The sequence below is a fragment of the Dufourea novaeangliae genome, unplaced genomic scaffold (assembly GCF_001272555.1).
Source record: "Dufourea novaeangliae isolate 0120121106 unplaced genomic scaffold, ASM127255v1 scaffold72, whole genome shotgun sequence".
Classification (NCBI taxonomy): domain Eukaryota; kingdom Metazoa; phylum Arthropoda; class Insecta; order Hymenoptera; family Halictidae; genus Dufourea; species Dufourea novaeangliae.
In genome coordinates, this window is record NW_015373947.1 from 629,083 (window position 1) to 691,978 (window position 62,896).

The window sequence follows — 62,896 nt, forward strand, 5'->3', positions numbered from 1 at the left end:
CGGTTAAAGCCGCACTACACTTAGGTGATCCAGCGAAACACTCGAGATCTAAATATCAGTCGAGATAAATGTAGGGTGACCGAGAACAATATGGTAGCGTAGATGAAAGGCAAACATACTATATAAATATTGTATCCTGTAGAGTCAACGGATAGTAATTCACTTTATATCGATCAATTTTTCCTGTGCAGCCAGCCACGCCGTTCTTTGAAAGGGCCCACGTGTTTCCACGCGGTCGAGACAACAGCGAAATTACACGCATACGATTGTTCTTAGGTAGCGGTATACTAACTCGGCCGCGGTCATTATCGGTTGCCCAATGCCTTTTATCGAAACTGGAGCGTTTTGTTGGCGGTGCTACCGAGTACCGATCGAAACCCGAAGTAAAAGTCCTGAGAACGGTCTTTCGTGAAATCGTCAAGTTATAAATAAGTTCCCCTAATGGTAGCAAAGAATTTTGTACTCCTTCGTCGTAGTTCAGTTTGGAGTGGCTAGGAGAAATAGTTGCAGTTGCGCCATGAGGTTAAATATTCCAAAATTATGATTGACATTAAAACAGAGTATTCATACTTAGGTTATATAGTAATCATTTACTAGGTAATTAGCTAGGTAGCCTAAACCAATCTGTTCAGTGGATGGACCAAATCAAACTATTGGGTACGTAGACAAAAAGCGATAGTCCTGTTTCGATTTCATTCTCCCTAGGTAGGGGTGTTCTGTCCATCGATTGACAGAATCGTCCAACTGGTGTCGATTACTAATCAGAATTTATAAAAGGATTGCGTGGGTGTTCTAGATTACTCGGACCAGCGGTGACCTTACTTGGGAGGCAAAGTAGTCTGCAAGGGACTCAGAAGCTATCGCTTCATCTAGCATATTTTTCGTATCGTGTTTCACAATGATCATTATGCTTTATTAGGTCCAGTCCTGAGTCCTTCCTGTTGGACTGTTCTTATTCTGAAATATCCACCTTGAAAATCTCTCTGTACCGCAGAGGAATGCTCCGAGTCGCATACCAGCCTCCGTTTCGCGCTTTACTCCGCCCCGGCGACGAAGGCCAATTAGAACGCCTTCGTATCGTTAATCATACGGTTGGGTTCGGGTTCAAGGTAGCGCCTCCCGGGGGTAGTCGTGGGTGTGGTGAGCGGGATTTCAAAATTCAATTGTCCGTCCACGGCGCGATATCGCGGAGTCCTTATGTAAATGCTGCTTTCTCTATAAACCTTGTCGACCGACGTGTCGCCCGGTGAACAACGTGACAGAAAAAAGAAACATTACGGAGACTGCTTTTGCCCGCGTTTTAACGGCGATTTATTTCTCGTGCACGGTTTCTTTCGTGACCAACTGGCGAGACCTCGTCATCAATTTAGGCGTTATACAAATTTCTTTGGTAAACGTTTACGCTGCTTTTCACGTCTCAGTTGATTATAACTGCTTCTAGTGATTAATCTGAATGATGTACAGTAAATTCTCGATGAGTGTTCGAAGGTTCTTCGGCACTGACACGGCTAAGTCCCCAAGTGTAACGCTGACTTTTTAATCAGTTTTCTAGCCCTGGGGTCAGGATTAACACTAGGATGATGAAGTCATTTGAGACCCAGACTTTAACCTCACGCTACAACGCAGGTGCAAACTTTAAATAAAACAGTTACACGAGATTTGGGTATGAGTCAAAAGTGACTCAGCTATGCCTTCGATGTTTCAGTCTTCCGAGTGTTAACCCATCTGCGCGCGGGGGCTTCGAGGATCTATACAAGATGGATTCTTCGTCGCAGATAGAATTCTGTCCACTATTATTTATAACATACACGACTCAGTACCGTTAAAATTAATTGCATGAAAATGTCTTCCGACCAGGTCCAGCGCCACATTAACCGTGTACAGATAAGCGATCTTTTCAATTAACCGCCGCTGGAAAGAGGAATTACGGACGATCTGCTTGCCAGATGTCGGAGGTGGAGAGAAATAAAGGTCCCCCCCTCGGTTGGATCGAAAGGACAGGTTACATAATATGCATCCAGCGCAAAAAGTCACGGTTTCGCGGGACTTTCGCGTCTCGGGGCTGGCACGCTCCGGAACTCTTCGTCTCTTTCCGTCCAGACAACGTGTCCCAAGACACGTCTGTCAGCGATTTCAACGATTCCCTGTCGACCGGGAGTTCCGTTATCCTCGAAGGATCGAGGAATGTCGACACTGCGCCGAAAATGGCACCGCGGGCGTGATCTCTGACGCAATTTTGTCCATGGTTAGATCAGAGGGATCGAATCTCGATTTTCGAAGAACGTTACGTTGGACCGTTTACTTAATCCCCTTAACGCAATCGATAATCCTTTAGTTTTTGGTGGAGACTATTCCTAAAATCCTTCAGTTTGTGGAAAGACTCTAACCTGTACGGACTGGAACCTCAGCATTTGGGAAACTTTAGCCCGGTTTTCGACTGTCTGTGCGAGTTAGAAGTCCGATAAGATCCACATTCGTGACAGTTTGATGATCCACTGGAGCAACGGAAGAGGTTAGGTCGATAATCCTTGTAGTATTTGGGTAGATTCTAACCTACAGTCCTTCAGTTTTTGGGTAGGACTAGAGTCCTAGGTTAGGACCTATATAGGCAGGAAACTCAGCATTTGGGAGACTCTAACCTAGTTTTCGACTCTCTGTGTGAGTTAGAAGTCCGATAAGATCCACTTTCGTGACAGTTTGATGATCCACTGGAGCAACGGAAGAGGTTAGGTCGATAATCCTTTTAGTATTTTGGTAGATTCTAACCTACAGTCCTTCAGTTTTTGGGTAGGACTAGAGTCCTAGGTTAGGACCTATATAGACTGGAACCTCAGCATTTGGGAGACTCTAACCTAGTTTTCGACTCTCTGTGTGAGTTAGAAGTCCGATAAGATCCACTTTCGTCACAGTTTGATGATCCACTAGAGCAAAGGAAGAGGCCCAGACGCCCATGGTGTCTTTCATCAGACGATGATGAATCGCGATAGGACTTCTGGAGGATATGATAGAAAATTAATCTGTGTAGCGTGCACGATGATCGGTAGATTGATCGCGGATCCGGCGTGGCTTGCAAAACCAGAAACGGGATCTGCTAGATCGCAGGAACAGAGGCAACTAAGGTACGTGGCGAGAAACCGAGTGGGAGAGCTTACGACAGTCACATATCCGCGTAGCACTTACGGCGGCATTTGTCGCTCTGTCCGCAAGAACGATAAAAGGAAATGGCCTCTGGTGGCTGCGTATCTGTACAATCACTCTGGGGAGCACGGTTCACCTAGATATGCTAATACAGATTAGAAAAGAGCGCAGGGGAGGGGGCGGACATATGCAAGGCTTTTCTTTCGGGCCCGACCGATAAATTGCAGATCTAAGTAAATACAGTTACAACTGTCGAAATTATCGATTTGTCCTTGGGCACAACGGACACCTATGCGTTACAGGACTCCTTCGAATATGCTATAACGTTGTGACGCAACGTGACACCATATCCCCAATGCTTAGGAGACAGTTTGGGGATATTGTGTATCTAGCAGATGTCTCGAGTTCCGCGCATCAAGCATCTGTTCCAGCAGATCCAGCTAGATCTTGTATCTGTCTTTTACTACATAAAATCGCTGATCCGGAGTCACCGGGTGGTCGACGTAACAGAGGTAATTAGAGAGTAGCCAATGACATTTAGACTCATTTTCTTGATTAAAATTGTCTTAAAGTTCAACCGATTTTACGTAATTCTAAGTGATCGTGTACGGACGGTTTAAAATTAGCTACTGGTACTTAAGATCCACAGGATCGATTTCGCTGATCGTCCGAAATTTAACGGTATCTGGCTCTCGATTGAATCGTCAATAGTCTCCGATGCTATATTAATCCAGACGAAATCTCGATCTGAATCGGCGAATTGATTAATGGATCGTTAATAGGGATCAGTGAAAGTGTTATCATCTTATAGTACCGCGCAAGAGGGTGGCATTGTCAGGAGGGGGCAATCTACGGCCCTGCCAGAACTGACTGGCACAACAATACCTGGGCTGGCTATGGTCCCTGCATAACATTAACACCGGTCTGTCGTAACATTATTATTGGCCGTTGTCGACTGTGCCCCCCTGTAACTACGATAAAGCATGGAAAAGCGATCATAATTACCAGTTCGGTATTTCTTAACCACCCCCCCCCCTCCTCCCGTTCGACCACCGGGGAATTAATTTGGCGTATTTTATGGGGGACCATAATGGCGCCAGCGATTTTCTAATTTTGTAATTTACGCCGGTGCCTTCGGTGTAATGCGAGGTATGCAACAGTTTGTATACACTGGTTCTGTGGAAATTTCTGCGGGAACTGTGAGTATTTATTTATTTATTCAAACGGGAGCAAGTACCTTTTCCCTATAAATTTTAGCCAAGTAAAAAGATTAACTAGGTTACATATTTCGTTAGTCCAGATGAATATCCCACGTAATAGGACCCTTAACCTCTTAGCTGTGAATGACGAGTATACTCGTCATGAAGAAACGGCAATTTTTTGTGCAATGACGAGTATATTCGTCCTGCGAGAGAAATAATTATCATTTGTTACATAAATTCAAATTTTTGTGAAAACTAAAACGTATTTGTAAATTGTGGACATTTTAAAAATTTTCTCGACTAGACTGATTCAATTTCACAGCAGCTGTACACATTCTGTGTTCGACGAGTATACTCGTCATCGCGTCGTTCTAGCGACACAACGTCGATACACAATTTTAAAAAACCAGCACCTAAGAGGTTAAAACAATAGATTAGTTTGCTAGAATTCGTACAAAGGAAGGTAAAAACTGTGTACATTTGCACGCGAGTGGATCGACGACAGGGGACAAAGTATTGTTTCAGATTAATTCCCGGCGACACGGTGCTAATATTTCTCGATGGTGATATCGACTTTCGTCGAGGACTCGGCTGGGCTCCTTGTATCCCGACACCGCAATTAACCACAATTAAGACAACAGCGTATAATTGAAATATCTCGGCTACTCCCGTCAAGCCGTTCTAATTATTACACAAAAGCCGATCCCCGGGGTCTCTAATGTCCTGCCTCCCCTCCACTCGGCGCAAAAAAAAGAATCCGATCCCGTGGCCACGGGAATCGGGTGTTCTCGCATACAACCGACCGTGTTAAAACCTGGCAAACGGCAGAGAAAGGCGGCCACCCACCGGCTTACACAACAAGCCTGTGCTCCAGTTATTAGTGTATGACTCTTTTGCGGGTCGGCCGACCTGACGAACCGTGGCGCGACAGGATTGTCATTCATCTTGGGGGGATATACGTGGTCGGCTCTACAACGCTGAAAACTGCATCTAGAAACGCCCAACGAATGAAATATTAGCTGTGCTTCACTGTGCCCTTCCATCTGCGATATTTCTTCCCGAAAACGTCAAAGGCAATGGCGTTTTTCTCGATTACCCTACGCTATTTCTTGTGTGAACAGTTGGGAGATGGTGTGCCGAATTGCCTGACGGTAAAATCTGTATAATATACAGTAAATCATCGATGAGTGCTCGAAGACTCGTCGACAGTGAGTGTTCAAACGTCAACCCACCACTGGCCGCTTGAGTGGTTTTAGTGCTATAGAGCCTTTGGACACTCATCGATGATTTACTGTATTTAACACCCGTAATAGTGAGCCTTATTTTGTTACATGGACTATGTGAGGAGGGGGGAGAGGGTGTTATGTTTACTATATTATTTTTATTTGAAGGATAAATAGTAAGTAATACACATGAACAATATTTTAGTAGAGATCTTTTAGAACCCAAAGTTTATTAATTAAATTGTAAAGGAAAGAACATTTTTTCATTGCTAAATAGTTGAGTATAACTAACCCTTTGCGGTCGAGACGTTTTTCAGCAATACTCGCTGGGTCGAATATATTTATTGTATAAAGCGAGATTACGTAGTCAAGTGTTAAATATTTATAAAATGTCAAGTGAAAAATATTTTGTTTAATGTAATTCATTATTTTACTAGAAAATAATAGTGATTCTATTCTGTTATAAAAGTATAAAAAGATTTTTGTAATTTTTCGAATTGTGAAATTTTTCAAAACAATCCCCAACATGGATGCCAGGTTTATTTTTTTTTCTCCTAGGATTCTCCTATAATTGCGTATTAACCAGTTAAGCGTGGAATTTAGTTTTAAAAACCCTCCACCGTGTGCGGAATTAAAATCAGGCTATGACGTGTATATACGTCGAACGCAGGGCAAAATGGTCCTATTATAAGTTTTATGAAACACGAGGAAGAACTTCATTTTTATTTATCATCCCACCACCCCCTCTGTATAAAATACTCAGCAGTTCTATTGGTAATATAAAGGAAACATTCCATCAAATAATATTCTTATTGGATTTCATTAAAATTTAGAGATTTTATAGTCAATGGTAATTTTTTATTTCTCACGACGTGTATACACGTCGAACGCACCGTAATAAAGATTTGGTTCGACGTGTATACACGTCAGACACACTTAACTGGTTAAACGAAGTTAATGCGAAAAGATAAGCAAGAAAGTAACGCGATGTAAAACTTGTGACGCAACAAAATAATAAAAATATTCCCAAATAGGAAAATATATGCAATTATATTATGCAGTATATATATTATCGTTCGATAGTTTATCTGTAACGATACTTTTTTTTCGATACTACTCGTGAGCGCAGTATCGATACTTTTGATTCCATATCGTGTCCCTAGTGATATCATATATGTGGTGACATTCGATCGCAAAAGGTTACTAATACCTTTCCACCACAGAAAAACTTGAAACCGATTTCCTGAAAAAATTTACTTTTCTTTCAGTTGTCTGTCACTCTTCTAGCAAATCGACGATATCGTTTCGACGGGGTGTGGTAGTGTCAAGCTAAAAGTAATCCGCGCGCCAGCTGGTTTCCACGCAGGGAGGGGGCGGAATCGACGGAAAGTCGATCGGTCGCCGCCGTCCCCCAGAGTTGAATTCGAGCGGCGAAACAAGAGGTAACGAGTGAATTGTCGCGAAGGCCATCCAGCTCACTTTTCCCCGTCGCACTTTTCTCAGCTGATTCCCGGCTCTTGTTGCGGGGCACTCTCTTTCTCTCCACCTTCCTGTCTGTTCTATTTTCGTTCCGATCGTATCCACTCGAAGGAAAAGTATGAATTCCACCCGTTATCTCAATGCCGACTAATCAATTGTTTTTTTTTTTTCTTCATTCTAAACGCCGTTGATTTCTATTGATCTCCCCATTGTTCCTGAATCAAGCGTCGATACCTGTTCTGTGTACGACGCGCGGAAATTTTCCGAAGTTGTCGAACATCGTGTATTTTCCGGAATGGAGAACGTCAATCGGTTTCCCTGAATCGATGACGGACCTTTATTGTAAGCGACACTTTTAAACGCTTTACGTAATTCAACGATTCGATATATCGTCCTCGGTCAATTTGGGATACCGTTATTAATTATATCGATCCCTTTTTCCACCTTTTTATGTTCAGTTCCTTCCATGGTAGCACAAATATATTGGTCAAATATGTTTGTTAAATATTGGACAAATATTTTTTAAGTCACACTTTTTAATATGAAATAAATATTGAATACAAATATTGTATACATGTAAAATAAATGTTTAGAAAATATTAACTAGATAGTCATACAATATAAAAGAAATATTTAAAAAATGTAAGGAAGATATTCGGAACTATTCAGAAAATATGAAATAGATATTCAAAAAATGTAAAATCAATATTTTAAAAATATGAGTTGAATATTTAGACAGTTAAAAAATTTTAGCCAAAAAATGTTTTACACGTTGTCAGGTAAAATGATTAGTTCGTGAAAAGCAAATTCTTACACAGTTTTGTTTAGGTTGGTCCCTGTTTGAGTCAAATCTTGAAATCAATTTTTGACCCACTTCTACCGAACCGATTATCTTGAAATTGTGCACACATACGTATTTGCGATGACAATACAATATTTCAGAAATCTCACTTCTTCCATTAAATAAAATTATAATTCCTTAACGTAAGAAATCTACCTTATCGCCCTCAAAATTATTTTTCATTTTTACTGCATATTTTTGTATATATCCTTTTATTTTATATTTAATTTTATTTGATATACACATTTAAAACCGTGTAACTGACATTGTTTTAATAGATATATATTTTTTCCCCTCAACGTATTGCTGTCCCCGATGTATTTTTCCAACCAGACAACGAACTCAGACCAAAAAAGTCGCTCACTGAATTTTTCCAAATTCCCGGTCAAATTAATTTTTTTAATCGCGTATCCTTGGACTCGGTATTCCTACCCGTCCGACCGATGACAGAATCGGTAAGTACTAGACAGAGAGAAAGAGAGGGGTGGGGGACAGAAAAGGTGGGAGAGAGAGGCTCCAGTCGACAGTGAGGGCAGACAGCGGACGCGTGCGGGCAGGAGAGAGAAGGAACGGGGATTTCGAGCTAACAGGAGGGATAAGAAACCCATGGCACGTACTCGGTATCCAGCGGAACGATGACTTTAGTCTGACGATCGCTTCCACCGAGCGAGGTTGACGAATCCGAACGAGTTGTTGGATCCCCGGCCCCGGTATAATCCTCCTCGTGTCTAAACAGAAAAAGAAAAACCAGTTTTCCCATTTATCAGTCAACAAACACGTATTTTCCCCTCGGAGTGTTCGAAACGGTCGTTAAAAGTGTTAAAAACAAAGTTATTCCGGGTATCGATTAGACAAAGTGATAAAGCACCAAGCCTGTCTTAGTATATATATATTTTTTTTTCGACCAACTGTGTCTGTCAGGGTATCGCCTGATGTTTACCGTCCACACCAGTGTTCCCTATTGAAGAGGAGACCTCGTCTGTGCGGGTTCCGTGGACTCTCTGGTTAGCTGCTTGTAGGGGTCATAACACTACACGCAGGACCGAGACCGTGTTGGAAAACCGATTGGCGGGCACGTGCCTTAGGGGGTATCTACGCTCGGCCTAGGAATTCGTGACTCGAAGAAATCCGTCGACGTGTTCTCTTGTGTGCAATCACGGTTATTTTCGTGGCCGACGCGCGGGAGGGAGGGGGATCGAGAGAAAGGGAAAGGGTGGGAGAAAGTGTTTACCGGCGACCGGTGTGTATCCATCTGTCTCTCTCTTTCGATCTGGTCAGGTGGAGCAGCCGCGGATTCCGTGGTTAATTCGGGGACCGTTTCCGACAATAATCCGTTTGTGGTGCGGTTTCGCTGGCTCGATCGGCGATCGAGCGATGCGAGACACACGTGGCGGGATAGTATGAGGTGCGACGACTGTGGGGAGGCTGTGTGCGTTAACATGCGCGTGTACCTGCGCGCGTCCCGGGACCGATAACCCAACCACTGTCCGTGGACAGAACCGTGAACCGACGCTGATCGTTTAGAGGTCGTCGAACGAGGATCCATTCGAAGGGGACGAGTCATTGAAGCTTGCAGGATAAGGTAAATTTTCTTTGATCGGATCACTTTCCACAAATTGACTACAGTGAAACCTCGATGAGTGCTCAAAGGCTACTCTGCTTTGGCAAAGGGATCAGATAGCACATGATGCCTTGAAGAATCTGATTTTACGGATATTTTAGGTTTAAGCACAGACGAGATATAAGGATAGATCTAACATGCAATGTAATTTTTTGTACCTCTGTACCATTTCAGAATTCCATTCCTTGCTAGCGAAACCGTGGCAATAATGTATGTATCGCTATATGCAGTCACGGGTGTGTGTATGTGATATGCGTTATCACGGTGTCGAACGTAATTTCTGATATCGGAAAATTTTATAAGATGTTAGGTCTATTTTTATATCTCGTCTGTGGTTTAAGGCGTCTTTAAGACGTCTTCGAGGCGTCATTGGGCGTCATGTGCTGTCTGGGAAAGGTGTAACACTGTATTTTTAATTAGAGTTAGTACAGTGATAGAGCTTGGAATTCGGAAGCCAATGGTATTTATTTCAGCCACATGCGGCCATTAGTTTATGAAATATTTAATTTTCAATGCAGAACAACCTTCGAACTCTCATGGAGGATTCACTGTATATAATTAATTAGCTTCACTGTTAACCCTTTGTTGATGCGTGTTTAACAAGCGACCTCAGGATGTTAGTTTGACCCTTGGTAGAGGGCTGGATTCACCATTAACATGAATTTTCTTACAATTTTACAGAAAGTCTTAGGTACAGTCTGTTCTTATAAATTTGAATTTTTTTATGTTCTGAATGTTTTCAGGAGGTCCAGTGTATTTAGAATTGAATAACATTGACACATAACAAGATAAACATCCTTTTTTAACAAAATATTACCTAAACAGTCTACCGAGTTAAAATGTATAATTAAAAATTTTGTTTATTCTTAAAAGCAAATTCAGGTCTGAGAAGGTTAAGCAAAATAAGTACGTGCTTAGGGCATCAAGCGAAGGAGCTACTTTATGATTTTTTTTTTATATTTTTTAGTAAGAACTTTCATATATTTGTCATAGTGCTATTCTACGAAACTAAAGCGACCCCTCTGGAGCCTAAAAATAGGTTTCCCATCCTCTACAGGTTAGCACCCAAAAAATCCTCGTTTGAAAAGGGTGGGCAAGTAGATAATGAGATAAATCGGGAAAAAATGAGATCCTGTGACCACCTCAGATGGTAGACCCACAGTAAACCACGAGGAGATTATTAAACACATGCTAACATTAGCTAAATAGCGTCCAAGTACCTATAAATCATTAGTTCATAGAAGATCAATAGGAAAGGCGTTTATTGCCATCGAAGGAATCTTCATACCAGGGTCTATGAATAATGTATGCCATCCCTAAGCAAAGTCCAGTTTGATACTGACCAAAAACACTTTGATGTGATTAGCCCCCTGGACATCTCTGAATCACGGAGTTGCGGCAATAGCTACCCGTTGGACACCACGGAAACACGTCATTAGGACATATGTAGGTTCTTCGTTGCTGCAGAAAACAGCAGCAATCAATTACACCCGTGTTGTGCTCCAGAAATGATATCCCCGGCGAGACTGGCGGCGTTTGCATAAATTCCGGCCTAGGTACGATGGAAAAAGCAACGGCGCGCGGTAAATTAACGCGGAAACTGTCTCTATCTCGGTTTTTCCAACCGTTTCCCCTCCTCTGGTTGTTTGCTACCCCGGATTGAGCAAGGAGATCGGGCCGCCTAGGTGGTGGAAGGATCGCTCGAGGCTAATTTATTGCCGCGATTAGGGATCCGCGGGGCGAGGATACCCCGCTTGTTTTCGCGGGCCACGATAATATCCTCCCCCCACCCTCATGTCTCCGTAAGCGTCAGCGTTAGGTCGACGCTTAGGCGAACCACCTGTTGCGCAAGGAAATCGCTGATTGGCCGTGTGGAATCTTTATTTTTGTTTAGCGAGCTGCAACGGGGCCCCGACGGCCTGGCATTAAGAAAGCGTGCCTCGACGGTGTCACTGATTGATGACCGTGCGAAGACAATCTAACCCGCAGGAGGCGTCCACACGTCTTGTACCAGTGGTGGGGAATCCTCGAAATTATCAAAAACTTAGAATCTGTTGGTCGGGGAGTAGCTGGGATGGGTTACAGTACGGACACCGTAGGTGCGGAAATTTGATCCTTGGTTGCTGGAAGATAAGGTTATGTTTCACGTCAGACTGTATTTGGTAGAGTTGTGGTGTGGTAGGTTAGGGATGAATACAGTCGGGCTGAACTTTGATTTTACGTCTGTTACTATATTTTAGTTTTGTATGTAGTAGAACCTCCCCTATCCGAACAGCCTAATATTCGAACATTCTACTATCCGAACGTTCTGTTATCCAAACACTTGTGTTCCCCTATTATTTTTGATACAGAAGGCTCTACTGTGTTCTTACTCTACTATCCGAACGTTCTGTTATCCGAACACTTATGTTCCCCTATTATTTTTGATACAGAAGGCTCTACTGTGTTCTTACTCTACTATCCGAACGTTCTGTTATTGGAACACTTATGTCCCTCTACTAGTTCGAATACAGGAGGCTGTACTGTGTTTTCACTCTACTATCCGAACGTTCTGTTATCCGAACACTTATGTTCCCCTATTATTTTTATATAGAAGGCTCTACTGTGTTCTTACTCTACTATCCGAACGTTCTGTTATCCGAACACTTATGTTCCCCTATTATTTTTATATAGAAGGCTCTACTGTGTTCTTACTCTACTATCCGAACGTTCTGTTATCCGAACACTTATGTTCCCCTATTATTTTTATATAGAAGGCTCTACTGTGTTCTTACTCTACTATCCGAACGTTCTGTTATCCGAACACTTATGTTCCCGTATTAGTTTGGTTACAGGAGGCTTTACTGTGTTCTTACTCTACTATCCGAACGTTCTGTTATCCGAACACTTATGTTCCCCTATTATTTTTATATAGAAGGCTCTACTGTGTTCTTACTCTACTATCCGAACGTTTTGTTATTGGAAAACTTATGTCCCTCTACTAGTTTGAATACAGAAGGCTCTACTGTGTTTTTAAAAATTTATATTTTCCTCATGTCTTATTCTTTTCTGCTTGGTTGTTGTTTTCGTGTAATAAAGGCCTCATTATAATTGTTATAGTAGAGTATTTATTAGTGAATATCTATTAGTGTATATACATATATATGTAATTATTCCTATTGCAGTCAAAGAGACTTCTTATTTTTCTTACATTTATGATGTCAGGTTATTCCATAAGTATCGCGAATTTTCTTTGATGTTTATAAAAGGAGAAGTACAAAATCGTGATTAAAAGAATTAATCTTGTATCTGTATATATTTTTCCTAATTTTCTGCAACATTTTGCTATCTTCTATACCTACTTTTCAATTCGTGTTATTTATGAAATGACCTTGGCACTGACAAGGAGAGATCCCCAGGTGTAACGCTTACTTTTTAATGAGGTTTAGCACAGTGAGTTTGGAATTCACAAGGCAATGATATTTGTTTCATCCGTATATGGCCATTAGTTTATGAAATATTGAATGTTCAATGCCGAGGAGCCTTCGAATACTCATCGAGGATTTATTGTATACGAATATGTTAAGTGGAACGAAAAAGGAGCCTTCAACGAAGGTTCAGTAAAATCGTAAAATGTGATTTAGTGTAAGTACACATACATAAACAGTCTAACAGTTAATAAATATGTTGATGCAATTATTGTCACGTATTTCCGTAAAAGGGATCAGATTTTAATTGCAATGGAATGGCCATAGCGGCCAGTCCTTTCTGCGTTGATCTATTGGCGCGTTTCTTGACGTGTCCGCGATAGGGACAATAATACGCGAGTATTGCTTTGATTTATGGTGACTCGCCATGAAGTGAAACGGAACTCTTAGATTTCTCGCTGTTAGATAACGTTCGGGAATGCTTTCTTATTTACGCTGCGAGGAACGCAATACCGATTGCAAATCGAGCGCCCAATGCATCTGACGAATCGCGAGCTGCAATTGTTATCCGATCGAGATAATAAAAGTCTGAAGTGTTTAAATCCGTACGAACACGTTCGACTTCTTGTATTCCCAACTTGAAAAGAATCTTTTCTCAGGATGTCACAAATGGCTGAATAACTGTGCTATAGATGCTTATTGTTTTTCAATGTTTTGTAAAGGGATCGGTAATTAAGTTACAGCTACTACCTATAATAATAATATAGTTTCCCGTATAATAATAATTTCTATTATACAATAATGGTATATAATAATATCAATGGAAATTTTGTTTAAAGTAAAGTTTCCTGTATAATAATCATTTCTATTGTATAATAATAATGTTATATAATAATACTAATTATTATTACAATTATTGTAATTTTTTAAAAATTGTTATTGGTAGATTATTTAGATGTGGCTTTTTTTTTAACTAGTTGGATTTTTGTTTATTTATCGTACAGCCACAAAGGGATAATAAAGTCATCCAATGTTTTTTTTGTCCTTGATGGAAAATCGGTTCCGATCGGCGCTCGTGCGGGACGAGAAAAAGAAGGTATCATCGCGTTTGCTTTCTACCAATTAGAAATCAGCGAACCGATTGCCGCGAACGATCTCGTATCCCCGGGCACGATTTTTTCAGCCTACATCGTGAAATGTCTATTTAAATGCCAAACATCCCGGGCGATCGCACAAATGTGTACGAGGAAAATGCTGTTGCAATTTTTCTGTGGCATGTTTATTGCTGCGGCGCGGCGGTAAGGATCGTCGCGGAGAACGTGGAACGGGTTCATGGCTACCGATACCCCATTAGATTCAATTTTTCATTACAAAATTGTTGCACAAATAATAGAATCGTTTTGATCCTTGTACACTATTTTCCAGAACAATTTGACCCGAGCCAACGTTTGATTCGTAAATGTATTTTTTTATTACAGTAATTTGTTAATTAATATTTGACGGTAATAGTTTACATATATTACAAACTAGCCATAGACATATACATGTATTTCCTTAGTTCGATCTTCAATTTAGCAATCAAAAGCATAAATTATTCTTAATTGACTTTTCCAACTCTCAAAATAACAAAAAATTAGGTAAAGACAGTAAGATCCCATAATTTTGGGTTCCTTATTTTGCAAAAAATCACCAACCCATAGAGCAATTCTTACATCATACAATTATTAGAACTAGGTACTACACCGTAGAAAATAAAAATTTAAATTAAAATTAACTATAGAAAATTAAAAATACTATTGGTTATATTATTCACCATTAAATTAACCACTAAAGCACCGTGTAAAACAACAACGAGAAAAAGAATATACCCAATAGACATAAGGCTATTTTCTATTTAGAAATAAAAATTTTCATTCGAAATTTACCTCATTTCAGATTATTGAGAGTTGGTAGCTTTCTGCATAACTTGGCTCATATATTATTTTACATTTATGATTTTCCAAGAATTCACGTTAATAAAATTCGATATGATTTATGAAATGTTTTCGTATGATCACGAATGTTATTTATCGTCAGAATCGCGGCAGACTTCCGCCCAGCGTCAATTTATCAGCAGGGCCCGTACACAATTTACACCAAGTCCACCGACGTTTCCTTCGCCGTTCCCCGCGTTAAACACAATAATCCGCGTAATAGAAGTGATAGCGCGAATACCATTGTTTGGTGTGTTTCAATTTATGCGTTAAATTCGATACAATAATTTATTATTTACCACGTGAATGAGTCCCCTTCTCCGGCCGGGACCACACTCGTCGAACCGGTTTACACTGTGAATCGTCTATTGAATTATCGAACGGTCTGCCGGGGTAAACAATTTCCATTAATGAAGATTATTTCTCGATATTACTGACGGGAACAGTTACCGATACAGTCGCGTAATTCATAAAATCACGGAATTGCTGGTATTAATGATCTGGGGATCAATTACCAGCAAATAATTGGGCAAAAACGGGCGTCGACAAAGACATATGTGGTTCTGTGGAAAAAGTCGAACAAAGAATGTCCAGTATAATTTTATCGTTCGATGCGTCGTTTTTTCAGAAATTTAACTTTGAACTTCTTGTATATTGAGTAATTGAGTAGTTGAGTCGTCGAGTCGGCGAGTAGCTGAATAGTTGACTAATTGAGTGGTCGAGTAGTCGAGTAGTCGAGTAGTTGAGTAGTTGATCAGCTGAGTACTTGAGTAGTTGAGTGGTTGAGTAGTTAATTGGTTGAGTAGTTGAATTGTTGAGTACTTAAGTCGTCGAACGTTAAGTCATTCAGATTGAATTTTCTCGAGAACGAAGCCTCGTACGAAAATATGGTATTCCACGTTTTCGATTTGTTTCTTTACAAACAACTTCTTCCGGCCACAACAAGTATCAAAACCTGGATGGTGGTTGTAGTAATTCACTTTATAATCAGAAGATTCGCTTTCCTCCGACGTCACGCGTTGGCGAATCGAAGTGCAGCGCGATTTAACAGCAATAGCTTCTGACAGGGTTTAATGCGCGGTACGTGTATACGGATGAAAGCTGCGGAACGATTCGGGAAGTATCAGGAAACGCTTGGATCCGATCTGGGATTGGGTAAACAAGCTTAATCGAAACCGACCAGGGGGAAACTGTTTTTATCCGGTGTGTTTCTCTCGCGCGTACTGCCCGCCTCCGCCTTCATGCTCAGGCCTGTTACTTATTAACGATGATCGAGACACCTCGCGCACCTGACCAGTCTTGGGGATCGAGGGAACGTGAATCCGTAATCTCATAAAAATCGTACTATCTGTGGCGCCGATATTGAACCGTGACATTTAAAATGATTGTTATAAATAATTTTTCTTTGATTTAGAAATACTCGAAACACTCACAGTGAATAAGAACGAAAGTTAAGTACTGTATAGCCTCCATTATCCGAATTAATAGGGAGACATCTGTTTGGATAGTAGAACGTTCGAACATTGATTGGTTCGGATACGGGAGGGTCCGCCGCATTTTTTATCGTATATCACCTGCAGTGTCCACGTAACGTCGATGTCCTTATGTAATAAAAAAAAAAAAAGGAGAGAAAAAAAAGTGAGGCAGGTAGTGGCGCAAGTGGCTAATTATAAGCCCCGAACCGCGATAAGATTTATCAACCCGTTTGACAAATATTTTTTTTTGCCCACGGGTTTCACGCGCGCGATTACCGACCTTTGAAAAGAATGCAGACATTTGAGCGAGTAGTTATCGAAAATGAAAGCTAACTGGTTACCCGGTTGTCCGAGCAACTATCGCTGCTGGCGGTTCTCGTCTTATTGGCACGCCGCCGCGGCCGAACCAGTGTCCTATCCGTGATAGTCGAAGTTTCTCTGTTTCGATTCGGGAACGAGCGTTTATGTAACCCTATCGTGAAATGTCAACCGTTTGTTGTCCGATCTTTTTCGAACGATTTTCTGCGTCCGTGCGTGCGGCGACTTCGCCACCGACGTGGAATGAAAGATAATTGTCCCCTCCGATGGTAATTTCGTTCCATCGAACTGTAATTTCGTACTCGTGCGGCTCAAGTCGATTGGAAGAGACTCGATAGCGTGTGGTAGGTGTCTGGTAGCATCTGTGTGGATGAAATTATTTTGGTCAGGACCGTTTTCGTGAATCTGCAATTTGCCTCGAGTCGGTTACGTGACCTGTCATCTTCAACCTCGTCTGGACGTCTCAATCAGCTCAGCCTTGATGATGACAACATCTTTCGTATCTTAGGAACTGTCTTATTAGGGTACTTTGAGGAGATGACTGTTTTTTATGGGAACCCATAGTGTCCACTTCTGGGTAATTTAGCGGTAACAAGGTGGTTCAAAGTATGTGGATAATAACGTTTTAGCTTTTTTATCCGTGTTGAGTCATAGCTAGCAGAGGCACGAACGAAATTCTGATAGAACGTGATCCGCTGGAGCGCAAGAACGCGAAACCGCAAGAATATTTCCCACATCAGTCAAGCACACGTATTCCACCCAAAGGACGCGTTTACATATGCGATTCTCGGTGCATGCGATACTCGTGGCAAGGGAACAAAACACAGGATAAAGTTACCGTGACAGGATCAGCGATGTCGTATTTATATAATTCGCGAGAATAACTTTCGTTAATCGTTCGAAAGAAATTTCGCAGTTGCGGTTTTAAGGCGATGAAAAAGAAAGAACGGTGGGAACCGTAGTCACCAAGCAGCGCACCTTTCCGTAATACGACACATTCGGGAAAGTCTCACAAAGCATTTCGTGCCTGTAAAAACGGGATTGCGTAACGTGGTATCGATTATCGTTGGAGTGCTATCGATTGACGAGTGCCGCTACAGCGAGAAAAAGAAGAAGAAGAAACGCAAATTTCGCGGTGACTGTTGGTAGAAATTTTCGAGAACCGAGCGAGACAGACTGTTAAAATTTGCCTTCTCTTTATGTAATAGAGTAGAAATTTAATGAGTTATCGAGATAATTTTCAGATGCCTTTAAAATATGCGGCATTGTCTCAATTATACAGCACTGGGATCTTTGGGATATTTGGACTCTGGGATCCGAGGACTCTGGGGTCCTAGGACTCTGGGATCCTAGAATTCTGGGGTACTAGGACTCTCAAATCCTAGAATTCTGGAGTACTAGGACTCTGTGATCCTAGGACTCTGGAATCTTTAGGATTCTAGGACTCTGAGATCCTAGGACTCTGGGATCCTAGAATTCTGGGGTATTAGGACTCTGTGATCCTGAGACTCTGGGATCCTAGGTCTCTAGAATTTTAGGACTCTGAGATCCTAGGACTCTGGGATCCTAGGACTCTGGGATTCTAGGACACTGGGATCCTAGAACTTTGAGATCCTGGGACTCTGGGATCCTAGGTCTCTAGAATTCTAGGTCTCTGAGATCCTAGGACTCTGGGATCCTAGAATTCTGGGGTCCTAGGACTCTGGGATCCTAGAACTTTGAGATTCTGTGACTCTGGGATCCTGGAATTCTGGTGTCCCAGGACTCTGGGATCCTAGGACTCTGGGATCCTGGAATTCTGGTGTCCCAGGACTCTGGAATTCTAGGACTCTGGGATCCTAGAACTCTGGGACCCTAGGACTCTGGGATCCTAGGATTCTGGGGTCCTAGAACTCTGGGATTTTAGAACTTTGAGATCCTGGGATCCTAGGACTCTGGGATCCTGGAATTCTGGTGTCCCAGGATTCTGGGATCCTGGAATTCTGGTGTCCCAGGACTCTGGGATCCTAGGACTCTGGAATTCTAGGACTCTGGGATCCTAGAACTCTGGGACCCTAGGACTCTGGGATCCTAGAATTCTGGGGTCCTAGAACTCTGTGATTTTAGAACTCTGGGATCCTAGAACTCTATGATTCTAACCCTAGGATCCTTGGACCCCGAAAGCTTTGGACATTAATGCCTAGGTGGTTAGAGAGCCTTCTCTTTTGAAACTGTAGCAATTGAGGCGTTCGACTTTTGTTTTTCCGTTATACATTTCTCCCGCGTCACTCGTGTCAAGGAAACGCGAAATCGACACGTTGATCGTCTCTCCTGGTAATCGATACTTTATCGAGCTGCTTCCGGGTCATGGATAATATTACGAATGGCAAAGTTCTCCAGATAATTTTCAGAGATTATCTAAGAATCGAAAGGAGATTATGCGCATTGGTGCACAGAAAAGCGAAGTGACTCGACAGGATTTTACAAACCGACACATTAGCATATTATTTCAGTCGTAGGAACAGTCCCGCAGCCGCAACACATTTTCTTTTTGTGTTATTTCGCGCCCAGGAAATCTATTTCTCATATGTTACGTAACTGTTCCGGAAACGGCGGTACACCAGTAACATATGCAATCTCAATAAATTGCAATTTATCTATTTTTATTAATTAAACAGTACTTACTTATATGTATTTCAAAGTTCTAATAGATCCTTGTGAAATTATTTGCACATTTGACTAGTGTTTTTCGCTTACACATAACCTATTTACCTACATGAACTTTGCGGAAACTAATAGCGATCATTCTCTAGATACTTCTCCCAGCATCCTATTCGATGTTAATAGATCCCCGCTGTTTGATCTATCGCGATGCGAAGATAGCCCCGTTAACGCTTATATATTCCATTGGTGGCCTGATATCTCGATCCTTTCCCGGTTAGCGCAGGAGAACTTCATTTTCCTTGTAGCTGATTTCGAAACGCGTCTCGATTACTCTTACTGATCGATTGATAGCGATCGGGCTCCGATAAAGGAGACATTAGTAGGAGCGAGCTACCCATTAGAAGCGAGAGCTCGTTTTTCGCCCGTTTTTTTTAATGAAAGAAAAGGTTTTTACCTTTCGTGGTGTTTCCTGTGGCAAACACTTCGATGAATCTACGATTATGCCAGCAAAATATTTTTAGGATCTTGGGATTCTAGGAGTTGCCAATCCTTGGACCCTGAGATCCTAGATCCCTAGGATCTTTGGACCCTGCGATCCTAGAACTCTAGTATCCTTGGATCCTGGAATCCCAGAACTCTAGTATCCTAGAACTCTGGGATCTTTGGACCCTGGGATCCTAAATCTCTAGGATCTTTAGATGATGGGTTCCTTAGGCTGGGGTCTTAGAACTCTGGGTTCCCTGAACTCTGAGATCCTAGAACTCTAGTATCCCTGGACTCTGGGATCTGTGGACCCTGGGATCCTAGAATTCTAGTATCCTAAAACTCTGGGATCTTTGGACCCTACGATCCTAAATCTCTAGGACCTCTCGATGATGGGTTCCTTGGGCTGGGGTCTGAGAACTCTGGATTCCTTGAACTCTGAGATCCTAGAACTCTAGTATCCCTGGACCCTGGGATCCTAGAACTCTGGGATCTTTGGACCCTGGGATCCTAGAATTCTAGTATCCTAGAACTCTGGGATCTTTGGACTCTAGGATCCTAAATCTCTAGAATCATTGGATGATTGGGTTCCTTGGGTTGGGGTCTTAGAACTCTGAGTTCCCTGAACTCTGGAATCTTTGAACTGAGGGATTCTTGAACCCTGGTATCCTATGTCTTTGGGATCCTTGTTATAATTAGTATTTCTCTCGTGCATCTCTAATTTAGTATTTGTGAAAAATTGGTTATACTAGAGTAATTTATGTTTTTATTTGGTTCTATTACATAATAATAAGCCATGAAGGTGCCAATGCGCGGATCCAGAAACGAACCGTGGGCGGTCATAGAGAAACGCCTGTAGCGGGATTAGAATTCTAATCCCAGAATGTCCAATAGGGGGTCGACCTGGTTAACGGCGTGGTAGCGTGGGCGTGTATTATTCTGTAACACTGTGTAAACGTAATAAAACGGTCGTACGTGTCGGTCGGCCTCGTAAAGTAAAATTTACAAGTTCGCGTGTAACGCGAGATTTAGAAGTATCGCGCGCGGGGGCCGCTTTACGATCGAGAGCGTGTTCAGGAACGTTTTTCGAAAAGGAGAAAGTGACGGCGCCGCCGTTGCTGTAATGACGGCTGCGCAGAACGTGTTTTGAGAGTTCGGGCTTGGATGATCGTCTAAACACGACGAAATTTCACTTGAAACCATTCTGAATGTATAATTTATCGCGGTGTTGTTTTTTTGGAGATGTGGTGCTACATGTAATATTACGGTGAGACTTATTCGTGTGACATTTTTAGTTTTGAGGTGGGTCCCAATATTTTTCGTCGATTCGATAAATATCGGCGTTTAGTCCGAGAACCATTGAAATGCATCTGAACGTAGCCGGAACGTGTGGCGACACTTCTAACGAATTCTAATGAATTCCTTGAAAGCGCTTCGCGGATAGAGAGAGGCACAACCGCGCACACGAGATTTATCACCTATTTCATTTTCACGCGGCCACCACAGAATAAATTACGCTGTTCCGAACCCGCGGTTGCCAAATAAAATTTGTTCTTCGCTGTGTAATACTCGGGAAGATTGACTGGCTATTAACGTTAAGCGGAGTGGACTCGTTAGAAAATGCCGTCCAAGGGAGCGGGTAATTTGAAAAAAGTCATTTAGCAAGATTGAGAGTGTAAATAAGCCCATTTGTCACGGCTCGACCAGAAAATCGACATTTCGTCGAGCCAAACGGAAGGTGTAACTTTCCCAGCGGTTTCGTAATATCAGATTTCGTTCGATATAACAGACACTTGCGTTAGGTGTAGATAGTGTTGAGTTTTTAATTTAAGATTGAGCGTGTTAATTGTGGAGAACCTCTGGAAGCTAAGGACTATAGCTTTTATTGGACACAAATTTAGGACTCTATGAATACAAAAAGTGTAGACACTGAGGATTTAGAATTCTAGGACTCCAAGACTCTGAGAGTCCAGGGATCCATGAGGATTCCAGAATTCTAGGTCTTTAGGACTCTTGGAGTCTATAGTATCCACAGCTAAGTATCCCATAATCCTTGGACTCTAGGACTCTAGGAGTCTAGGGATCCATGGGTATCACATAATTTTAGAACTCCAGGATTCCGGGAGTCCTGGGATCCATGAGGATTACAGAATTATAGGACTCTAAGACTCTGAGAGTCCAGGGATCCATGAGGATTCCAGAATTCTAGGTCTTTAGGACTCTTGGAGTCCATAGTATCCACAGCTAAGTTTCCCATAATCCTTGGACTCTAGGACTCTAGGAGTCTAGGGATCCATGGGTATCACATAATTTTATAACTCCAGGATTCCGGGAGTCCTGGGATCCATGAGGATTACAGAATTATAGGACTATAAGACTCTGAGAGTCCAGGGATCCATGAGGATTCCAGAATTCTAGGTCTTTAGGACTCTTGGAGTCCATAGTGTCCACAGGTAGATAACCTATAATTCTTGGACTCCATGAATCTGGGAATTAATGGATCCATGGGTATCCCATAATTCTAGGATTCTGGGAATCCATAAATCCAGGTGTGTCCCATAATTCTATGACTCTAGGACTCTAGGAGTCCAGAAATCCATGAGTATCATGCAATTATAGAACTCCAGGACTCCGGGAGTCCTAGGATCCATGAGGATTACAGAATGCTAGGATTCTAAGACCCTGAAATTTTCCTGTAACTTTCGTCTGTTGAGATATTTAGAACCATAGCTCTATAATCTAGTACACTAGCATACGCACAGTCTAGTTCCATACATGAAAATGAAGTAGTCCGTGGAATTTCTGTATTGAAAACATGTCACTTGAATCGCTACTTTCAAAGCGCATTTTGAAAGGGTAATAAGGAACACGAGTAAGGGGGTATCGCATTGCGATCAACAAATCGGCCATTTAGGCGCAATCGAATGGAGAATGGAGATTTGTTTCGAATGTGTTACAATTTACATAATCTATACGGCAATCATCAGCTACGGTAAAACTGTTTTTGTGTGGTCGCTATTTTTTTTTATAGTTTCTCACACATGGTATGATTATTGTTTTTTACAATATTGTATAAAAAATAAATATTCTTTTTTGGTAACTAGTATGGACTTAAACGTGACTGGAATGAAGTTTTAACGATTCCAAATTTTTGCGACACAAATGGTATCGGCGATGCGCAAGATCCACTTACTTTCGATGCATTTATTCTACATGCAATCTTACTGGTGCAATTTAAAAGATAGCTGCTTTGTATTAAAGCGAATCCCCGTTCCCTTTTTCTCAGATCATCTTCCCTGGGATCGAGGCGTTACGCTTCAATTCCAGAGGATTTTATGGAAAGTGAAAGCAAACGTAGCATTGCTCCGTGCGATCAATTAATCTTTGTCTAAATCATCCAATTCCCACGATGCAGCGGAATAAGGCTACGCTTTGAGATTGATCGAACTGATTTTCGCGCTGACGAACTTCGATCATTAAATCCTGATTAATCTCGTCGAGATAAGTAGATATAATTAGGAACTAACAATCGTAGCAATATTAATAATTACAACAATCTTCTGTAAAAAAAAAAAAAAGAAGAATAGACTATTCTGTTTGTGTATCCGTTAAAATTGTAGAGCTGAACTTAACAATCAAATCCATTCATCCAACGATCTAGAATCCTCCGTTCTCCGTAACCTCGATCGCGGATCGAGAGGCCGCGCTTCGCCGTGATTTATGGATACCCGGCTCGATCACGACTCTCCGTTTACCTTCGTTCCGTGAGCATCCGAAAGATTTTCTCGACCGATAGCGGAACGTTGTCCGAGTCTAGTTCACCATTAGACGAAACAGGTGTTCCTTCGCTGAAAGAAAAAAGAAAGCTACTACCGTGCTCCATTTTTGCATGGGTCGGGGTGTTTTTTGGTCGGAGGGATTTATCGTGATGCGCATCGATTAGGTAAGAACACGTTTATTATTGCTACAGTGAAGAGCTGATCGTTGCAGCGATAATTAACGGGTTATGTAAGATGGCACGAAAGCCGGATGGATCGTGTGGATGAAATTATATGTATCCTCGGGTGGTGAACGAAACGGCTGTCGATTTTCGTGAGAAATTCTTTCAGCCACGAAATGCAAATGTATGGTGCAAAGGTAGCCCCAGTGTGCATATCAACCACTTAATCTGTGACTTTGAAACCCTGGTACTCTACAATTCTGAATTTTTAGGACTTTAAGACTCCAGTCCAAAGTAAAATCTGACCTAAATTTTAACTGTAGGACTTGGACTTTAAGTCTCTAGAACTCTGACTGTAGGACTCTAGCATTCAAGATCTTTAGGACTCTAGCATTTTAGGACTGTTGGAGTTTAGGACTCTAGTATCTCTAGGACTAGGACTCTAGAATTCAAGGACTTTATGACTTTAGCACTTTGGGGCTGTTGGACTTTAGGATTCTAGAGCTCTAACTATCTCGAGGACCTTAGGACTTCCGAACTTTAGGACCTAGGACTCCAGAACTTTAGGACTTAGGACTCCAGAACTTGAGTACTCTAGCACTTTAGGACTGCTGGACTTTAGGTTTCTAGGACTCTAGGACTTCTGGACTCTAGGAGTCCTGGACTCTAGGAGTCCTGGACTCTAGGACTCCTGGACTCTAGAACTCCTGGACTCTAGGACTCCTGGACTCTAGGACTCCTGGACTCTAGGACACCTGGACTCTAGAACTCCTGGACTCTAGGAGTCCTGGACTCTAGAACTCCTGGACTCTAGGACTCCTGGACTCTAGGACTCCTGGACTCTAGGACTCCTGGACTCTAGGCCTCCTGGACTCTAGGACTCCTGGACTCTAGGACTCCTGGACTTTAGGACCCTGGACTCTAGGACTCTAGGACTCTAGGACTCTAGGACTCTAGGACTCTAGGACTTTAGGATTCTGGTACTTCAGGACTTCAGAACTTTAGGACCTACTACTCCAGAACTTGAGTACTCTAGGACTTTAGGACCTTACAACTTTTGCATTTCAGAATACTAGGACTTTAGGACATTAGCAATTCAGAATACTAAGACTTCAGGTTTGTGGGGTTCTAGGACTCTGAATGGTGATGGAAATTGCCCCTGGTTATTTATGGAATACGTGTACGAAGGTATTGTGCAGGACTAAGGATACAATAATGTTCCTTGTAGATACACACTGCATCACAGCCTTATAATCTATTATAATCCAGCGCCGTATATTGCTCGAGAAGAGACTTTCACTCCTGAGAACGTAACTTTGCTTAATGAATTTACTACACAGCTTATAAATATTTATGCGTTGTATTCCAATACAAAAAAAAGGTATAAAGTATAAGTTTGCATTCACGAATTTTATTTTAAACTTTCCGTTACATTCGAAATCGTACGCGGAACCTTTTCATTCTAACTAAATCTACAGAGTAATGAAAATTCTATCGAAAGAAGGAAGGAAGGAATTCTACGAACTCGTAACCATAGTCTCGACAATGAGATCTAGATCATCGTCGGGGGGACCGACACGCGAGGCCGCAGGCAATATCCGGCTGATCGATCTAAAGCCGGAAACGAGAGCCGTTCACTCTCCAAGACGAGCGCGATTGTTAGTCAACGTAACGTAACACGTTTGGCTGCGACTTGACCGGGAAAATGTGTTTTCGTCGGAACGAAGAAGCGAGCCGGCCCCACGATCGTGACTCGCCACGAATGGGAATAAACTCCCGAGTGATCGTATCTGGTTTCGATCGGATCGGTTTAGAAAGTCCTGGATGCGCCGTGTCTTCTTCAGGCAGATTTTAAAACGGTGAAACGAATTCTTGGCTCTGTCACCTTGACACCTGGTTGGGAACGGTAGCAGACTAAAAATGTTAGATAAAATACTAGAAATACTAGATAGAAGAAGATGTAAAGAGAATATCAGTTCTGTCATTCTTGTTACTGTGTCCATATACCCTGCGTCAATGAAATCCAGTAAGTTTAATCTGAAATGGATTTATACTCGTCCACTTGTTGCTCCACGACTTTCACGAAAACGTCCTTGAATGTTCTTTTGACACATGACTTAATAGCTGCAGGACTCCAAGAATTCGACAAAAATCTGGAACTCTAAGATTTTGTAATTCTCTTGGATTCCAGGACTCTAGGACTCCTGGACTCTAGGACTCTTGGACTCTAGGTCTCTAGGTCTCTAGGACTCTAGGACTCTAGAACTCTAGGACTCTAGGACTCTAGAACTCTAGGACTCCTGGACTTTCGGACTCCTGGAGTTCTGGACTCTAGGACTCTAGAACTCTAGGACTCCTGGACTTTCGGACTCCTGGAGTCCTGGACTCTAGGACTCCTGGACTCCTGGACTCTAGGACTCTAGGACTCTTGGACTTTTGGACTCCTGGACTATGGGACTCCTGGATTCTGGACTCCTGGATCCATAAATTCTAGGAGTCCTCGACTCTGAGGAATTTGGACCTCGGAAATCTGAGATTTTAGGATTCTATCTAATTCTACTTATCTACTCTTAGGATTCTCTCTGTAACACGGAGTAAAAGAATAGATAGAAAGAAAATCAGTCCTATTATTTTTGGCACTGCCCATATACCGTGCGTCAATGAAATTCGTAACGATCAATGTGGATGCCCACACAGTAAGGTTTATTTGAAATGGATTTATACTCGTCCACTTGTTGCTCCACGACTTCCACGCAGACGTCCTTGAATTTTCTACTTTCGAAAAAAAAACCGAAGAATGCCAAAAGTTTAACGTATGCTAAACGAGGCGTTCCGCGCTGACCGTACTCGATTTGGAATTCACTTTCCTTCATAACCGTGGAATTAGAACTCGGACCCGCGGAAATTGCTGTATGTGATCGAGAGCAAATCGGGCGTATCTCATTGAACAGACGTTTGCTGTAACAGCCATTACGAAGTTTGGATTAATGTTTGATCATGAAACTTACGAATTATAAAATAAATGTGTCAATAATTACAAATTGACACGCTGCAGTGATAATACTATGTTGACCTTTATTTTGAGCACCCTGTATAGTAATGAAGCCATAAAACTATTACAGATAAAATGTGAGAAACTGGTGGAAAAGGATTGAGTGAATAGTATTGGCTCCCAGTCATTGAACTCACTCTCTGAATCTATCGACAGCATATACTAGTTCGAGGATTCATTGCGGACCAATTTGCGGTTTTGTGCAAACAACCGAATAATGTTGCACCAGCTGGCGTGAGGCGTGGCATCGATCGTTTCTACAGTGTATAACGCTCGCGATACAGAATCGGGGAAAGTCGTTCGCCATGGAAACGAGTCACGGCCGATGTGCCGGTTTTACGTAAGGTGAAAATCGTCTTTAAGGCGAAAGAACAGAGCGGTGGGTGCAGAAACAAGAAGGAAACAGTGCACCAGTGCATACGACCTTCTCCTCGTTACGAATCGAACATCGTATGTAGAAACTGAAAGGTCAAATAATTCAATTCTAAGAATTCAAGGTTTTTTTTTAAAAAGATGAAGACATTAAGCACGAAGTAAATTGTTTCTAGATTTTCTAATAGCATATTGGTTCCGTCACGTCTGATGTCCATTGCATGGACTCATGACTCTCAGGTTCTTGAAATGCGTTTGGAAATAATCCTAGACTAACCGCACGTATGGTCTTGACAAGTATTCAGAGTTACGGTACAAAAGACGACATACCACGGCCTATTACGAATTGCACGCACGTTAATAGCGACCGTGCTCCTCCATTTCGTATTCACGTTGGGGTTCCCCCCAGACTTCGGGAGGGGGAAACGTCTACGGTTTCGTGACGTGCCACGCGAAAGAGTACCACTGGGTGGCTAGCGGCGCACGCCACCGCTTGGGTACAACATCTGACGAAAATCTTTTACGCACTTGTCGTAGCTTCGATGTCGCCGTTCCACGTCTACTGTGCTGCAATTGTCGCTGGCAAGGTTGCAGGAGAGCTTCTGCGGTTGTAATGTATATGGTCTCCTTGGGTAGCCAACCAGACGATTCAGCTTGGGAACAATGTTGTACTCAATTTTGCTCGGTATGACCGATTAAAATCTCTGATTGGCGATTATTGAACTGGAACATGACAAGGGTGCACTTTAATAGTGGACCACCACGTGACGCATACCGGTATCAGTGTGTCAGTCGACCCACTGTTGAAGCTAGCTACGATGGGACACTGATTATACCCTAAACTATGAAATCGTTTTGTCGTAACAGCATGTCATACTTCTGACGAATGCCAATCGTCGTGTAACCTGACTGTAGACCTAACTCAATGAAGACGATTATGCACACGAAGGACTGTTAAGTTGTTAAATAGATAGAAATTCTTTCCTACTTCTAAGATCAGTGTAAGTCACCTGGAACTGGTGATTCACATTAGGATCTTGGTTAGGAATGCTTAGTTCTGAGGTCAGTGTAAGCCCTCTAGAACTGACGGTCTGTCTACATTAGGGTTTGGCTAAGTCTGGGTTAGGGTATTGCCTTCTGAGATCAGTATGAGTCCCCTAGAACTGGTGGTCTATATTAGGGTCTGGGTTAGGGTATTGTCTTCTGAGATCAGTGTAAGCCCCCTAGAACTGGTGGTCCACATTAGGGTCTCGTTTAGGGTATTGTGTTCTGAGATCAGTGTAAGTCCCTTAGAACTGGTGGTCTATATTAGGGTCTGGGTTAGGGTATTGTCTTCTGAGATCAGTGTAAGCCCCCTAGAACTGGTGGTCCACATTAGGGTCTGGGTTAGGGTATTGTCTTCTGAGATCAGTGTGAGTCCTCTAGAACTGGTGGTCCACATTAGGGTCTGGGTTAGGGTATTGTCTTCTGAGATCAGTGTAAGTCCCCTAGAGCTGAAGGTCTGTCTACGTTAGGGTTTGGCTAGATCTGGGTTAGGGTATTGTCTTTTGAGATCAGTGAAAGTCACCCAGAACTAATGATGCCATTAGGGTCCATGTATAAAACTGATCGTACCAAAAGTAGCCCCCTTTAAACGTGATCAAACCACGGCCAACCAAGTCAGCTTCTGGACAGATCAGAAAATAGTATGTTCACGTGCCCCAAGAAGAGACAAGAGCCTCTTTCTACCGAGCCTATATGCACCCAGAGAGGCCCGTCGATGGTACCACACCTGCCGCTACGTCTCAGCTTCTCGCTGCACTTGAAACCCAACTGGTTCGCCCGGGGCTATGGGGCTTCGGTGCTGACCCGGTCCACGGATGAAAGAAAGCAAAGAGAGGCGAGAGAATCCTTGAAGTAATTGGGCCGAAGTTCCATCGGCGCGGGACCAAGCGCAGGAAGGACGGGATACGGCCTAAGTGTCGGAGGAAGGAAGCACGAAAACGGGGAAAAGGAGCCCGTTGTGCCAGAAATAATTCCGGCCGTGAAACTGCGTTCTGCATTGCCAACAGAGAGAGAAAGAGAGAGAGCACCGTTACGCGCCGGGCGTATATACGTGCTCGACCTGAATTATTTCCGCTGCAACGCGGCCATTGTGCCCCCGGCAACGAGGAGTTTCGAGTACGCCGTCATGGACCGCCTGCACATGGTCGGTTTTTCATCGATCACTTATCGTGGCTGCGTATGAGAAAGTGGGACCATTGTCGACCAGACCACTGACGACTACGGCTAGTCACCGATCTAGGTGGAATTTTTCACCCAGTGAACGCAGTCTTTCGTAACCCTTTCACGCTCGTATAATACGAAACGCGGGAAATTCAAATTTTCAAACTTAACAGGCGTATCTATCTATACATACTAACGCAATGTATATTTATCTGTTGTTACTTAAGTTTATTTCGTTATATTTTTACGTGTTTTCATTAGAATGTCTGTTTCTGTTTCAGGCTGACGGAATTGATCATCTGGTAGTCATGAACCTCGCGCTGCATGGATTTTTGTTGCAGGGTGAGTCTTATTGAAAACCTGACAAATAATGTTCAGTTTGAAGTTCTGAAGTTAATTATTGAAATTTAGTCGTGCAAAGGGAAATAATCTTTGTTAGGAGTTTTAGTCGATTATTGACGATTCCAAGCAAGTTTCCACCCTCTCTGGTCGACACACGCGTTTCGTTCTCGCTGCATGCATATGCCCCTTCACGCGGAATAAAGCAATGCAATATGGTGCATCGCGGGGAACAATGCACACGAGGAGGAACTTGCAGTGACGAATCGGGGGTTGACCTAACTCAACTTCGGTCGTTGCATACAAGGTCCTCGAACGTAGGGAACGGAACAATGCACGGAAGAATTGCATAAAGCATGCGGCGAGTCATAACTGCTTCTGCTCCGTTTTTTAACACCTGACCTGTGGGGTGACGTTTTAAAAATCGATATAGCGTCGTGACTTGTCGCGAATTATTGGACTTCAATTTTTTTCCCCCCCGATTGATAATAATTTGTTGCATTTGGCCCTCGTTGGGTGGCGAGATTCAAGATTAAAAAAAAATAATTGCTGATCGATACTTGCGTGGATTTAGTATGTACGTGATGGAGACGTACATCGTGGTGTTAACTGGGTTTTCGTGTCACGTCAAGGTGTTTCCTACGTGAACGTAAACACGTGACTGTACGCCGTACACGAAGTAAGAATCGCGAATGAATCGAGTTGATGGGAGGAGAGAGGACAGTTGGAGAACTGTGTAATCCATCTAAGGTAGCTTTAATTGTTCAGAACGAACGAATTGTTATCCAGTTACACGTGTATGGACACCATTGAGTTCATTTTACTGAATTTTTTTTTATTATGAGTGTTATTATTCGCGCAAGAGCAGGTTTAAGGAATTATAGTGAAGATAAAAGTTTCACCTGTGAGTAATAAAAGAAATATGAATGCAGAGATATATGACGTATTCAAGAAGAAATCTGTTGCAAAATGATGCCTACCAGTCTTCATTTTTTGTTTTATTATGTAATAGCAAGACGTTAGGCGTAACTAGATGTTGCAATTAACAGATGTTTCGCTTGTTGGCGACGTGTTTGATTAAATCTAAAGAATATTACAAGGCAGGTAATACACTACAGGTTGTTCTCATTATCTGTACAATATCTTTCGTGGTGTGGCGATTCAACGGTCTTAAACTTGTTCTGCACGTAGTATATATATGCGTTATCCCTCGTTGGCAGATCTCGTTTTCGCCAATTTGGCTTGAATTGTTGTGCAATGAAATTCTTGGTAAAATTAATTAGAAGTGAGAGTACGAGTGTCAACTATTAAAAACGTTTTATATTTAAAGAATGAGAAACATTTGTGAGACCTCTGGATACTAGGGCTCTATGGTAGATTAGAGGCCTAAGACCAGAGCCATAGAACTCCAAGAATTCTGCAAGAATCTGCAACTCTAAGATTTTTGTAAGACTTTTAGACTCTAAGCTCCTGGACTCTAGGACTCCTGGACTCTAGGTTCCTGCACTCTAGGACTCCTGGACTCTAGGTTCATGGACTCTAGGACTCCTGGACTCTAGGACCCCTGGACTCTAGGACTCCTGGACTCTAGGACCCCTGGACTCTAGGACTCCTGGACTCTAGGACTCCTGGACTCTAGGACTCCTGGACTCTAGGACTCTTGGATTCTAGGACTCCTGGACTTTAGGACCCTAGACTATAGAACCCTGGACTCTAGGACTCCTGGACTCTAGGACTCTTGGATTCTAGGACTCCTGGACTTTAGGACCCTAGACTATAGAACCCTGGACTCTAGGACTCCTGCACTCTAGGACTCTAGGACTCCTGAACTCTAGGACTCCTGGACTCTAGGACTCCTGGACTCTAGGACTCCTGGACTCTAGGACTCCTGGAGTCTAGGACTCTCCGACTCTAGGACTTCTGGATCCATGAATTATAGGAGACCTTGACTTGGGGGAATTCAGACTTTGGGAATCTAGGGCTTTAGGATTCTCTTTAGCTTTTAAACTCTAAGATCTTGGATCTATGGAACTCTTGGACTCGGGGGCCTGGAATACGAGGAACCCAACAGTCTCTATCTCTAAGCTTCAGTTATCTATAACCTTATAAGTTGAAGATCAGTTTTCAAGTATTAGGTATCTTTATATTCAAAAGGAATCACTAGAATCAATTCTAAACTTGGTGATGGTGTCAGAAAGGTCCCCAATCCCATCACTAGACACAATAAAATACGAAACAAATGGATGGTACCGAACGTCCCACGTGTTTCGACCGCGATGCATAACGTTTCACGGACGGATGTCCCACGGGGCTGCATTCCATTGACCGGTCCCAAGCCGATGCAACTTCCATTTAGCTCCTACGTGAACGTAAATATATGCGAACGAGGCTCGTACAAAGGTGGTTTCGCGCGTTTCATGCGGTAATCACGGTTGGTGGTCCAAAGACACGGCTATTCGAGCGCATACAACTGGGGGTAATGAATACAAATGTCTTCGTTCGAGTCAGATCTGCATTCGTGAACTTCGAGAATCCTTTCTTTATTGGTTCCCAGCTCGGAGAACCTTCTTGCTTCACGAGAATTGAATAGAAAATAATCGAAACAATTGTGGCTCTGGGAGGAAGCGGATAAGAATATATGATTCATACAAAAACAAATCTGTGATTGTTTAATTCAGTTATACTTTTCACTGATCCACTATGGGTTCATTTGATTGAATTTATTGCCACAAAATTTTCTTTCAACAGCTCCGAATTCGTACGGCCATATTAATCTGCTCTCTCGTCGTCTCGGTAAAAGTACGGAAATGACGAATTAAAATGCATAATACGGCGGCCACTAATTAAGCCACAGAGCTGACGTCGGACGGATGGATAGACGAAAGTCACGGCTGCATAATGCACCGGAGTGCACCGGGGCTCCGCTCGATTTTCTGCAGCTGCATGTAATGCAATCAACCCGTAACGACTTGCGTCGCGGAGAAAGTGAAAAAAAAATCGCATCGGCTACCGGAATCCGGGAATTCGATATCGGTCGTTTAATTTTTAAGTTATTATTTTCAACAACAAGACCCCGCGATCGAAATAACCGTGCATTACATAATTTACACCAGTTCTGCTCGGTTATTTCCTACTCGTTTTGAAGTCATATTGAACAGGCTCAATTTAATCGTTCACAGAAATTATAGATCGTCGTGTACAGTATCGTCCAAAATTATAGGCCTGGCTATAATGTTTGATAAATATCCCGGTATCAATTTATCGAACATATGTTTCAATCAGTTTTCGGAGGGAAATATTTTTCACGTTCATGAACTGTGAGAACTGTTCTCATAGTTTTGGTAGTTCAGTGCTTGTCGCTGTATCCACGGACCGAAATTGCGAGCCAGGTCAGCAGGGGACCAGGCGAGGCATCGCGGATAGAATCGTAAATTGGCCAACAGGCTGGCGAACAGTGTCGCAAATGAATCATCGGTAAATGCGTTTATGATGCGAGGGCGTGCATCCTCGGGCGTCGCGTCGCCGCGCATGGAAAGGAGCACCGTTGCCCGCAGCCTTGTCGCAAGCCGAGAGCCGAAGAAAGTACGCCCCGACGCCCGGCGAACGAGGTTGCGTGGCTCGCCTCGAAGCGTGAAACACGCGGAAGAATATTTTCGGTACGATCGAAAAGATACGACGCGTTTCCGCGTTTCAATTAAAATGAAGGGGAACTAATCGCATCGGTGGAGACCGTTGGGTCTTCTGGAATTCCTCGAGCACCTTAATTTCTACACCTACTGGATTCACAAATTCTTTTCTAAAGCCAAAGTTACCGAGTTCTGTTGGATTCTGGGACACTACGATTTTTGCAAGATTCTTGGACTCCCAGGGCTCTTGGACTCCCAGGGTTCTTGGGCTCCCAGGACTCTTGGACTCTCAGGGCTGTTGGACTCCTATGGTCCTTGGACCCCCAGGGTTCTTGGACCCCCAGGGTTCTTGGACTCTCAGGGTTCTTGGACTCCCAGGATTCTTGGACTCTCATGGCTCCTGGACTCCTAGAACTATTGAACTCCTAAGGCCTTTGGACTCCCAAAATTTATGGGCACCTAGGACACTTTAACGTCAAAAGTCTTGGACCCTAGGATTATTAGGCCCCAGAAGTCTTTGACCTTAAGATTCTTGGATCCCAGATCTCTTGGTCCTTAGGATTCTTAGACTTCAGAAGTCTTGGACTCCTTAGGACCCATGGACTCCCAGGCATCTTGGACTCCCAGGGTTCTTGGGCTCTCAGGACTCTTGGACTCCTATGGTCCTTGGACCCCCAGGGCTCTTGGACTCTCAGGACTCTCGGACTCCCAGGGTTCTTGGACTCTCATGGCTCTTGGACTCCCAGAACTATTGAACTCCTAGGGACTTTGGACTCCCAAAATTTGTGGGCACCTAGGACACTTTAACCTCAAAAGTCTTGGACCCTAGGATTATTAGGCCCCAGAAGTCTTTGACCTTAAGATTCTTGGATCCCAGATCTCTAGGTCCTTAGGATTCTTAGACTTCAGAAGTCTTGGACGCCTTAGGACCCATGGACTCCCAGGCATCTTGGATTCCCAGGAATCGTGGACCCTAGGATTGTTGCACTCCAAGCACTTGGACTCTAAATTTCTAAAACTCTGCATTCTGAAATTCTGGGACTTTGAGGTGTTCGGACTCAGGGAATTTAGGACCCTAGGATTCTGAAGCTTTGGAGCCCAAGGACTCTTAAGCTCTGATTCTGTGAGGCATGCTTACTCTGGCGCTTTGGTGCTGTTAAATTGTTCGACTCTTGAACTTTTAAATTCTGGGACCTTGGACGCCTATTTTGTGTACGTACGAAATGTTAGCCAATAATGTCAAGAAAGTGCCTGTGTTCAATGATTCTCAGTGATGCCGAATTCGGACATCGTTTCTGTAATAGCAAAATACTCGAATTGTTATGTCCCGTGACTCTGACATTATCTCCCATCTGTTATGCAATTGCGTGGATGTTGATTGAGGGAGGCCGTTGAAAATATGAACGCCACCGCGAAAGTACTGGAACCGCCTAGCGTAGGTATAAATAACCGACAGTTCGACGAGGAATTTCGCGTAAGGATGGAATCTATCCAAAATAATTAACTTTCGCCGTACGATCGATCGACCAACCGATGCATTAATCATTTGGTCACGCGCGACTCTGTCATTACCCTGTGACCACATAACAATGGCGGATTGATTACTGGTAACGCGTAGCGAAGTGAATTTAATCGGCGCCGTGTATAGGCGAAATAATTACAGAAACACCTGTTTCGGCTCGTTAGAATGCTTAAGGTCTTCGATATATCAAGCTGCTCAATCAGTTCCCTGTTAACCCACCAGACCACCGGGACAAATGGAAATATGGCTGTTCGTTTCATCATAATATGTCCATCGAGTCTGTATTAATTATGTGAACGCAATGGATTGCATTAGTTTCGCGATTAGTCTCGAACAATCCAGCAATCTATTTGTAACTGGACCACCTGGGGAACTGTACATTTGCTTGACTGAAACGTCATCATTGATTATGGTGCTGACGAGAAGAAACGACGGGGCCAAACACTAGGGAATTAGAAACTTTATTCATAAACTCTTAATTATCGTACAGTAGGGATCAAAAGGATTCACAGTCTGTGTAATACGAAAGTAAATAATGGAATAATGAATTCTTCTGTTTTTTATTATTATACAAGGTTGATAATACTTTTAATAGTTCTTCCTTATACAAAATACATTCTTCTCTCTCTATAAGCACGCTTCAGAAGATTTTTAATACGTATGAATTACATGCAATTATACTATGACAAGTACGCAAACTGTACGAATACTTTTGCCAGTCAATGTACCCAATACATTCTACTCTCCCTATAAGCGCGCTGCTCGCGTCTGTCAACGCAATTGCAGCGATCGACAATCATTTCATTCTGTAATTCTTTCCTATTTTATGTTTCATCAGATGATTCAAATGGTAAAATCTTCAGATGAAGAGGAATGTGCCTCTTTATAATTCTCTTTCTCCATCTATAAGCACGCAATTTTCTAGAATCTCGGTCGACTAGCGTTTTTCCCCATTTTTCTCCCATTCTACCTCCGCCTGTCCTCCTACCGTTGCCCGCCAGACCCGACTTTTCTCCTTACGTAACCCCCCGCGTAACTGCAGCGCAAGGATGCGGTTAGACCTTTCGAAGCGTGTTTCTCCCCCCGTGGCCGATGTCACGTAAGACGCGCGTGCTAGTCACGATCTTAATTTCACTCTCTCACGTTGCCGAATAATTGCTAGGAATAAACGCGCACACCTCACGCACTTCCCCTCGCGCTGGGAAACGATTTTTCATCGGCACCTGTCGGGCACTTGGCTCCTATTCGCGCTCGACGAGGAGAGATCGATTCACGATCAGCGCACGTGCACGGGCTTTCATTAGGTGTGCCAACGAGCAGTCCATCTTATTAAGAAAATGACGACAGAATATTGAATTCAGTAGATTTTCCCGCCCTTTTTGTTCGACGAATATAGTACAGTAAATGCTCGATAAGTGTCCGAAGGCTCCTCGGAAATGTCCATTAAATATTTTTAAACTAATGGCCATATGCGGCTGAAATAAATATCATTGGTTTTAGAGTTCCAAGCTCTATTACAGTGCCGAAAAGCCTTCGAGCTCTCATCGAGAATTTACTGTATTAAGAAAATGACGATAGAATATTGAATGTAGTAAATTTTCTCGCATTTCTTGTTCGACGAACATAGTATAGTAAATGCTCGATAAGTGTCCGAAGGCTCCTCGGAAATGTCCAGTAAATATTTTCAAACTAATGGCCATATGCGGCTGAAATAAATATCATTGGTTTTAGAGTTCCAAGCTTTATCACAGTGCCGAGGAGCCTTCGAGCTCTCATCGAGAATTTACTGTATTAAGAAAATGACGATAGAATATGGAATGTAGTAAATTTTCTCGCCCTTTTCGTTCGACAAAGATAGTATACGATGTCAAAGAATAATATACAGGGTGGCCCAAAAGTTACGTTACAATTTCTCAAATTATGTTTTAATTTTGCGTTGTTTTATTTAGAAAAAGGGAACCAAACATAGGTGTGTACAAAATCGAACGAAATATGGAGACAGAAAGGGGATAGTATGTATAGTATGACAGGATTTTTGATCCACCCGGTATGTATAAGCACGTGTCGAAGAGCATTAGAGCGAGTTCATTCCCTTTCGTTTTTAATCTAATTTTAATTGCGTTTCTGATCACAAAAACATGAAAGTAAATTTTCGTAATCCTTTCTCGCTTTCTTCTTTCATGAATTTTAAGACGATACTTCACTCGAACTAGAAATAATCGTGATCTGGGATTAAATTAATTCGTTAGATCGCTGAGATATTTATCCGTATCAGGTTGATTCTAATGGATTTGTAAAATAATACAGGAGAGCATGAAAATCACTCTTCTGTTTTTCTTTGTAAAACCGCTTCCGGGCTGCGTGTCAGTAGCCCTGATCAATTAAATAGCTTGTTAAACATACTCGTGGATCGTCGAGTTTGCACGAAAGCCGCTGAAAGCAGAGTTGTTATCACCGTGCTCTAATAAAGTGTACGAACCGTGGCAAGGAATGCCCGGGCAAAAAATGGAAAGCAATTTATAGAAGGAAAACGATTTAATCGAGAACGTAACAGCATTTTACTCGGACGGTGTTCACTATGTTGGTTGAGAGTAGATTGAAGGTGGAAGAAGGTCGTCTCGGGTATCGTTAATTGCAATTTTTAATTATCATCATTTAAATTAATATATTTAACAGATACATAATATTTAAATGAATATAGATTCTTCATACAATTAGTTATTCTTTACAAGTATTAAAACCTTATTGTTTAAATATTTTATGAACTATATTAACTTTGCAGATCCAGTCTCGTGTGAAATTATAAATTGCTATAAATAACAAAGGATTCTAAAAATCAATAAATGCATTATAGTGCTCACTGTTTCATAAACATCCTTCAAGCGACATTGAAAGGCCTATGCAATTTTTTATCGAATATGTAAAATATAAAATAGCAGATTCTACGAGTGAACATGCTGTACAAAATAGTACATTGCCGTAAATTCTACTCTTGATCGTCGACGTCGCTTTACGAAGAAAATATCGTACAATAATTCGAGGTTTATTTTTGGTGGTCTGAGCTTAAACGCGCCTTTGTTGTATCGTGGATCGTCGTTGGCTCGGCTTTTGCCTCCCTCGTCGTTGCGAAAGAACGTTTTACAGCGAAATTCTGTTTCTCCAGGATACAGGGGGACAACGTGGTTACGCTCTCGGTCACGATTTGCCGGATTTTACGAATTACTATTTCTTCCACTCGTTATTCGAACACGACCGGATCGTTCGCGCGTAGGCGTGGCGAGGTTATAGTTGCATAAACGGTTTCTAAAAGAAAAAAAAAGAACGAAAAGAATCACTGTCGACGATTTTTATCGCCTTGATTTCACACGACCGGACGGAATTCCCGTGCATAATTTGTGTAGGACAGTAAAAATTTTGGTATGGGTCATTATTGACGGTTAACTGGTGGTTAATCTCCACACTTGATTAACCAGAATTTTTTCTACCGAAATACAGTAAATTTTCGTTTAACGCTCGAAACTCAGGACCTCTTTGGAGCAGTCAATGTCTCTTTACTAAAACTATTTAGAAAAAATATCATGTGCTCCTATTTAAAAAACAAAAATATTTGAATGTCCATAAATGTTTTTACTGAAATACTGCTACGTATATATGTCAATATTCCTTTATTAGAATTATTTAGAAAAATAATAATGCGCTCCTATTTTTGAAAAAAAATATTTCCCATCAGATTCTAGTCCAGATACTGCGAAAACACCATACACGTAAAGGTAATTACATATAGAACTGGAAGCGCGAAAGCTCGCTGTGATTTAATTGCAACCGATCATGACGAAACCAGATCCCTCTCTCGAGTTGGCTTTCCATCTTCGAATCTGGGTCAATTTTCCGCGGCGCATCCCTCGTAGAATTTCGTCGTCTATTTACGGACAACTTTACGCGCTCTCCCGAGGGGTCTAACGATCGCGGACGATCGTTGAGAAACCGAGAGGAATCACGTCGTACTCGAAACATTTCGTTTCATAAGGGAGCACGCGTATCATCCCAATTAATTCTAATTAATAGCCGCCGGACGGAGGACAATAGTCTCTTTCACCCCGAAGGCTCTGAACTTCGCGCAACGACCTTTCTTCTCATCTGTCGAGTTTCACCTTGCCTGCATTGTCTTCCGTTGGAAAATCGAGCGTGGATTTTCAATTAGCATAAAACGAACCTGGTAATTAATATCGCGCCGGAACGTGCACAATCGAGAGGATATACTCCGTCCCGAAGATCCTTTCATATATCGTGTGAACGCGTCGCTTGGGAAGTCGATTGGGAAAGTGCGGTGTATAGTCGAGATGAGATTGGGAGGCCTGTTCAAGGACAGTAGTGGCCACGTCCTACGCTGGGACCAACTGGATCTAGTAGGCGTGGCCTAAGTCTGAAACGAATCATAATTAAACCACACCCACTAAATCCACACCTCATCATAGGTAGGCCATATCTAGTAAGCAGAAACCTAATTCTACTTAGCGCATGTCCAGTAAGCTCAAACCAAAATTATCATTAGGCCACGCCCACTAAGCCCGAACCCAATTATAATTAGGTCACGCCTTTCAAGTCCAAATCTTGTTTTAAGTAGTCCACGCCCACTAAGTCTGTACTTCATGACATTCAGGCCACACCCGCTGAACCCAAACGCAATCATAATTAGGCAACACCCACTAAACCCAAATCTAATCGTAATTAGGCCACACCGACTGAATCCAGATCTAATCATAATTAGGTTACACCACCCACTGAGGCTGTACCTACCGACATTTAAGTCACGCCTACTAAGCCCAAATCTAGCTATAGTTAGGCCACGCCCACTAAGCTCAAATGGGCGATAGAAAAAGATGTTTTGAAATTACATGTAAGTGGATGAAATATTATTTTCTCATGTTTTTCTCTGTAATAAAATGAACATTGTTAGTCTGTTTTGCGTGGAAAAAAATGAGACACAAAGATTCATTCAGTTAGAATGGAACAGTACGTTGTCGGCATGTTTAATAAACACCTGTCGCGTTCAAGAAACGCAACCGGTGCCCCCGCTTCCGGCTCGCGGTCCCGAGGGGGCGGGCGTTCTGCGCGCGCGCACGTTTCCGTGGATTTCTGGATTACGTGCGGCGGTGCGTGCGCGAGGATCTTATTATGCGCCAAGGAAAGCTAGAAAGAGGCGAGAGAACCCGTGAGTCCATTGCTATTCCGAGGGACGGCGCAGGAAACGGAAGTTCTCGATTATCCGCGAGACACGAGAAGTATTCTCGAATCGTGGCGCATTTTCTGCCGCGCGATGAGACCGCCGAGTGCGTACGAGCAGCTGTAAAAGTAAACGACAGGATTGGATTTCGATGATTACGTTAAGGAAACGTGCGATTCACTTCCTGTAACGTTCATATGACCGATGCAAGGAACATTCAGCATTCAAGTTATGATTCTTAATAGTTATTAACACGATTTAGTTATGTTGTTTATTGACAGTTATAATTATTAATAATTGTTGACAGAAATTATTTATGTTTCTTTCAGAGTTAAACTCTTGAAGGATATTGGCATGTATGTGTACGTTTAGTTTTTCTTTTATCCAAACATCATTCCGATATTGCAATTAAATATTCACTAGGAAATTCCCCAACAAAACAAGGTACTCTTCTAATTGATTGTTGTTAATATTTATGAATATATTTCAATTAAATACACCTTAAAAATAAAAAAATAAAAAAACAATTTCCGAAAATACTATACACGTATAATAAATGGAAACGAGCATTTTTCATATATTGACGGAGGTGACGTCATGTAGGAATGGTCAGGATGAAAGTATGAGTCATTTTTAAGTTGTGGTTTAATTAGAGAAAATTAGGCGGTTAAATTACAAGTGTGCTGCCGTGACTATTCGGAATACACACGGACACGTGTCCACGTGAGCGTGCACGAAGCGCGAGGGAGTTTCATTGAGGAGCAGAAAGATGAATGAGTCAAGGAAGCGGACGTCATTCACAATAATGTCACTGGCGGATCATGTGAATAGTCGCGTAAAAATTGAAAAGTCTCACGTATTGTATTCCGCTCATGATTTAAATAACCCCTTTAAACGAAAAATTAATTATCCTTCTAGGTAGATTAGACTCAGGTTAGGCTAAACCATTTACCATAATTTTTCACACCTTGTTCTGTTCCTTTTTGTTGTATCTACAATTTTTTATCCGGTGTAAAGAAAGTTGTGTTCATAAATTTCTTATCTCGTATTCTTTTATATTTTTTAGTTAGATATTATTACCTAATTATTTACACAATATTTATTTTTACAAAATTTCTTACGTATTTATTTAAAACAGGCCTTAGTGAACAATTACATTTTTCTTTGAATTTTTATTTTATTTAACCATCTAAATTGAATGTAAGTTTATTTTTTCGACGTTGAAGTAAATAATTGCATAATGTTCCCCGGTTGAGAAGCACGCCGAAAATTCCCCGAAACATGTAATCAGCGAGCACGAGATAGTGACACGCGTGAAAGGCGGTCGTTCGCATCAATCCGCGTTGGTTATCGTAGAAAGAATGAAGGGACCGGGGTCGAATTTCAGCGTTCCTTTCGACGAGCTGGTTCGCTGCGCTCTGGCATTAAGTCGGCTCTCAGACGGCGCGTGGCTCGGTGAGTCTGTCCCCTCATCAGTTATTATTTAACTGTGACGGTAAGGTCCGGGTCGCATCCGACCCAAGTTGTAGTTCCTCTTGTGCTGTTCCCACTGTACTTTTTATTATTTTTGTAATATTCTCGTTTTAAAATATTTTTTATTATTTACTAAATGTTTAATACTTAAATATTATATAAATTAATTATTATTCTTTATTATATGAATAAGTAAAAATAATAAGTTCAAGATAATCATTTTTTGTACCCCTCTGAAAATGACGAAAAAGAATTCGGGTCGAATCTGATCCCAACTTACCATTCGAGGGTTAACCCTTAACGCTCAGACCTTTAAATCGATATTTCAAAATCGTGAGTCATATATATACATGTTGTACCTTCTTATTTTGAAGTATAAAATATTGATATTAAACAGACCTATTATTTATTTTCTTATTTATTATTGGCAACTAGAGATCCTCGCTAGCAAAAGTTAATTTGGGGGTTAAAGGATTAACGAAAAAAAAACATTCTCGAACTGTGATTGTTCTCCTTTAATGGCCAGGCTTGCTAAAAGTAAAAGCACGAAATTCAACAATTGTTTGGGTTCACCAGTCACCGTTTAGGGGACAGGCTCGCCGAGCCACGCGTCGTCTGAGACAGTCTTCACGTCCGTTCGTATCGTTGATTGTGGATCGGTTATCTAACGTCGAATCGTTAGATTAATTGTAGGAAATTATGCGAGAACTGGTGGTTTTCCTCGACGCAGGAAAAAGGCTGTCGCCGGGAGGGCGATTCGGCTCGGTGCGCCCGGAACGCAAAAATCCGCGCCGTCGGTTTCAGTCGCGTGAAAGGCATGGGCATAAGCCCACGTGGGCGTGCACGTCGGCTTTTATTTTCACTTAATGGACGTCGGGGTCTTTAACTCGGCCCGCACGTTCCCTGGTTGATATACCAGGGGTGTACCACAATCGCCGTCGAAAATTAACGTGTATTGAGATTAATCATGATTGGACTGCGGATTGTGTGCACTCCTATTACATACAGATATATAGAACGTGGTGAAGGAAGGGGGTAGGTAAAAGTCAAGTTCATTTTTATTCCATTTATGACTTAGTAAAATCTTCAATTGGTTATATAATTTAATCTATATATAATTATATAATATGGATTTATTATTCATAAAAAGGTAATTAACATTTATTATAATTTGTTATTAAATTATATAATTTAATATATATAATAAATTTTAATTACTCTTTTATCAACAATAAATATATATTATATTGATAACAAAATAAATAAAACTTATTACATATGTTAAATTATATAATATACGTTTATTATGTAATTTGATATATATAATAAATTTTAATTATTTTTTTATCAGTGGTTCGTTAACTTTGGGTTCTGGTAAACAGTTTATCAGTCAAATCGGGTTTTTGTAAAAATGGTCATAAAAATTTAAAAAACAGTCCACCGCGTCCAAGTTATGTCAAATAGTCTATTAAATCACTTTTTCGTAAAATACTCGATAAAAAGTGGACAAAATAGTCCATTAGTACAATACATTAAATTTACCATTTATAAAATAATCTATCAAATCTGTTTTCTAGAAAATAGTACTAAAAAATCCACTGTCACTCACAATATCCAACATAAAAGCAGGAATAAACCATAATCGATGCTTTTAGGTTAAGTGAACCTCGTCGTTACACAACTATTTGTTTTTCTTGTTATTTTTCATTAGGTAATATCCTATTATTATGACGTAATAAATACCGTGTTATTGTTATTATTATTACATAGTCTTGTCAGGTCTAGATTTAATAGTTTCCGCAATACAAATCTAGTAATCGCTAAAATTCCAATCCCGATTGGAATTTTTATCGATATTGGCTCGGTCCGCGGAAGCGACCACTAGTGTTATCGCTTGGAACTAGCCCCCAGGCGTCGAAATCACCAAAGAATCCGCGAAGTATTCGGCCGAATATGAGAACGTCCGGTTGTGTACGTTCGTCCACGTGGCGGCTGTTTCTCCCTTTTAACGTATGCAAATCGCGCAGGAAAGCCGGCGCCTTGGAAAAATGTCCGCCTGGGTGCACGGTTAACTCGCGGCGATCGCATGAAATCGCGCGAGCGCGTTACGAAACTGCCGTTCCGCAGGCAACTCGGCCGATTTTCACGTTATCCACGGCGAAACACAGTAAACTCTTATCCGTAAGTCAACGAACACTTATGCTACCAAACCGTGAAGAAGGAAGAATCAGTGTTAAAAGGTCGTGACACTGGAATTACCAAACCGAATATTGAAACTATAATAGCTCTTCTGGTGAAATGTATGTTCACTTTTAATTCGGTAAATGTTTTATATTATAAGGGTGTCCTAAAAGAGGGTCCAAATGGTAACCACATGATATTCAAATGGTACTTAAACGGTTCCCAAATAGTACCCAAGTGACACCCAAATGGTAACCACGTGGTACCCAAGTGGTAACCAAATGGTACCCAAATTGTTTTGTTTAAATGGAATAGTATATTTTTTAATGCACTAATTCGCCATAAGGGACTTGGTACTTTATGTCGGGAATAACAAGTAGCATCAAATAGTGCATAAAAAATATACGATTCCATTTAAAAAAAACAAAGTTGACCTTCATATAACCCCTACGCGTCCACATAGAAAAAAGTTACTCACATCAGAAAGTGTACCCTCTGATACCATTTAACTTTTTCCGAAACATTGTTTTAATATCGTCAATAATTTCGGAGATATTTAAGTGGGTCGATTTGAATGGGACACCCTGTATATTGAAATTAACAGTCTCAATAAACATTGTAAACACGTTAAGTAATATATAGATAAGTTATGCATATTAGAGGATCTTGAAGAAAGGTTTTGCTACCAGCTAGTTGCCATCATACGTCATTATAGCTGCTAAACAGAGTAACAGTCCAGGAGGCAGGCGATCATACGAAAGAAATGTTGTTTTCTAAACGTTAATCGCACTACTTGATGCTGCTATTTGACCTGGATTGACATCGCCTGCCTACTCCGTCGAGCAAACACGCTCCGGTCTGATTGCCCAGAATTATGCTAATGAACTCTGTTTATGGAAGACGTTTACTGAAGAATGTCCCTTATACGAGCACATAGAAGTCTGAAGAATGACCCTTTTTGTGCTTTCCAAGGGAAGTTAAAGATCAACATCGTCGCTCTTAACATTGGTTCGCTAATGTTTACATAGAACCATTTATAGAAGTCTCAATATTTTAGGTAAGAAAATTCTGAATTACAAGAAAATAAGGGCAACAATACAACATTATGGGGATCTAGCTAACAACAAGCAAGCCTGCACCGGTTAGGCTTTATAAAGGGACCATTGTTCCTGATCCAAAGTGTATAGAGGGGGCCCACTTTGGGTAAATATTTGACGGCAGTCAGGGCCGCGGGACGTCTGGTCCCGGTAAAAAGCTGCCGAGTTTCTAATACATCAATGCTCCTCTGTGCGAGACTACAGGAAACAAGCGGGAGGCCGGGGTCCGATCAGGTGAAAGTGCACAAAGGACAAGAATTCGGCTGGCGGGCCGGTTCTCGAGCTGAGGAACGTCCTCATAAATATTTAAGAGGCTGGATGAACCTTCTTTCTAATTGTCGGGAGGCGAGCTCCTTTCTTTCCTCCAAAAGGAGCCGGGGTCCGTGGCCTAAAGGAATAATATTTTCCGAGGTTAGCATTCCTCGGCGGTGACTTAGTCGCCGATTCCGTCCATCTGAGGCTGTTTTGGTAACACTAACGAGGATAGGGATATTCTACGAGCAAAAAGGAAGCGAAAAGGTGAAATGAAGTTTTGTCGTACGGGGCTTTGTTCTCGAGAAAATCCAATTTAGGTATTTGTCATGCCCAGAGTTAGCATTTAATTCCTGTACCTGATCATTGTTTTGCATTACTATATATTTTAATTCGTTTAAACAGCGATAAGAGTAGACGGCAACAGTCTAATATTGGTGGTTGGCAAAGGGTTAATATAAGGTTATTATAAGTCACAAGTAGAAATGGCGAGTAAGAGTCAGACACCTTAGAGCAGACATTTCTGACCAATTTTCAAACTGGATTTTCTTGGACATGAAGCTTCGTACGAGAAAATAGTATTTTACCTTTTTGATTCATTTTTGCCTGTAGTATAATGTAGTAGACATAAAAATCAATGTGGAAGTGTATTTGTTTAGTAAAATTGTTGTTTTATAAATGTTTTCTCGAAGATTCGGATTTTCGAGGTAATCACAGGTGATGTGTTGTATCATCGCTCCATTTACGCGGACGGACGCGTCGCGATAGCATAATCGTTAGAAAGCGGTGACGTATCGGCCAAATTACGACCTTCTTGTCCTTTTGCCATCACGCCGCGGGATTTTGCAACGGTTCGTTCGTCAGTTTCTTTGCTCACCTTCACTTTCATTCTCCGTGGATCTTGTTTTTCTTCCCCGCGAATGTCTTGTCCTTTCCCAAACGTGCCGCGAACGTCTTTTTGCATGCTTGAAATTGCAGATGCTCCGCCACGTCTATTTAACATCGTTCCACGTCCATCGAAGCTGGATACGTAATACCTGTACGATTCTTAAACGCTTAATTCCAATCGCGGGGTAAAAATTCTTCTGGGCAATACCAAATAGAGACGTAACTATGGAATATTCACTAATACACTCTATCGAAAACACTGTAATTGTTACCCCATACGTATCAAATACAAACTTTTATAAATCTGTATCAATATTAGGATAAATGATGTGAAGTACTAGAAAGAGTGACATTTTAAATTATTGCAAAATTTATTGTTTACAATATATACAGTACATCATTTCCATTTGGTATAAAAGTTCGTCGTAAGATTGATAAAAAACACCATTAGCTGAATTTTCGAGTAAAATTATCTGAAAAATGAAAAATACATTTTTTTCGTACGGTGCTTCGTTTTCGAGAAAAACCAATTTCATACATGAAATCTGATACGTCTGATTAATACTCACCGTTTCTACGTAGCAAATATTAATGACAACTCCAGACCATCTGACTAAAAATTCGTGTAAGTAGAAATATCCTATAATAGTCAAACAAATAATCGAAATGTTCACCCAAGTGGTACTCAAATTGTACCCAAATGGCACCCAAATGATACCCCAATGGCAAGCCCATGATATCCAAATGGTACTCAAATGGTACCTAAATGGTACCCAAATGGCACGCCCATGGTATCCAAATGGTACCCAGATGGTACCTAAATGGTACCCAAATGGCACGCCCATGGTATCCAAATGGTACCCAGATGGTACCCAGATGGCGCCTAAATGATACCCAAATGGCACCTCAATGGCACACCAATAGTACTTAAATGGCACTTAAATGGTACTTAAACAGCACTTAAATGGAACTTAAATGGTACTTAAATGGCACTTAAATGGTACTTAAATAGCACTTAAATGGAACTTAAATGGCACCCAAATGGCATCCCAAAGGCACCCCAATGGTACTTAAATGGCACTTAAATAGCACTTAAATGGAACTTAAATGGTACTCAAATGGTACCTAAGTGGCACCTAAATGACACCCAAATGGCATCCCAAAGGCACTCTAATGGTACTTAAATGGTACCTAAAGGGCACCAAAATGACACCCAAATGTTACCCCAATGGAACTTAAATGGTACTGAAATGGTACCTAAATGGCACCCATATATAATATTTGAGAGAACTATATTTCTCTAAAAATAATGAAAGGAAAAATGATCACTGGCTACTTAATTACCGACTATCAGTGTTGCAAAAGGTTTAAGAAGATCGTGGACGCGGCAAGAGGAAGCGACCCCCTCGCGGTTTTATTAGAGCCGAAAGGGCAGGCACGCGGCAGTATTGTAAAATCACGTAAGAAGAGCACCTTTCACCTTCGCGGGCGCACGTAAGGCCGCGTTTATACCGAATATCCGCGGTTACGTCGATAATCCACTGGCCGTCAGCGTGGGCGATATATCGATGCAGGAAATATCAGATCCCCTCCAACCCCCCTCCCTTGTATCTGCTACACCTGGCTGTGTACATATACACGGTCGCCATTATCCTCTCGCTCGAGCAATTCCACGCGAGAAAGTACTCCGAAAAGATTCACGGCTGATAGGGGGACACCTTGCACCTGCGGTCTTTGTTAATCGACCGCCATTATTCAACGATTACACGATTTTCGTTCGTCGAATGTCCCCTGTATTTGGTAACGTACGATTGTGTAGACATCATTGGTCGATGATGGTGAGCGAGGAGTAACTCTCTAATAGGTGTATGATTCAATTCAGTGAACGTGATATGTGGATAATCTATATTGTGGAATGCTTGCAAAACACTTGTCGTCCAGGAAACTTCGTTTGTGCAACATGTCATATTTTCAGAGTTTTACAGAATTGATTGCCTAGTTGTTTTTTTAAATGATATTTTTGTAATGGAATATCTTGGTGGAGTGTTTGATGAGCACCCTGGGTGTGTTAGTATTCCCCATACACACTCAACTTTCTCTGAGCCGCGATTGCAAAGTGAGATGTTGGCATTGTTGCGATGCAAGGTGACGCCCTGCGATTTACCAAACATGAACGTTTATTTGCCATACCTCCGGATGCATGTCGAAGGCTTGTTCGACATGCACCTCTGCATTAATTCCTCGATCGAGTTTCCAAGCATGATAGTACATGGCCTACTAATTAATAAGTATCCTCTTACCGTAGTAGTTATTTCCATTACACTGTTATAAATAATAAACTTAATTTTCTATCCTAGAATATTTCATTCTAGAACTGGTCGATCTAGGTCAATTGTCTAATCGACAAAAATTATTTATTTTTTCTTTTTTTTTTAATACTAGTTTTTTTTTAATAATATCAGACGTATTTTGCAATATTTCATATTTTAACATTTTTCATAATCTCAATTGTTCACGTTTTAAAACTTGTCGAGGAGCGTTTCAAGAAAATGAGACCTGTCACGATGGAAGAGGCGAATGCAAAGAGGCTTTCGTAGACCCGGAAGTAATTACATCTGAAAATCAGTGCGGAGGCGTCCTAGACGACAATTACCTAATTAGAGTGATGATAAGACTGTCAGGAATTCTGGCTCCGTTCTGTAACGTCAGACAGCGTTGTGAAAATGCTGGATCATTATTAATATTTTATGGTCTTCCAAGTATGAAATTCGGTTTGGTGAAAGCGAACCCGAACATTTCCGGGATGTTTAAATGTTAGTAAATTGAATAATGTATTACACAGCCGTCTACAAAATAATTTATCACTGCTGTTATCTCTAGAGATAAAGACTGAATAAGAGTTTATTTTCTGTCTAGCAAAAATACGAATATTAATTCCAAAGGAAAATCGTGAATACCGAATAGTGGATGTTTCACTGTTGGATGGAGGGGAATGGAATTGAGGTGTGTAAAAATAAATTATTTATAACCGGTGATCGGGACAGATAACGCGTCAGAAACATTCGGTGGACCCCCACCCAACAGTCGGACTTCCCACGTTGCAAATTATCAAACGAACAGAACAATTAGTACCCGTAGCACACCTCGGGGATCTTAACCGGGATCAACAATGGGACAATTAAATCTTGAGAAACAATGCTGTAAATGTAGGACCAGTAAACTGGCTAAACCAAAGGTCTCCGTGGAACCGCAATGAGAATCGATAATTATAGATTCCGCCTTGAATCAACGATTTACTACATAAATAATGGTTTCATTTATTCGCCATCTTTGTTTTGCTAAACTTATTTTAATTTCGACGTCTTACAGCCTAAATTTTTATTCTTGGGACAATTTTATGATAGAATATGCCTATATATTATTTTCCTTGATTATTATTATTATTTTTGAAACATAAATATTCATATACTATATAGAAGTTATTTGGATTATTATTTTATTAGTACTTATAATTTTAAGACGATACGTTAATGGTGCCGGTCACCGGTGACCACCACGCCGGTCACCTGTGACCACCGTGTAAATCGACGTGTCGACTACGTAGTGCAAATAGGGGAATGTATTCGTAGAGGATCAACGGACGAAGTAGGAACGAGAAGAAACCGTGGCTCGATTATCGTAACGGTTACAACCATTACCGTGATATTATCGTTACAGTAGCGTCGCCGAGACATTGCCACATCCAGCGGAGAGATTGCGCAATCTTGCTCATCTCGAAGCTAGATGAACCAAGATGTGGCCATCGAAGCTGCAGTTTTTGTCATGTTTAAATAATCATTCGCCATCGCGGCCAGAAACGAGGATGCTTCTTGATCCCCTGGAACTGACTTAATTGATTGGACATCTCGATCGCCTTAGCCTCTTTCACTAACGAGGATCGAGAAATTGTATAATTGGATCTGGCTGGTTAATTATACCTGAATCGACGGAGAATAAAATGAACAGTGCCCCTGGTTAAGAAATTCTGATTCGATGTGTATAGAAATTTCGAAATTTAGTCATTTTTTTGGAACTCACGAGGATACTTTTTTGTTTGCGTTAAAATGCGAGATACAGTCAGTTTTGTAGCATTGATATAAATAAATTTTACGACCGAGACCGATAGAGGCCTCATCAGGCGAACTTTATAGATCTATAAAACGAGCCTCGTTAAGGAAACAGGATTTTATGCACCCACACGTCAGAGGATCAACAAGTATATATTTATTTCCCCATCCATAAAAATTCCGACGTGTAATGTCTCAGCTCGATACGCTTCGATTTAGTATTATGACTTTTTACCGCAATTTGGTGGATGATCTACGATCTATCGTCGATCGAACTGATACGTATCAGTGTAAGTCAGTTCCGTGCCTGTGCGTCTCGCTATTTACATGCCCGTGGATGATAGATTTATCGGCGAGCCCCGGTGACTGTCATGAGTTGTCTCGCGAAGACGAGCATCGGGTCGACTCGTTGGCAGATCTAAATGTCACGGGATTCACACAGGTATTACGCGTTGAAGGGATTATATCACTGCCTGCTCAGTGCCACTGCGTGCGGATGCACGAAAAAATGGGAAAGGAAAATTCAGCGTGACGTAGCTGCTGTGTGCAAGCGTAGAGAGACACATCGTAATCTTTGCCAGACGTAACAGAGTGTACAGCAAGACACAATACGTCATATTTGATATTTTCTTTATAAAAGTATTGTGTCATGGAACTGGTTCATTGTAGGTGAAATATCATTGTATAAATCATTGTAGGCGTGGTTAACTTATTGTAAGTGTAATTAAATCATTGTAGGCGTGGTTAACTCATTATAGGCGTGGTTAAATCATTGTAAGTGTGAATACTTCATTGTAGGCGTGGTTATCTTATTGTAGACATGGTGAACAAATGTGTTGGCGTGATCAACTAATTGTAGGCGTGGTGAATCAAAATGTAGGCGTGGCTAACTAAGTGTAGGCGTGGTTAACGAATTGTAGGCGTGGTTGACTCTAGCTGTGGTTAGCTGATAGTAAGCGTGATTTATTAAAAATAGATGAAGCTAGTTTTTTGTAATGTACGTGTGTCTAGATAGTAGAAGGGGGAGCAGAAAATAATAGACGTGGTTAACTCATAGTAGGCAGGTGTAACGGGTTGTGGGCGTGGTTAACTAAAACTGGGCGGAGCCTTTAGTTTCTAGCTGTAAGAATCGTGTCCACTGCTCTGTACAGTCACGTGTCCAGTCTCTAACGGTGTGTTTATAAGAAGGCAATAGATATCAGCAAATATATTATAAAAGATTATATAAATTTTGTCTATTTCAAACTATAGACATACTGTTATTTAATAATAATCTGTAGATTTTTTTTATTTTGTATTCAATCGAAACAGTGTATATTATGTGATTCTTGACATCAGTGCGTTGTGACTCATGTTTTTCAGAATACTATCCATTGTGACATCATTAAGCAGTGTTTTTTCGTAGTAATATTGTAAAATTGTTGAAATTTCTTTTCTGTGCATATTCCAGTTGATGTTCTCAAGGTAATGACAACTGCCCTTCAGTTACCTTCACATGTTTAAAAAAATGTAACATTCTTGTTGAATGTATCTTCAATAACATATTTAAATAAGTCTAAAACATTGGCACACTTTAACTACGAATGACGGGTTAAAAATTGGTGTCAAAAGTGGATGTCTCTGCGTGGAGGTGGATAGAAAGGGAAAGGAGAGGGACAGAGAGAAATGGAAAGCGTGGACCCCAGGCGTTGGGATTCCACCGTAGAAATCGAAATTTTATAAATCATTCCTTCGATACGGTGCGTTTAATCGTCCACAATCACGTTCCGAGAAACTGCGTGTCTCTTTTCATCTTCTTTTAGAAATTGCTGCCCGCGGCGTGTTGACCGTGAATCTTTTTTCTTCTACGGCCAACACCATCAATTTTTATTCACCTATTTTTCACATAGTTCAATAATACAAAATATCAAAAACATCGATTAAATTTTTTTATAAATTTGGAAATGGATTTATTTGGACGTACGGTAATTTTGCTCATATCGTTTCTTAACTAATTTACTTTCATTCTTAATCAAACAAATCCCCTCCCTTCATTTCCCTATTCTTTTTAACACAATATAAAATTGTTTATTTTTACTTCAAAGATATCAAGTTAAATTTATTTTTTTTTGTAGATGACTTAAACAGTTCTGGTTGATATTATTGGTTCGAGTGAACCTTTCAGTTGAATTACGGTAAATCGGCGATCGTTTGATCGATGGATAAACTATATAGTAATCATGAGAAATGGCGCGAAAGACCTCGATCGTAAATATTAGATTCGCGAGATCAACAGGATCAGGCAACGAATCTGATTGGATGGCTTATGTTTACACCCGATGACCTCGGCCTACAACTGGCCACTGCTCGATCGGCAATCGATTCTGTGCACCGTGTGACATTCTATTTTATTAATAATCATTTCGCCGACGGCCGATTGAAATCAATGCTCTCTGCGTATCCGGTAACGGGCCGTTATAATTGCATCTATATTAAAAGCGACAGATTTATGCGAATCTGAACTTTGCTCTATGCGTGTACAAAACAAGTAGCGAGTATGCAAATAATTGCAATAAGAGGATTAACACGAGACATATCAAAACTGATTAATTATTCAAGTAAGAAAACAGAACAAGAGAAATAATTAACCAATAAAATAATTAAATAATTTAATAAATTATTTATTTACTAAAACGCATACACAATTATTTTATATTTTATAAACTTACAATTTAAATAATTCTGAGGATAAATAAAACGAGCCTAGCAAAATTATTAAAAATTAAATTTATTTATTACTAAATATATTAGAAATTAAAATTATGTACAATTGTTTTATATTTTGTAAATTTAAGAGATGAAATTGCTTTGACGGAGAATAAGTGGAGACAGTACACTTCTGCTTGAATTTTCTTTCGAATATTCTGGTACTTCACAGCAATCTCGGTGCGTGTCGATAGTTGCCCGTAATTATAACAGTAACTGGTGTAACAGGGTTCCCTGGGCGCCAAACGTTGCGCAAACGCATAAATTAGACCAGCAAATTATCCACGAGTTGAACCCGCAGCGTTTTCTTTTGGTTTCCCACTGACGTGAAAATTATCCTCTCTTTGCGCGACACTTTCACTGCTTTAAACGCACCGTAAACCTGACAAATATCGATTCGTCTGTTGCAGTTTTCGTGTTAATCCTCAACCTCCAGCATGACTCCATGTTATGCAGCGCGGGGGAACCTGGCGTGAGTACTGAAACCTTGGAATAATGAAGAAATTAAACAAAATCAATTTTAAACAATAGTTATTTATTTAGATATTTATTGTATTGTTATTTATTTTACAAGTATTTGGACTTCGACAACCTGCCGGAAACGAACTTTTCGTGTCAGGGGAAGGTGATTGGTGGATACTATGCCGATGTTGAAGCCGGATGTCAGATGTTCCATGTCTGCACCATCGGTCAGAAAGGTAATTCAGTGTATGACTACCGAAATATACTAATTAAATTACAATCTTGTGTTCATAATTATTTTTTTTCATCATTTCTGCCATCACTCATTACAATCCTTAAATTGTTTCACAAAAATTTGGAAATTGCAGGCAAATTTGTTTAATTAATAAAAGTTGTAAAAAACAGTTGTCATATTCAGTCGATCTTCTCGTAACCTGTCGAAGCCAAAATGTTTCACAGAAATTTAGAAATTGTCAAACATTTGTTTAATTTATTCAAAATTGTGAATACACCGTTATCAAAGTCAGTCGATCTTCTCGTGACCCGTCGAAGGCAAATTGTTTCACAAAACTTTGAAAATTGCGAACAAGTTTGTTTAATTAATCAAACTTGTAAAAGAAAAGTTTTCATAGGCAGTCGATCGTCTTGTGATCTGTCGAAGCTAAATTGTTACGCAAAAATTTGGAAGTTGCAAAAAATGTTTAATCAATAAAAATTGTAAATAAAAAGTTATCGAAGTCAGCCGATCTTCTCGTGACGAGTCGAACACTCTCGACTTAGGTCAGTAAACGTTTCTCGACGACCGTGACATTCTCGGGCGAGTGATCTCTCGATCGATTACAAAACTTGGATCGGCGCTACGGCCGGGCCCCCGGGCGGACCTTTCGATCATTCGATCGGTCGACCAACCGATTTGTCGAGCAACGACGCCCTTACACGCTCGATCCTGCGCTTAATTATCGATTCTAATTGTCACGACACCTACGAGATCCGATCGACAGATCACCCGAGGTAACGTGTCTCGAATGGATCGTATTTGATTCGATCTTTCGTCGAGATCATTTTTTAAATATTTTTTTGTTTCGAGTCTTACGTGATAGCATCGAGAAGCGATGTTTATTGATTTCGATCCATGAATCATCGAGATTTTTAGTTCCCTACGTAACTGGTTGGTTGATGCAATCTAGCCTGAAATAATTGCAAAAAGGAATTCTAGCATACTTACATACAAATATACAATAATTTAAAAAATAAAAAATAATCAGGTCATTCATAGTTAACATTTATTTACCGACACTCATTAAGCCATTAATCGTTCTATTTTCATGTAGAGCTTACTGTCTCCGTACAGAACGCTGTAATAATTAGAAACACTAGCAGCAAAAATGTTGAAACTTTTCGCGTACAATGACCCAGAAGAGCATCCCCGAATAATGGCCCCGTCCTTCACCATGAGACTTGGTTTCAGACGAGATTATGGACATAAAATTCCTCTGTCTGAACGGAACCGTCTTCGATCAGGAAACAAGGGTCTGTGAAAGGGTGGACGAGGTTGACTGTAGCAAGAGCGAGAGATTCTACAACCTGAACCTGGAACTATACGGCAACAATGCGGTGACCCTAAGGTACAGATCCACCTGTCAAGAATTTTCTAAATAACATGTAGAATCTTCCTCTATCACAGCTGCAATTGCTTCACAGACGCCAGAGTATATAATAAAGCAGCCACTGTAATTTCACTTTGCTTATCTCTGTGGGGAGCGCTGCGTAATAGGGCGAATTCCGCGGAAGGGAACGGCTCGAGCCGTTTCCCTGAACGTAGCCGATGGTGCGCGCGACGCGGCCCGGAGGGCACGCGGGGTTGACGGCGGGGGCTCCCCGTGCCAGTGGGGTGACGCCGCGGCGAAGAAGCGCGAGAGTGTACGTCCACGCGTCTAACTCGACCGACGCATAATAAAAACGTATCGACGACAGATTCCCGCCTTGTTGAGTGTACCCGGACCCTATCACCTCATCTCCATAGTTTCATTTCAGTTGAATCTTAATGATTTCCTCTCGATGCAATGGGAATTTAGGGTTAAACGACTAACCATAGCTGCCTAGACCCTAACTGTACCTAGCTCCAGCGATAGGAACGAGTTCACACTCAATAATGTTAACGTTTTCCGGTCTGAGTATGGCTGCACGTAACCCAAGCCAAGACCAGGAATTTATGTATATATACAGGTGAAATGATCATTAGAACTTGTAGATTGGTCGCTCCACCTGTCGCACACAATGTTTATCCGCGACCGTATGGACGTTCACCCCGAGGTTTCGTAAGGACCAATGCACCGGTCCACATACCAGACCTGCTTTCGTTCTGGCTCGCGTGATATAGAATCGAGGGGCGTGGACCCGACGATTGCGTGCATGCTACGATTTTTGATCGATACTTTTGCAATTTTCACTTGTAGCCGTCTCGATTTCGCGTTGAATTACGTGGTTGGCCGTTGGTTGCTTCAGTAGTAGTACTTCAGTTGAGTGACGACTGGCAGTGGTTGAAAGGGTAGCGATTGTGCTTATGGTTATAATGGGAAAATTGATTTGAAACTCTTTGCAGCTTGCACGAGAACAACGACGACGACATCGACCCGTCGGATTCTATAGACGACCATCAGCAACGCACCACGTCGATACGACCCACCACGACAACCACGACGACCACCACCACCACGAAACCCAATAAGCCATCGACGACTCCAGGGTCCAGCTCCTTCTCGCACCCAACAGGCTATCCCCAACACTTCCAGCCCCAACCACCGTTTCCCCAGGTCCACACCAGTCAGTCCAAGTCCCTGTACGATGACAAGAATGGTGGATACCATCACCAGTACATCTTCCACAATGGTGAGAGGAATAATAACCAGCAGGCTACCTCCTACCAGCTGTTCAGCAACCAGGGTGTTAGCTCGACGACTGTTCAACCACCCCAGGTCCATCAGATCCGATTCAGCTCTACCTCCACCCCACAAATTATCCACAACGAACCCTCCACCGTGTCTCCCCTGTTCCATGCTACTTCATCAACTATCCAAACGCTGTTGAGCAACAGCGCCAACAGCCCAGCTCTGATAAATCCTATATTCCATAATCACGGGATCGCCAGCACCACGGAGCAGTTCACGTTGCATAATAATAATCCCAGGGAGACTTCAGAGTACCGCGAGAGTGACGAGCAGAATATAAGACCCCTGGAAGCTGTTCAGTCGACCAATAAAGGAAAGGTAATTCGATTAAATACTGTAGGAGGCTGAAGTTGGATAAGTGATTATGTTCGTTTGCTTATTTCAATTTGAATTCTAATCAGGTTTCCAAGTTAACCATCTCGCCGGTGCCAATACCATCGGATCCACAACGATCGGTGCAAACGAAGATCAGTCACAGCTCCCAGCAGCAACGAATTTCTGGGAACTTCTTGCCCACCCCAGCAACTGATGAAACTACTGTTAGATCGTTCTATCCAACGCTGAGAAGCGTGTCGAAGCCAACGCAGTCCTCGCAGTCCACCAGCGAGCAGGTCACCCAGCACATACACGTGCTGCCACCTGTGCCGGTTCCACAGCTGAAGCCTCATCTAATTACTATCAACCTACCACCTCCAGACATCCAGCGAATCGTGCAGAATCCGTCGCCTTTACTGCCGTCCCAGTCCAGGGTGATAGTTACCGCTAAAGCTAGCGTTAGCGATGAGTCAGGTAGACCCCTGAACACCACCCAGTTGGTCACTTTACCTCTGCCAACGATTCCCGCGAGCTATGATGATTATAAAGAAGGGGACGAGTCGTTTGATCCTTTCTACAGAGACGTTCCGAAGATACGTAACGCCAGACGTGTCAGAGTTAGCAGGACGTCTTTGAGAGTAAAGAGATCTCCCAGCCAGACGAAAAACTCCATGGTGTCCTTCGTGTACGGGGGTAATTCTCCTAAAAGACGCGAGGTCCAGGTGGTGGACATCAGTGACAAGACCAGGAACAGGGAGAATGTTGCCGTGGATAATGGCGCTAAGGACTTCAAATCCATCAAAGAGAGTCTAATCAAGTTCAGAGATATCCTCTTCGGTGGGGAGTTCTCAGAGGACAGCATTCGTAGTATTTTCGAGGGAAGCAGTCTGCAAGAGAACAAAACTGATGGGAAGGCAAGAGCCAAGGGTAAATTGTCCTTGGAAGACCTGGAAGTGAAAGCTTCGAAGAACTTTAAGGTTAGGGAGTATGAGGACACTGAAGACGAGTCAGACACGAAGGAAAGTAAAGTTGACGATGAGTATTCTGAAGATCCTGAAATCCCTGCTAAGTCGGATACGAAGGAGTCGGATGCTGAAGAGCATATTGATCTTAAAGATGAAAGGACTGAGTCTGACTTCAGCAGTTCCGAAGATGAAGACTCGAACAGCGAAGCTGAGACTTCTAGCGAAGCTAAGGAAGATATACAAGAAAAAGACGTGTCGAGGGAAAGTGAAACTGATGATGAGAAACGTACGGAAGGCAAACGTGTTCTCGATATTGTCATACTTGATCCAAACGAGCACCTTAAAACGAAATCCTCCTACCAGGAGAATATTGAAATCGTCACTGAACAGGACACTGCATCTACAGACATTCCAATACTCTCTACAACTGAACAGACCACCGAGTCCACATCACCCACCAATGATGACCTATTAAAAAAGCATGACTCTAAAGATTCAAAGGAATGGGATGATAGGGCTGAAGTTGTTAAATTGTCTCCAATAGTTGATGGAAAGGAATTTGTGGAAGATGTTGATGAGGGTGAGCCAAGTAAAACGTCCAAGAAGGTTGAAGATAAGGCAGAGAAGGTGACTGAGGAGGAAAATAAGACAGATAGACCCAAAGAACGAGCTGAGCGGAAGCCAAACGCAAAAAGGAAGAGCTCCAGAATCAGATCATTTTCAGGGAAGATATCTTCAAGGAAGAAGGACCTGAAGATTGACGAGACTGAAACACAAAATGATGAGCATACAAAATCAGTTACTGAAAAAGTTCTTGAAGAGAAGATGCCGACCACGACACCAGTAGTGAATTCTGAGATCGAGCAGATCGACAAGCACATTTTCGATGAACCAGAATCACAGACGTCCAAAGAGATAGACATTAGAGCCGTGGGTCACCGCAGTGGTTATGCAAAGAGTCAGCAAGGTGGGAAGGATCAGAACACAGGGAAGGACAATCGAAAAGGCGATGTTAACGAGTACGAGGTTTTGGAAAAGCAGACAGAAGACTTGAAGAAAGATGAAGAGAAAGACGACAAGCCATTGGAAGTTGAGGAGCAATCGACGATTTCCTCGTTAAACAATGATGAAGCTACAATTGATGAGAAGTCGAGTGAAGAGTCAGATTCTGTTGACGTGATGAATGACAATCATTCCGTGGAGGAGAAGAATTATTACAAAGACGAGTCTTCTATCGAACACGAGAGCGCGGAAGAAGAATCCGCTACAGTTGTCAGTAAGGAGGATGCCAAGAAAGATTCTGAAGAGACACCTGCATCCCATAACGTCAGAAAAAGCTCTAAACGAGGGAAGAGCATAAAGTTCGAAGTGTCATCCAAAGATAATGTCAGCCATAAACGTAGAAAATTCTCAGACGAAGAGGAAGTAGAGTCGCAGGAATATTCCACTATTAAGAGCGAAGAAATTAATTCCCATGAGGTGTCCGAGTATCATGATTCTACGGAAGCCTTCGACGAAGGCAGTCATGAAGTCAGCACAGAGAACGACTATACACAAGACGATTCGGCGACGTCCTCTGAGAATATTAATTCGGAAGATGTACCGTATTCCAGGGAAGAGACTGTCGAAGAAAAGGATGAAGACGAGTCAACCGCAAGTGATCAGGAGGACAGCACAGAAGGGGTCCTGAAATTCACCGACGAGCTACCTAAAGAGAAAAAGGAGGAGATATCAGACGGCAAGAAATCATCGGAGTCTGTTGAGAATATTGCCCACGATTATGTCGACGACAACTATGAGCCAGATAATTACAAGGAACGTGAATCGACGGACTCCAATGATCTGGATAATCAGAAAACGAACAAGAAAGTTGAAGCAGCTGGCGAGAGTGAAGAAATGGATGAAGCTACTGAGAAGTCTAAAGACTCTGGTATAGAGATCGATTTGCAACAGACAACAACACCAACAACAACATCCACTACTACAACAACTACTACAACAACAACCGTTCGTCCTACTCCTCCAAAGTTGTTCAAACCAATTTCAGTTAGGAAGAGTTACAATTACATTCCTCCAACGACGACACCCAATCCTGTCGTCATCAAACCTAGGAGATACTAGCACGCAAACAAACCGCCACGGTTCTAACCACCACTATCAGAGATGAGGATTCAACGGAAGTGACAGAGACACCAGTGACAATGACAGAGACACCAGTGGCGATGACAAAGGCACCAGTGACACTGACAACTGCACCAGTGACTATTACAGAGATACCAGTGACAATGACAGACGTACCAGTGACAATTACAAAGGCACCAGTAACAATAACAGAGCCAGCAGTGACAATGACAGACGCACCAGTGACAATAACCGATGCACCACTGACTACAACAGAGGCTAGCATAAGCGATGAGAACGTGTTGGAAGTGAAACTGGACCACGATCAGGTGAGAAGTCCTGCGAACGAGCCAATGCAGAAAGACCAGTCCTCAGTCAAGAACAAGGGCGACCAGGATTCAAGTTCCACTGAGCAGAAGTCCCCAAATAATGTAAAGAAGGATGAGGAAGATTTAATCAAAACTACTGAGAACTTCACACCCTATCCTCTATCAAGACTATCCACGCTTACCTCTGCCATCCAAGAAACAGCGAAGGAGGTTTTGTCCACCAGTACAGAGATGTCAACGACACCCAAGAACTTCACGCTGATAGAAGTGGAAATCCTCAGCACAACAGTCTCTCCGCTAGCTACCATACCCAGTGAGCCTGATCAGGATGAAGCTACCACCATCCAGACGATGCCCGAAGAGGAAGTCTCGACTGAGTCTTCCACGAAGATAATTCCAACAGAGACCTCTGTGGTCACCGAGTCCACGACCCAGTCCACTACACCTTTAAGTCACGTTTCCACTTCCCAGGAGCCTGAAAAAGTGGTATCGACGACCATCAGGCCTCCTCATCGCAAGCTAGCGAACCTCAGGAGGCAGGACACCTTCAATTGCCTGGAGAAGGAGATGTACCGTTTCTATGGTGACAACAGGGACTGCAGGCTCTTCCACTATTGCTCCCCTGGCTTCACCTCGAGGCAGGTCCTCGACTTCCGGTTTGTCTGCGAAGAGGGCACCACGTTCGACGAGGAGAGCCAGAGCTGCAAACACGACACACGCGGCAAAAAGTGTCTGAATAGGCAATGGTAACGACGAATCCATCTCTCCGCGCCCTTCGTGTGTCCGGCTACGTTGATTTTGGTAACTGGTGAATCCGCGGACTCCCTAGTGTATATTTATATATCGTTAATAGGTAGGGCCCTTAGAGGAGTCCTACTTCTCCTGAGTATTGCCATAACCGTGTACATGATGATGGATTCACACTTATTAAGATTAATGCCGAGGCATCTCGAACGCGGATCACGAAGAGATGGAGAACCAGGAGCAAAGAGGATCCACAGTTTCAGTGGGCTGTGTTGTGTGACGTTGGGCCACGGTACTTGACAATCTTTTTGTTTTGCTGTACAGTGTGTGTGACTGGGGGGTTAGAAACCGGCGGGCGATGAGTTTACATGTGGGAAGAGATGAAAAATGTAGAGTAACATTTTTTTATACGAAGCTTCGTTTTCGAGATAATCGCATGTGAACTTGTGTTGGTGATGTCATTGACTCCTTCTGCTTGCAGTCATGGACTCGGTGTTATTATTTGCTTCACGACGATTTAATTATTTATTGACAATATGTGTCAATCTGTTGTGGAATGCAGGTAATATCATACCACTGGTAGTGTCTTTAAACGTTATCATAAGTAGAAGTAACGAATAATGTCCAGACACAATAGTGATAGATAGAAGTGCAGACGTACAAGGTAAATCTTCAACCTGGATTTTCTCGGAAAGCAAGCTTCCTTTTGAGCAATGTTACTGTACATTTTTTCTTTGTTTTTGCTCGTAGAATCACACCCTATTCGGCAATACCATCTATCTCGTCCTGTCTTCCGTAGGAAGGTAGCAATAGGTCAGGATTGAAGATAATTGGGGATAGCCCAAAATAGTGGGCCCTCAGAAATCACTATAATTTGTGTCGTCCAGTTATATCCGAACTGTACTTTAAAGGGACAACTTGCTAGACAGCTTCTGAGACTTCTAACGAATTTTAGGGTATAAAGAGTGAATTACGTCGGTTCCTACGTTTCGGTAAATCTCGATGCGAAGGATCGTTAAACGGATTCAACGTTCGAATCTCACTTCGTATTTATGTGTAACAATTAATGTATAACAACTTTCGAACGTTCGTTCCCCCTCTGCTAACCGAACAGATCTCGAAACTGTCGTGGGTCGATCGGTCCAGAGCGAGAAATCCTGCATTGCTCAACGTGCGCGTGTCCAAACTCGAAAACAACTCGATGCAAGTGCACAATTGTACATTTAGGGTTACATCGATGTAGAGTGTATAGGGTGTGTACAGTGGAACGTAGTAAGGGGTCGCTTGTTCGCGATCGGAACTTCAGAAAAATACTCAATCGTTGTCCCCCACGCAACGATCGTCGTTTTTAATTGTCGATCGATTCTCATGATTTCGTGACGGCTGCTCTAATCATTCCTACCTTCTTAGTTGATACGTCCTTAATTATTCGGCAGAGGAAGAGATTTATCAAGACAAGACGTCTGTAACATGTACATTATTCGTTCACATCAAACGTGGACCCTATAACAGCAAAATCACGTGACTATCGCAGACATCTTAGTAACAATAATAAAGTCTTTATTGCATCACAGGAAAATATAAAATTTTCAAAAGACAAAACTAAAATATAAATATAAAGTAAAACTGTTTAAGTTACACGGTTTTAAATGTGTATATAAAAAAATTAAATAGGAAATAAAAAAATATGTACAAAAAAAAATGCACTGAGAAATAAAAAATCATTTTTATAACTATTACAACATTCTTGGTCATATATATGACTGAAAATAAAATGGATTGGCATCCAATATAACTCTTTTATGGGCGTCCCACGATTTTATTTTTAGTCACATATGACCAATAGTAATAAAAATTATTATCTATGTTTTTTAAATGCATTTTTTTGTACATAGTTTTTTATCTTTTATTTAATTCTGTTTATACATATACACGTTTAAAACCGTGTAACTTAAAAAGTCCTTTTTATATATATTTTATTTTATACTTTTTTATTAAGAAATCATATGGACGGTGTTTTTATGCCAATGGAGAAAATAAAGAGTATTATAAATAAGCTTCGTGGTCCAAGATGGAGGACCTGCAAAGTCACGTGATTAGCCAAACATTGTTCTTCCAAGTGGGGACTATCTTTAACGTGAACGAATGATAAATAAGATTCTTGAATATATTTTTACATGTCAATTT

The 62,896-nt window shown here is 41.7% G+C and overlaps 1 protein-coding gene across 1 annotated transcript; it reads left to right on the forward strand.

The window, feature by feature from the left end:
• Window positions 1-46,640: 46,640 nt before the first annotated feature.
• On the forward strand, window positions 46,641-60,715 carry LOC107186093. Its single transcript, XM_015573899.1, has 8 exons — window positions 46,641-46,842; window positions 53,236-53,297; window positions 53,400-53,523; window positions 54,744-54,912; window positions 55,890-56,553; window positions 56,637-59,635; window positions 59,697-59,836; window positions 59,913-60,715. The coding sequence occupies exons 1-8, from the start codon at window positions 46,641-46,643 to the stop codon at window positions 60,713-60,715; spliced, it is 5,163 nt and encodes a 1,720-aa protein (XP_015429385.1).
• Window positions 60,716-62,896: the final 2,181 nt, after the last annotated feature.

What these genes read in the sequence shown, in the direction of transcription:
- LOC107186093 (XM_015573899.1), top strand. Translation starts at nt 46,641, where the DNA reads ATGTTCACCCAAGTGGTACTCAAATTGTACCCAAATGGCACCCAAATG. An exon ending in ATCCAAATGGTACCCAGATG is followed by an intron (nt 46,843 to 53,235) that starts GTACCCAGATGG and finishes CGTCTGTTGCAG; the next exon opens with TTTTCGTGTTAATCCTCAAC. An exon ending in TGACAATTACAAAGGCACCA is followed by an intron (nt 59,837 to 59,912) that starts GTAACAATAACA and finishes TGACTACAACAG; the next exon opens with AGGCTAGCATAAGCGATGAG.